This window comes from Panulirus ornatus, chromosome 7 (assembly GCF_036320965.1).
Source record: "Panulirus ornatus isolate Po-2019 chromosome 7, ASM3632096v1, whole genome shotgun sequence".
NCBI lineage: Eukaryota > Metazoa > Arthropoda > Malacostraca > Decapoda > Palinuridae > Panulirus > Panulirus ornatus.
Window position 1 is genome coordinate 29,813,540 of NC_092230.1, and position 72,089 is coordinate 29,885,628.

General features: G+C 44.2%; 4 protein-coding genes across 6 annotated transcripts in view; 1 reads left to right on the plus strand and 3 right to left on the minus strand.

Annotated features, from left to right (window-relative positions):
• Positions 1–7,841: 7,841 nt before the first annotated feature.
• Positions 7,842–40,280, minus strand: LOC139749486 (uncharacterized). Of its 2 annotated transcripts, XM_071663404.1 has the most exons (4): positions 40,132–40,280; positions 31,180–31,281; positions 15,084–15,486; positions 7,842–11,082 (listed from the first exon to the last, which is right to left on the minus strand). In XM_071663404.1, exons 1-4 carry the CDS (start codon positions 40,140–40,142, stop codon positions 10,345–10,347), a joined length of 1,254 nt encoding a protein of 417 aa, XP_071519505.1. In that variant the 5' UTR covers positions 40,143–40,280; the 3' UTR covers positions 7,842–10,344. The 2 variants fall into 2 exon arrangements, with proteins under 2 accessions (XP_071519505.1, XP_071519506.1); XM_071663405.1 differs by lacking the exons at positions 31,180–31,281; positions 40,132–40,280 and adding an exon at positions 27,033–27,427.
• Positions 40,281–45,505: 5,225 nt separating this feature from the next.
• On the minus strand, positions 45,506–54,843 carry LOC139749487 (asialoglycoprotein receptor 1-like). The gene is made up of 4 exons (XM_071663406.1): positions 54,138–54,843; positions 52,204–52,389; positions 49,974–50,121; positions 45,506–45,924 (listed from the first exon to the last, which is right to left on the minus strand). The coding sequence occupies exons 1-4, from the start codon at positions 54,271–54,273 to the stop codon at positions 45,837–45,839; spliced, it is 558 nt and encodes a 185-aa protein (XP_071519507.1). The 5' UTR covers positions 54,274–54,843; the 3' UTR covers positions 45,506–45,836.
• A 12,119-nt stretch (positions 54,844–66,962) lies between these two features.
• Positions 66,963–72,089, plus strand: part of LOC139749489 (uncharacterized) — a 53,733-nt gene continuing 48,606 nt past the window's right edge. The window contains exon 1 of one of the 2 annotated variants that reach the window (XM_071663409.1): positions 66,963–67,069. The gene's annotated coding sequence lies outside the window, so the exon portion shown is untranslated. The remainder of the gene's footprint in view (positions 67,070–72,089) is intronic. The other variant, XM_071663410.1, reaches the window with a different exon arrangement.
• The window catches only part of LOC139749490 (uncharacterized), a 225,073-nt gene continuing 221,880 nt past the window's right edge, over positions 68,897–72,089 (minus strand). Inside the window, exon 4 of the transcript XR_011712980.1 lies at positions 68,897–69,281. The gene's annotated coding sequence lies outside the window, so the exon portion shown is untranslated. The remainder of the gene's footprint in view (positions 69,282–72,089) is intronic.

Sequence of the window (72,089 nt, forward strand, 5' to 3'; positions counted from 1 at the left end):
ATCAGGAGGAGGAACAGGATCAGGAGGAGGAACAGGATCAGGAGAGGGAACATCATCAGGAGGAGGAATAGGATCAGGAGGAGGAACAGGATCAGGAGGGGGAACAGGATCAGGAGGAGGAACAGGATCACGAAGAGGATCAAACCTCAGGAAAGGTGCAGGTCAGGTGGATCGAATGGTTGCAAATGTCTTTGGAAGATCAGAATTGTCACCTGGTGAACATCAAAACAGCTATAGAGAACAAATTTAGTGTCAAGATCACTCTCACCAATCGAGACTATGTGGTTGTGAAAGGATCTAGAATGTCGGTTACTTTCGCTTGCGAGGAAATCATACGTAGGGCAGACCTCGAGTACGATCCACGGGATGACGGATATCAATTGCAATCAATCGCGTATGCTGAACGCGGCAAGGACTTCCCTAAACGGATCTGGCCCTATGGCCATGTCCTGCTCAGACTCAACATAGACCGTAGTTACCACAAACTCCTCCTCGCACCTGGTAGGGCCAATGCTCTATCCGTGGGGTACATGTGTAACGTACAGATCTATGTACCACCGGAGAATGAGGATTATGAATCTGTACATATCCTCGGCAGGGAGCCGAATGCTGACGCGGCCAGGAATCTTATAATGAAAGCGATCGCGGCTCATATCGCCGGCTCCGACGTCCAGCCCCAGCAGCAGGACCTTGCATCGTCCGTGCAGCACAACCCAGTCCGGATCCAGCAGCGGTACCGCGCCCAGCCCCGGCGGCGGTGCCAAGTCCAGCCCCGGCAGCAGGACCAAGTCCAGCCCCAGCAGCAGGACCAAGTCCAGCCCCGGCAGCAGGACCAAGTCCAGCCCCGGCAGCAGGACCAAGTACAGCCCCGGCAGCAGGACCAAGTCCAGCCCGAGCAACAGGACCAAGTCCAGCCCTAGCAGCTGGACGAATCCCAGCTCTGGAAGCTGTTCTACGTCAAGCCATTGGAGCCGGAAGAAGTCCAGCCCGAGCAAGTCCAACTGGGGTAGCTAGACGAATCCGAGATCTGGAAGCTGTGCTACCTCCAGGCCTCGAATCCGTACCAAGTCCAGCCCGAGCAGCTGGACGAATCCCAGCTCTAGAAGCTGAACTACGTCCAGCCCTTCCAGCCGGACCAAGTCCAGCCCGAGCAACAGAACCACGTCCGCCCCCCTAGACCATCTCTGGTCATGTGGCTCGAATGGTTAGAGATTTCCCAGGATGATCAGGAACGTCACCTGGCGGAGAACAAAGGCCCCATAGAAGAGGAATTTGGTGTCGAGATCACTTCCACAGGTCAGGATTTCGTTGCCGTGAAAGGAACCAGGAAGGCAGTTGCGTACGCCTGCGAAAGGATCATTTCCACATGTAACCTCAACTACCCTCCTACTGACGACGGTAAACGATTAAAGGAGGAGCGCACGCGGGTTCAGACTGGCAAGCAGGCCCCGAAACGGATCTGGCCAATTGGCCACGTCTGGCAAGCTTTGGACGTAAACCCTGATAATCATGGTCTCGTAGTAGGAGCTGGTGGAATCACTGTTGAGAGCATGAGGAGCAGACATAAAGTCAACATCTATGTGCCACACAGGAATGAGTCATACAAATCCATCGATATTGTCGGACGGGAGGAGAACGTTGAGATGGCCAAGAGAGAGATCTTGCAATTGCTCTCGCGGTACGAGGAGAAACACAGCAAGACACCACCATCCAACAACACAACTCATCAAGAATGATTCTTCTATTTTACATTGTTTATCCGTATTTTTAAATTCAAAATCACACCTCAGTAAGTTTCACTAATTGGTAGTAGATATCTGACACATACACACACCTTGGGAAGGGTCTGAACGATGGATGAGCGCAGGTCATCTTCTCTCGAAGTCAAGCCATCAACGCCTGTATAAAGAAGAGGGGTTAGGCAGGGACCACGTATTCCCTGCGTGTTGTAGAAGGCGACTAAAAGAGGAGGAAGCCGGGGGGCTGTAAATCCTACCCTCCCGTTTTTTCATTCCATCCCCCCTCAAAAAAAGGAACATACAAGGTGGGCCAAGTGAGGATATACCCTCTAAGGCTTAGTCCTCTGTTCTTAACGCTACCTCGCTAACGTGGGAATATAATATCAATATAAACAACTTTACCAGTGAGCGCCAGAGTGAGAGCTGGGCTAACCACAGAGGGGATGAAGTCTATCTCCCTTGAACTGCCGGCTATATGTCTCTACGACCCGGGGACCCCACCCACTGACTGTGGGTCGGTAGGGCGAGACAACAATCACCCTTACATTAACCAGGACTGGATCACCATGACTGACTTATGTATGGGATTACCCTTACATTAACCAGGCTGGGATCATCCATGACTTATGTATGGGATTATCCTAACATTAACCAGGCTGGGATCATCCATGACTTATGTATGGGATTACCCTTACATTATTAACCAGGCTGGGATCATCCATGACTTATGTATGTGATTATCCTTACATTAAACAGGCTGGGATCATCCATGACTTATGTATGGGATTATCCTTACATTAACCAGGCTGGGATCCTCCATGACTTATGTATGGGAATACCCTTACATTAACCAGGCTGGGATCATCCATGACTTATGTATGGGATTATCCTAACATTAACCAGGCTGGGATCATCCATGACTAAGTATGGGATTACCCTTGCTTAGGCATATAAACGTGTGTGTATGATGATATATATCCTACAATTGATAGTAAGTGGAGGTAGAGAGGAGGTTTGTATAATATATGCCTTGTCGAAATTTCAGTAATCAAAATCGAGAACGATGACTGAAGATGATGTCCATTCGACGACCATAATATGGGCCTTTTTCCAGGTTACATGTTGTGGTCACTCCTCACTCCTCTCCTTCTCTGGTGTTGGGCAAAGTTTCAGGCCCAAGTGGTAGAGGATGTGTGGATCAGGTGTTTGCTTTGAAGAATGTATGTGAGAAATACTTAGAAAAGCAAATGGATTTGTATGTAGCATTTATGGATCTGGAGAAGGCATATGATAGAGTTGAGAGAGATGCTCTGTGGAAGGCCGGCCGTCCTCGGGGTATGCTACGAAGGCCTCTGATCCACGAGTTCACTCTCACTTTTGATCAGTACGAGCCTCCTGGCTCTGATGAGGAATGAGTCTATAAGTCTACACACAGCCCACACATCACCGTCATCGTAGAGGGAACCGAATCAACTGGGAACTTTGATTATAGAATTAGGGTCACGCAGGATTGGTTGGTTGGTTGTTTGGGGTTTAGGCCTATTAACTGCCAGGATCACTAAGGCCGTCAACGTAAGCTACCTCCACCACCAGGAAAAAAATTTTAACACCTTTTTTGAGTGTTAAAGAAAATCTTAAAAGACCACATACACTCCCCCTATGCATGTGGCTTATGACCCATGATGGTGTCATGCAGGGAGGAAGTAAAAGATGGAACCATGATGATATGTGATATAGAATACTAAATAGTATCTTCATTCCTTCTCACTTTTTTATAATATTTCTTTACATTAGTTACTAACCGACTGTCTACCCGTTACGCATAGTCTCACACACAACAGGAGCCTAGGAACAAAAGCTGGAGTTTTGTGCGTTAGTTCTACTGGAGCAGGACTAGGATCAAGCAACCTGCGATCACAAAGACCCTCGTCCGCCATTCTCCCTTCTTGTGTTTCATTACCCAAACTATTAGCCAAGCGCAACCGTTACAGCTGCAGGGAAAGTGTGGACGTGAAGGAAGGGACAAATTAGCAGCAGTCATCCGTCAGTCACGCGCGCACTCATCATGACTACCCCCCTCCGGCAGCACCGTACTCCAGTTAACAGTAATCTAATCCGCCATAATAGAGCCACTGGGAGAAAGTTGATGATGGCGCAGCCACGCAACCTGCCGCTCTCACAGGTCGTGTTGACCACCTGTGGTTCTAAAGTCGTGCTGGCCGCCTGTTGCCTTCAGGTCGTGTTGCCCACCTGTGGCCTTCAAGTCGCTCTGGCCCTGTGGCCCACAGGTTGTGTTAGCCACCTGCGTCTGTCATAGGCCACTTGTAATAACAAGTCGCGTTGGCCACCTGCGGGCAACAAGATCGCGACTGCCACCTGCGACCCTCAAGTCATGCTGGCCAACTGCGGATGTCGGTTTGCGCTGCTGACACATTCACCAAACAAGAAAGACTGGCATCTGAAGTGTGGGACCTGAGCTACAAGGGTGAGAGAAACCACAACGACCACTCACATTATACAGACACAAAAGCTTAATGATGTCAATAGCCACATTCACAGTGAGAGTGTATGTGGTCTTAGAATTAACCTCAACATCTGATAAAGGTGTTAGATGACTTTGCGGTTGGTGGATGTAGTAACTTAACGTTGACGGCCTTATTAATGACCCTGGGCGTTGATGGTCCGAGATTTCGAGCATCCTAATAGCAAGCGAAAGATTTAGGTGCTTTGAGGACTAACATCCAAGCTCAGCCTTGACCACTACCATGTAACAGAAATAAGAAAACAGAGAAAGTTGTTTATGGATGAAATGACACATCTTATGTAACCAAGGAAGTGATGCAGTTGCATCATACACGTGTCAGTGCAGCCTGGTGGTAAAGAACTATGCAACTATCAGGGACATGATAATAACCCTTGAACGTTGAAAACAATCGCCTCTCATCGATATACTGAAATCTGATTTGTTAAACAGCAAAATGAATCTAATAGTCACATATAACTTTTAATGGAATCTTAGATGAGCACGTTGATATTCTTTTTTCAAAGAATCTATCCATCTATAAAGATACTTAGTTGTGGGCACATTGTGAGCGCAACTAGACATCCGGCGCGAGAGTGTAAAAGATGTGGGGCATGTGTGTGGGTCGCAACGAAATGGGATTTTACGCTGAAGCTTGTGACTTGTTAGTTTAAACATCTTTCTAAATTTAGTTCTAAGACAGCTTACAGACGATGCTGTGCTGTGCACGTGGACGTCGTCCTAGAAACCAACAGAAAATATTCTTGTGGTTTTGTTTTTTCCTTCAGTTGCCGCTTCCACTCCTGCTGGGTGTGGTGAGTTTGTGGTGAAGTAGAAGTACTTTTTCAAGCTTATCTTCCGATCTTGCTCCAGATTTTGAGGGCTTCAGTACTACGCCTATGGAGGTGTACGAACCATCCACACACATGGATCCGCCGTAACCCTGACTGATGCAGAGATCCACACAATAAAACCTTCCGGATTTTCATTTCTCTTTCAACATTACAGTTAGACGGAAAGACACTGTCTACAGCAGTTAGATATAGCAGTTGGATATAGGGTTCAAATGACTGTAAAAGGGTAGGCATGGCCTGTTCAGACAAGAGAAATACGAATGCTCTCTTATTATCTTAACAGCTGCTGACGTTCAGTTTGAACTCCAAGATCTTGATTGTGGTGATCATTAAGGTGTAGCGGTTAGCGTTGCTGACCGTAATGCATTCATGGGCTGCCCGGGATAAGCCCACATAAGTTCGAATATACATGTGTGCGCGCGTGTGTGTGTGTGTATGTGTGTGTGTGTGTGTGTGTGTGTGTTAATGAGATGGCTGTTGATTTGATCATTCAATTGTCCGTGTCGTCTCAACTAAAAGAGAAAAGATATAGTAATGCAATGACAACCAGTATTACGAGACACGTCCAAACAGTGCAAGACCGAAGCAGTTGTAAACTGTAATCAATACACATGTAATCTTTCCTACTCCCCTGTTGTTAGGTTAGGTTGTGTTGCTTCTGGGGAAGCCCTAGATGACAAACATCTTGAACCCGTGTTGCAGAGACAGCACAAGACGTGGTTTTCTACCTACTGGAGCTACAGTGTTGATATGTATTAGAGCGAGACTGTTCAATCACAGCCCAGTCTGTTCATGGATAATGGCTTCCGCATAAACTCAATTGGTCTTTCTAACAATATGATATTATACTCTACTTTCTCCTCCTCATTTAGTGACTTTGTTCATACTTCACAGGTTCTTTCATAGCTGGAAGCTATTCAGACTATCACAAAAATTCCTTTGCACACATCCATTCTCTACTTTTCATTTGTAATGCATCGAATTCGCAGACCAGGCCCCCACAGATCTTGCCGTGGTTTCCCCCCCGCCGCTTCACATGCCCTGGTTCACTCCATTAACTGCACGTCGCCCCCTGTATACCATATCACTTGAATTCACTCTACCCCGTTTACGCTTTTCACCCTCCTGCATGCTCAGGCCCCGATGCTTGGAAAATTCTTTGCACTCCATCCTTCCATTCCAGAATTATATCTATTCTTCTCGTACCCTCCACTTTTGAAACACGTACCCCGTTTGTCAGTATTTCCTTTCTCATTCTCTCATATCCAAACTCGTAAGTTAATCGTGGTGTAATGGTCTCAGTCACTGGTTGTCAGTCATATGGTACCGGGTTCGAGTCTTAGCACATATTCCACGTCTTGAAACGCGTTGCAGATATGAATGAATATAACTGGAGTGCCGTGTGTCTCTTGAGAGTGTTGTTGACGTGTTACCTCCGAGGTACCAGGTCGTCAGATAGACGACGAGACGTCTCAAATAGATCATATAGAAAAGTGGTCTTATTTCCAGTAATTGTAAAGTCACTCGTGGCGTAATGGTCTTAGTCACTGGTTGCCAGTCATATGGAACGAGGTTCGATCCAGGGCACAACTTGGTGGGGTGGAATACGTTCTGACAGCATGAGATCACTGCTCTAATGCTTCCCAAATTCTAGTTGCTCTGCCATAGAGACTTACGCTGGACGGAGTTGTCTTAGTTATTGCGTGGCTTTGTTGCGTCTTAAAGGCGTCTGGATGTCGGTGATTGGTAGCCAATCTTAAGGTTTTGTGATCTAGAGGAATTTTTGGTTGATAAATTGTTTGCTGTTCAGAGCAGGAGATCGGAATCGAACGATGCTCCTTTGAATTCTGCAGGTTTTTGTATGATCTTAAATTGCCTACTGCTCAGAGTATGAGTTGGGAATCGGGTTATGCGTAGGCATAAGAAGGATCATCGCTTGCATCGAGTATGCCTTGAACCCTATGTTAAGTTGCCGAAGTTGGTGTAGTTTGGAGAGCAGTGCCGTTACCTTGTCTGCCTTTTTACTCTGACAAATTTTTTGCTCTATGTATCCTCACTCGCCGCAACAGATTGACTATTTGAAGTTGTAATTGATTGGTTATTTGGTCACCTGGGTTATCAACTGCCAGGGTCATTAAGCAGGTTGAGATCATATCAAAAAATCAATAAACCGAAAATCCTTAACACTTTCCTCACGTGCTATGGATAACTCTAAGATTGTATACACTCTGGCGATGATGTGAGGTGCCCATGACTGGTTGTTTAGACTGTCAACTGCCAGTTTCATCTTCATCGTCAAACCACTATAACATCCACCAACTGGAAAAGCTTTGACACCTTCCTCAGGTCTTAAGACCATATACAAATTCTCGCTATGTTTTTGCTCCATGTTTATTGGTGTGTGGGTCGTGAGGTCCGCTTTGTAAATATCTTTTTTTTTATCTTGTATGGCCGACTGTGGTCTTCATATGATAGCAAGTTCAGGAAGAAACATGTGAATGAAAAAAAATTGCTTAATGAGACAAGAGTTCATTTCCATCTTATAGATATCCTCATGCAAATCAACATTGTTACGAACTCAATACTTATTCTAGCAAGGTCGCCAATTACATATATACGTTACAAATACTATACTGATCCTTATTTTTGCTAGGACGTTACATTTGTTACGTTACACAACACAGGATAACACTATCTTAACGTTGTGGGATTAAAACAAACACCAGGGTTAAATCTACATATAATACAAGAAATAAGAATACAAGATGACAAGCACATTAATCGGGTACAAACACTTTCGTTAGCACTTGACATTCAATATTCCACATTCTTCATTCCAGGTAAGATTTCAAACCAGGAAATCTCTTTCCTTCATGACAAGTTGACTATAAACGCATGACACAAAACATTCGTTGGGCAATTATATGACAAGTTTTGATACATCGATACACTTAGCTAAACCTGACGTGACACAGTAAACATCTTACAATCTAGGGCAGCGGTGGCTACGGGATTCGAGACAGGGAAAGCCTACATTACCTTGCTGGGCTCGGGACTGCTGAAGGAATCGACTCCCAGGTGATCGTCTGAGCCTTTTATCTGAACGACCAACAAGGCAGGAACAGCTAGCCACGCCTTGACCCGCCACTATGGCTACGATAGGTCGAAATGACCACAATTGCCCGTGATTGGTCAAAAGACTGATTGTCACGCCCTCATCCCGACGTGATTGGCTGGAGGAAGACTAAGGTCCGGCCCTCATCTTGCGTAGAGTTCAACCTCCTTTGTTCCCTTGTTTACGACAGCGGCGATAGCGTACGGGGTGACATACCCCGTAGCTGGCCCCACGACTTGACCTGACGCCTCTGATAAGGGTTCGGGTGCTGGAGGACTGGTCAACATCTGCTTCAAAACAGGATTATTAAGACAAATAACTCGGTCAGGGAAGTGAGGTCCGAGCTGTTAGCAGTGGGAGACCCTAATCCTCGTCCAAACAAGAAATTACAACAACACCCTACACAAAGGCACACCATACACAAAGACACACCATACATACATACGAACATGTGGGCACACACATGTTCGTAACAATATCCATAAAAAAAAGATACGAAAAAGATAATATTTTTGCAGAAGCCCAGAACACTGTAATTGGCTCTGTCAGGGACTTTGACAATTATCAGCATACTTCTTGAAAATCAGCAAAATGATCTTCGGATAAACGTAAATATAATCACTGATAATACTTAAAGTGCCATGAGTGATACAAATGAATAAGTAAATCAAACAAAAAAGTATTCTCAAAAATAAGAAAAACAAAACCGGACCTCCTCCACGACGTGGTAAAGTAACCCCTACTTCTGTAGTACAAGATTAAGGGTAAAGTAATGCTAGTCTTTAGCGGAGTGGTATGTTCCATGGTGGCTATAAGTCGTCTAAGATGTGATGAAAATCGTTATAATGAGCCGCTTTGTTTTTATTACGTAAAGGCTTATGACTCAACTCACTGCGTTATATCGAAGCGTGTGCTCGAAATATCATGAAAGAAAATCGTACTTAAAGAAAGCATCAAAACTGATAAAACGCTTCGTTAAGCTAGACTTCAAATCTTCATATTTCGCGTGTTGTACATACAGATATTTTTACACTAATATGAATGCATCACCGCAGCAATATCTATTAGCCAGAATGTATGATAAACTCATAGCACCAGCGGCGTACCTTACATTTGCAGCATCTCATCCTATATTGCATATCCAACTGGGACATCCATACGAAGTGCACCTACATACTGCATCACAGACACAGGAGGAAAGAGTGCGGCGTCGTCGTCGAGAACCTTCCCTTACGAAAGGAAACCACCTTACCCTGCTCCGCGCGTGGAACGCTACCTGGGAGATGCAGGAACACCATACAATTAGGAATACTTCCATGATTATGGCAGATCTTTTACACTTACGCAATCAAGTCACTCGTGTATAATGCAAACTTTATCATACATACAAAATAACACTCTTGTTGCAGCTGTTTATTACAGAATATGAGAGTGGCAGATCGTGGCCAGCACGTTACATTGGTGAACAGGAGGGACCAGCCCCCAGTCTTAGTAATAATGGGTCTAGCCAAAGGTGCAAGCAACTTCGGTGGAAGGTTGAGGAACATACGGGAGCTTAACCTAGCAAGCAGAAAAGCTAACCTTGACACACCAGGCGTTTTAAACTTAACCTGACCCATAAACTTTGATCCCTTGAGCACGACTGTACAACTCTTGCTCATGAGGGTACAGCTATTAACACGACAATACGACCCTTACGGATAGGGGGGTGACCTGTCTATCCTTTGACCTGAACCTGAAGGATTGGGTGTACAGAGTGTCGCTCTGAAGAGCCTTCTCGTCGTGCTGGTGCATTGTCCTGTCGTGCTGTAGGGTGGTCGCCCCGTCGCGCTGAGAGGGTCGTTGAGTAATCCCATCGTGCTGAAGAACTCCATCGTCGTATTCAAGAGGTTAGTTAGCCTGGTTCATCATACTCTATAATCTAGCTGACTAGATGGACGGATTGGTGACAACTGGTTATAAGACAAGGAACACGTACATGTATAGCTACCTACTTTTAGCTGAAGGAAGGATGCCTTTCCCACCTACTCAAGACAGATTCCAACAGGTGGAGATTATCATACGGGGGAGGACATTACAAGCTCAAATGGAAGATCTGCTAAAGACATGGGTCATCTAACCCCTGACGGCGACGGGAGGCCTAGGCAGGGGCGGGTGTGGTGCCAAGGGTTCACCTCCCACGTTGGGCTGAGACCCAGTCAGGCTTCCTCCAAGTTGAGTCAAGGCGCCTAACAGGCCCAGCGGCCCGGTTGGCCTGGGTGGCCCCTGAGGCCGCGGCGGACCTGGCCTGACTGGCCCGTTGGGCCTCAGCGGTCGTCTAAAGCCTCCATGACTGATGGGTGTCAGGTTTACCCTGCTGGGAGGTAGACTCTCCAGAGGGAGGCGGGTCGCTGTGGGTTCAATCTCCGCCGCGGGAAGTCGGTCCGACGGTGAGCGTTTGGCCGGACTTGCGCGGCTGCCCCAAGGGGCATCGTATGGGGTGTCTGAGGGCGTCGTTTGCACAGTTTGCGTGCGGTACGTGGGCACTGAGGGCGCCTCGTCTTCTGAAATGTCACGAACTTCAGGACCTTCAGAGTCTTCGCGACGGTGACCGTAACCCTTCTTCATGCAGCGGGTGATGTACTCCTTCTCGAACTTGACGGTGGTGACTGTAACCTGGCCGATGCCCGTGACGGTGAACTTGACAGTAGTGTATCGGTTGATGGTCTTGGTGAAGAACATGGGACGCACCTTCGTCTCTACCTGGGTGAGGAGCGGCTTGATCACCTGCGTGATGAACACCGGGTACCTGATGGTGGTGTACCGTGTCTCCACTATTTTCTTCACGTGTGGCTTCGGGTTGCGAACCTCCACCTGCGGGAATACACCACACTGACGTTACCAGGCAAACAGCAGCACAAGGATTCTGTGTAGGTTAGTAATAAGTATCGTAAAACTAAGTGCTTGGGGAGGGTACGTTAGGATTTTAAAGTCTGCTCATGGCAAAACACACAGTACTAATCACGACAAAACATACAGTATTGATCACAACAAATATACAATATTGATCACGACAAAACATACAGTATTGATCACGGCAAAACATACAGTACTGATAACGACAAAACATACAGCACTGATCATGACAAAACACAATATTGATCACGACAAAACATACAGTACTGATCACGACAAAACATACAGTATTGATCACGACAAAACATACAATATTGATCACGGCAAAACATACAGTATTGATCATGACAAAACACAATATTGATCACGACAAAACATACAGTATTGATCATGGCAAAACATACAGTACTGATCACGACAAAACATACAGCACTGATCATGACAAAACATACAATATTCATCACGGCAAAACATACAGTATTGATAACGGCATAACATACAGTATTGATCACGACAAAACATACAATATTGATCACGACAAAACATACAATATTGATCACGGCAAAACATACAGTATTGATCATGACAAAACACAATATTGATCAGGACAAAACATACAGTATTGATCACGGCGAAACATACAATATTGATCACGGCAAAACATACAGTATTGATAACGGCATAACATACAGTATTGATCACGACAAAACATACAGTATTGATCACGGCAAAACATACAGTATTGACCACGGCAAAGCATACAGTATTGATCACGACAAAACATACAGTATTGATCACGACAAAACATACAGTATTGATCATGACAAAACATAATATTGATCACGACAAAACATACAGTATTGATCATGACAAAACATACAGTACTGATCACGACAAAACATACAGTATTGATCATGACAAAACATACAGTATTGATCATGACAAAACACAATATTGATCACGACAAAACATACAGTATTGATCACGACAAAACATACAGTACTGATCACGACAAAACATACAGTATTGATCATGACAAAACATACAGTATTGATCATGACAAAACACAATATTGATCACGACAAAACATACAGTATTGATCACGGCGAAACATACAATATTGATCACGACAAAACATACAGTATTGATCACGGCGAAACATACAGTATTGATCACGACAAAACATACAGTATTGATCACGGCAAAACATACAGTATTGACCACGGCAAAACATACGGTATTGATCACAACAAAACATTTATCTTCCTGAGGTACAGATGTAATATGTATCATCATACTGTGAGACGATTCCAAGCCACATAATACTCTTACTGACCAAAGGCGTTTCCTACACACAGTCCAAGTTGCACTCATCCCTTGGTGTTACTCCGTGCACTCCTCTTAGTGATCCTTTAAGAGACGCTTGAGGAGGAAACTGGATTCTATCCAATGACAAGGAGGGAGACGATATCTGTTTCATAACAACGAGAGAAACTGACTCTGTTCCAAGACGAGGGGGATAATGACTCTTCAATATATCTACACCACTTACATTGTGTGTCCGTTTGCATTAAGTATATTAGTTTGTTGCGTCTTACCTACGGCGCCGATAAAACATAGACTTCCATGTTGCAGTGAACGAAAGCACTTCAAACCACCGATCTGGTTATTACCAAGCCACTGGCTTGCGATTGCTAGTGGAAAATATCTTATGGTTTCATGGCTCACATGAAATCCTCATAGTCATGTGCAGATTACTACACATATCCATATCTAGCCTTATGGCCCAAAACTGCCGGCGAAATCTTAAGGTATATTTTGATGATAGATAAGGATAGTTGTAATGGTACAAGGAGCAAGGAAAAGAGAAGGGAGGTTGTAATGGTACAAGGAGCAAGGAAAAGAGAAGGGAGGTTGTAATGGTACAAGGAGCAAGGAAAAGAGAAGGGAGGTTGTAATGGTACAAGGAGCAAGGAAAAGAGAAGGGAGGTTGAAATGGTACAAGGAGCAAGGGAAAGAGAAGGGAGGTTGTAATGGTACAAGGAGCAAGGAAAAGAGAAGGGAGGTTGTAATGGTACAAGGACTTAAGAAAAGAGAAGGGAGGTTGTAATGGTACAAGGACTTAAGAAAAGAGAAGGGAGGAGGGAGAAGTATGACTATTACATAACTATGATCGTTGGCCCAGTATGATATGACTGGTGTTAACCGTAGCCATTGACGAGCGAGAACCATCGCTTTTCACCCTAGCGCCTCTCTCAGTGTGTACGTTACTCAAAAGCCACCAAGAGTCTGTGTTATGAACAAAAATACCCCAAACAAACAAAATTTGACAAGAAAAAAGAAGCTGAACTGCTCATTACCTAATTTTGCCTCCGAAGCCCTTTGCTTGGCATTGCCCTGCCCCTTATGAGTAGCGGAGTACACACGCTCTTGCCTGCAGTCATTCAATTCGCAGGTTAGATATTTCGCTCGGTACCGGATGTTTGAAGAAAACGGAGATTAAGGGAATAGAATGATACTTCAAACTACCAAACGATTCAATGGGGTGGATCAGGTGTGTACAAACATCCTTCACAACAGCACTCCTGCACATCCTCATCCCATACGACGTGTGGATAAGTCGAAACTTGGATTTCCACGTTCACAAAAGTGCGTCTTACTTTCTAATATCACACAGTAAAGTGATTCACTTAGGTAAACAAGAGCGTCTCCATTTCCATACACAAAGTACCTCTGTTGCATTCGATCCTCAGTAATTCCCCTGAATCCTTCATCTTAAATATCAGTCTACCACTCCTCTTTGTACCACCTTCTACTGCACTGCTATATGTATATATATATATATATATATATATATATATATATATATATATATATATATATATATATATATATATATTCTGGCCCAAACTTATCTCCTGCAGTACGTTCTTTCGGACCATACCAATATAGAAGACTCTCATCCATTGCGTCTTTCTAATGATTCCTTCACATAACCAAACCTTCTCGTCTTCATTTTGTCAAACGTGGAGAACATTGAGTAGAAGGACAGGGACCGTAGAACATACAAGTAACAGATAATAATGGAGATGTATAGGGAATGGGAATACGAGAAGATGAATTATCAAAGCGGATAAATGAGACAATCCGTGAAGCATAGTTTCTATACATCGGCACATAGACCACGGCTGCCGCTTTCCCTGAGTTCGTACCAACAGAAACAGGAAACACAATATTGTTGGTATAAACTAAGAGATATTCCCCAGGTAAGGACGTCCCTGACCATACTCATCGTGTCTGCCACAACACGAAAGGTTCTAATCCAGTAAGATGAGCGAGTAAACTATGCAGTCAGCATCAAATACACGTAGAAAGCGCATTTTCCCTATTGACGCACTGAAAGCGCTCTCTCTCTCTCTCTCTCTCTCTCTCTCTCTCTCTCTCTCTCTCTCTCTCTCTCTCTCTCTCTAACTCCTCCCCCTTACCCCCAAAAGCCGCAACGCATCACTGGCGCTCTCTCTCTCTCTCTCTCTCTCTCTCTCTCTCTCTCTCTCTCTCTCTCTCTCTCTCTCTCTCTCGCAACATACCTTCAAGATGCAGAAGTAAAAGTAGCAAACGCATTGGTCGACAATACAAGATGATCTGATAAATCATTCAACTCCAATGTTAAAAAGAATGTTGATGCTCTCAACACACACAGTGGTTAACACACTTTCACAGTGAGTCTCTGTGAACATCATACACCCAGCGAGACACACTCACCGTCATGGTGCTGAACGCCAAGCTTTTAAAGTAAAGAAAACCTCAAGAAACTCAAACACGTAATAATTTTTGGCTAAAGAAAACGGCTTCAGGTGTGTGTGTGTGTGGGTGTGTGTGTGTGTGTGTGTGTGTGTGTGTGTGTGTGTGTGTGTCACTCAGAGGATATGGGATGGGGTGTCAGGGGATAACTGACTTACATTGTTGACGACGTTAGCTTTACGGTCCTTGTAGATGGTGTTGTACTTAGTGATGGTCTGGGGGTGGCAGGGTGAGTACCCCCCTCCTCCACCATGTCCTCCACCGCCGTAGCCTCCACCATGTCCTCCACCACCATGTCCTCCACCACCGTAGCCTCCACCATGTCCTCCTCCACCATGCCCACCACCACCGTAGCCTCCACCATGTCCACCATCGCCATAGCCTCCACCATGACCTCCTCCACCGTGGCCTCCACCGTGGCTTCCTCCGTAGCCTCCGCCATGTCCTCCGCCATGTCCTCCACCATGTCCTCCGCCATGTCCTCCACCATCGCGGGGAATGGCCAGCTGGGGTAGAGCTGGCACCGTCATCACCAGCAGCAGCAGCACCACATGCCACGTCCTGAGGAGGACAAAGATGGTTGAAGAAACTTCTCTTGTGTGTCTTTGTGTGGTTACTGCTTGTGTGTGTGTGTGTGTGTGTGTGTGTGTGTGTGTGTGTGTGTGTGAGTGTGTGTGTGATTACTGCTTGTGTGTGTGTGCTTGTGTGGTTACTGCTTGTGTGTGTGTGTGCTTGTGTGATTACTGCTTGTGTGCGTGTGCTTGTGTGGTTACTGCTTGTGTGTGTGCGTGTGTGTGTGCTTGTGTGGTTACTGCTTGTGTGTGTGTGTGTGTGTGTGTGTGTGTGTGTGTGTGTGTGTGTGTGTGTGTGTGTGCCTGTGTGATTACTGCTTCTGTGGGTGCTTGTGTGATTACTGCCTGTGTGTATGCTTGTGTGATTACTGCTTGCGTGTGCGCCTGTGTGTTTGCTTGTGTGTTACGGGGAGAGAGTTTTACACGTGTCGTTCCTTCTCTTAACCATATATATATAAGCATAAAACCACAGGGAAATGGAGAACAATAAGTTCCAAAGTGCACTTTCGTGTAATTATCACATCGTTAGGGGAAATACAAGAATGAGACAGAAGACGTAGAACAGTCAGTTGACATACAAGGAAGAGACGTAGCTAAGAAGCCATTGGTAAACGCTGTGTTTACAGAATACCTTGTAAAAACTGAAATACGTTTTATGTTGGGCAGACTAGTAAGGATCTTTATGTAAGACTTAAGCAACATAATCATGATATAAGAACAGGACAAGAATCAAATGCTTTGTTTAATCTTGCTCAAAATTATGGCCATTGTATTGACTCGAGTAATGCTAATTCAGTTATCAACTGTAACTCCTTTACCACGAGAAATATCACTGAATCTTCTATTATCAAATACACAAAAAATTGTAACATTATTATCAGTGGAGGTCTATACAAATAAGACAGCTTTCTTGTAGACAAAGTTTGTTAACAATTTCTTTTCTTCTTCACATAAAAAAATCTTTGACAGGCATGTTGCCAGACCCGAACACCACCAACCCGAACACCACCATTCGGAAACGCTTGTTTACCAATGACCTCTTAGCTACGTCTCTTCCTTGTATACCAACTGATTGTTTCACGTCTTCTATCTCATTCTTGTGTCTCCCCTGATGATGTGATCGTTACACGAAAATGCACTTGCCAACTTATCGTGCTTCATTTTCCTCGTGGTTATGAACAAATACTAGATCAGTCGGGACGAAAACAATCATTATGTTAAAAACGTTGTGGCCAAACCGAACATCACTGGCTCCATGGAAGACGAATGTCCTCAATCCACCTCTTGTTGACCCTTAGAAAATGTATCTGCCTCCTTAGCACATCAAGCTTGGGTTGACGAAGAACTTCGTCAAAGATATAGGGTATGAGGTCGACGTGCTATCAGTGGATTGAACTAGGTCATGTGAAGCGTCTGGGAGCGTCTGGGGTAAACCATGGAAAGGTCGGTGAAGCCTGGATGTGGAAAGGGAGCTGTAGTTTCATGTGTGTGTGTGTATGTACAAGTATGTATACGTTGAAATGCATATGTATGTATATGTGCGTGTAGGGGCGTTTACATATATATATATATATATATATATATATATATATATATATATATATATATACTCTGTATGTGTGTTTCAGTGTATATATATGTATGTGTGTGTGTGTGTGTGTGTGTGTGTGTGTATGTATGTGTGCGCGCGTGCGTGTGTGTGTGTGTGTGTCTGTAAATGCTTAGGATCTATAATCTATTCACCAGTTAGGCAGCAATCGTCACTAAGAACACTGTCATGCGCAGAGAATGGAACAGTTCACAAGTGGTTAGCCTCGCCAAGGCTCGTAACCCACACAACAACATGACTCGCGCATCATTAGCGAAATCAAGTCACGTGGAAACTGCAGGAGAATTTTCCTTCCTGGAACAGTAAGAGTGGCAGGCAGTCTTGCCAATAATGACAGTGAACGGGAAGATGATGGTGTCGTGTGTGTGCAGGGGGGAGGTGAATGTGGGCGGGTGGTGGTGGACAGTATGGTGGCAGGTGTGGTAGATGGCGGTGGAAGTACACGGTGGCAAGTGTGGTGGACGGCGACTGGAGTACACATGGTGTGGTGGGTGGCAATAGAGTACGTGGTGGTAGATGTGGTGTGTGCTGGTGGAACTTATGGTGACAGATGTGGTGGGTCGCGGTAGTATCACACATGGTAGCAGGTGTGGCGGGTGAGGATGTAACATGTGGTGGCAGGTGTGGTGGGTGGCGGTGGAAGTACACATGGTGGCAGACGTGGTGGGTGGAGGAGGTGTACACATGGTGGCAGGTGTGAGTGGTGGAGGGAGTATCACATGGGGGTAGTGGCGGCGGATGTATGGAAACAGTGGCAGCAGTCAGGCTGTAGAGAGGGCGTACGTAGGTACTGTTTACACCAGTGGACGTGGGCGGCAGCAGGAGCGTAGGCGATCAGTACGTGCCGAAGGTGGGAGGAGGGCAAGTGAAGGCGTAGCAGCGGGCGGATGAGGAGTAGCAATAGTAGCTGGGTCACAGAGGGAGGCGTTGTCTACGGTAGAGGGCTTCACCGGGACACATGAAGTCAGCCGGTGTTCATTACAGGCCAGAGCGGCTGGCAGGTGGGCGGCTTCTGTCATGATTTGCACGGAACATGAGTATGAATGTGTTCTGGGTAACACACGGTGACGGTCGCCAACACTCGACTCCGCCAGATGCTTTTATGAATGTTTACACTCACGCTCAACTCCACGATGGCAGAGAAAGCGTTGCACGTGCCTCCAGGCAGCTTTGTAGAGGGTGGTGTTGCTGGCTCGTGAGAGACATGATAGTCATTGTTTTTTAAGATGACACTGAGATCATAGTGACACAAAAGGACGACGAAAACTGACACACAATTTACAAAGACGCAAAGTGCGAGGATGTTGCGTGGAACCACGAGACTACCGCCTGCATCATTCCAGCGAGGAACTTGGATGTGTCAGCCTTTGATCAAAGCAGAGCTACATCATCCCAGCTCACACATACAAACCCAGGAAATAGCAATAGCTTCACCTAACTCACCAACTCGGGCATCTGCTCCTCTGAGGTGAGGATGGACACATTTTCCAAGAACCAAAATGTTACTGTATTTCTCTTCCACAGTCTATAAAGAAGTGTACTGCTAAGCTAAAGTACTGTGCGTATGCTACATTCCGTCTACGAGGATGATAATGTTATGACCATAGCACAGTGCACAGTCAGCAAGAGTTCAACCACAACTTGCCTTCCTGCAAACCCCACCATACTGGTTGATCGATTCAACTATGTTTTTGACAGATAATGTCATAGCACCAGGTGAGACACACTGCCAACCACTGCTGAATCGCTCTATGCTGTAGATGACATGTTAGATGGTGGCGGGATCTAATCACGTCATCTAGAGTAAGTCGTGTGGGATGGCTGAACCAGTCAGTGTTCGAACCTAATGGTCCAGAGGGGAAGGAGTACCTCATCATCACATCCCCCACCCCCGCCTCCACCCTACTCCACTCCACCACCTCACTTACAGCTGCAAACCTTTTCGCTGGCCGCCCCACCACCTCCACCACACCACCACCACCCTTCCCATCTCTAATCTCGTTGTATTTTTTTTCCAACAGAATACTGCAGGATCACAAGGCAGGATACCAGCCAGGCCAACCACCACATCAGAGAGAGAGAGAGAGAGAGAGAGAGAGAGAGAGAGAGAGAGAGAGAGAGAGACGCAGCTGGCTGAGTCGTCCCTTACACCTGCAAGCTCAAGTACTTTCTCTTGAACAAACAAGTCCTCGCTGTCACTGACGGCAGAAGCCAACTTTCCTCTCCTTCAGCATGTTTTCCTGACGAGCTCATCAGCACCGCAAGACAAATCACTCTTTCCTCAGGCCAGAGGTTTCTCCACGGTGAGAGGCTGGCTGAGCGAACGTAGGAAAGTGAATGATTTTATGGACTCACACTCCTCACGCCTCACGTCCCGTAACCTTATTGCACCTGTGTGGACCTGAAGCTCGAGGAATTTAACAACTCTGTGTGTGTGTGTGTGTGTGTGTGTGTGTGTGTGTGTGTGTGTATGTGTGTGTGTGTATGTGTGTGTGTGTGTATAAGGGAGATGGTGGGAATGAGAAGCTATGGTGGCGTCTGTGGGAGTGGTGAGGACCAGTAGGCATAATACGCAGTTCTGGTCCTCCCATGCTCATCTCAGCCCAATGAAACGTGGCAACTGCTGGTGCCCTTGTGAGGCAAAGACACGAGAGCCCGACGGACGTGCCAGCCCGACAGTAGTGCCAGACCGACAGAAGTGCCAGCCTGAAGGACGTGATAGCCCGACGGACGTGCTCGCCCAAAGGACGTGCCAGGCAGACAGCAGAGAGTTACTGTTACTAGATCCTATGATGTCACGTCACGTACGTGCGGGGACACACGACAGGCATCTCTCATCCACCACAGCCCAAGTAAAGCCGGAGAGAGTCAGCCATAGGAAGCAAATGTAACAGCAAAGGATAATATTACGAAAACTGACCTTCCGATTCTTTCTTTAAGTGTTCTAGGAATAGATTAGGTTATAATCTTACCTTCATAATACCAGTATATCAATATATCTTCACATGTTGGTTCATTTCCCCTCTTCTATAGATATTACTCTGGTTTTTGCACACGAGAGGTGGGTGCTTGTGAGCCCCCATTACAAGCTAGCCCACACAATACTCGACAACAGCTGCGTTACATGATTACTGTGTGGCAACTCAAGGATGGACCGTTAAGATAATTGTTTCTTTCCCTACACCATTCCTGCCTGTCTTTTGAAAATCACACCCGTCATGTACACACACACACACACACACACACACACACACACGCAGGACGTGACTCATGTCCACCACGCGCTCTGGACTCATCCCCTTTCAAGGTCACCGTCAGCATCTTGAACAAAAATCACGAAAGGATGTTTTTACAAGACAGAAAAAGACCATCCACGAGCTGGGAAATCCAGCTTGCACCGTAGGTTAGGAAACACGAGCTTGTGTATACCTAGTAATGAAATCTTCATGTAGCTTTTTATCAAAGGTGAGGTTTACTCTGATAGCGACACTTTCCTGTATCTTCTTTTTCTTGTGGGTAAAGGAGAGCTTATTAAGCCTCAACCAAGGAATAGGGGATATATATATATATATATATATATATATATATATATATATATATATATATATATATATATATATAGATAGATAGATATATATATAGGGCCAGGATATGGAGAGTGAGCTGTGGTTTCGGTGCATTATACATGACAGCTGGAGACAGTGAACAAATGTGGCCTTTGTTGTCTTTTCTTAGCGTTACCTCGTGCGCGCGCTGGGCAATGGGGGTGCAATTTCATGTATGGCGGGGTGGCGACGACTATGGATGAAGGCAGCAAGTATGAATATGTACATGTTTATATATGTATATGTCTGTGTATGTATATGTATGTATACGTTGAAATGTATAGGTATGTATACGTTCGTGTAAGGACGTTTATGTATATACATGTGTATGTGGGTGGGTTGGGCCATAGTTTCGTCTGTTTCCTTGCGCTACCTCGCTAACGCGGGAGACTGCGACTAAGTATAATAAAAATGAATAAATGAATATATATATATATATATATATATATATATATATATATATATATATATATATATATATATATATATAAGTTTCTAAGTGCACTTTCGTGTAATAATCACATCATCAGAGGAGACACAAGACAAAAATATAACAGTCAGTTGATATACAACTAAGATACGTAGCTTGGACGCCATTTGATAAACAAGTGACAACCGTAATGTAGGTCGGTAAACGCATCATTTCATCGTCAGCGGCAAGTACGATGGTCCAGCCGAGTCAATCATCGTCTGAGTGATATTCTCTGACGTTACAAGGGCAACGTTAAGAGGCACCAAAGCAAGCACAAGCCATCTTGACCTTACTGCTCGAGAGGCTGGCGTACGTGGGGGTGTCACCCAGGAGGGCTGACGAAGGGGACACGTACTGGGAACATGACCCACACACACCACCGACGCCTGGCTCATCACCCGCCTCCACAGCGGTGCCGAGGGAACAAGATTACCCAAACCCCGTGACCGTCTCACGTTGCGAGACTATGTTCTACTAAAGCCGGAAGGCGGACTCGCTCCTCTCGCAACTCACACCACAGTGGCATTCACTATTTTCCACCCTTCCTCCCTCTACTACTGGCGAGAGCTCCAGGGGTTTATCAACCGCTCAGTGCCCTTCAGAATTTCGTCCACTGGCTCTTCTCTGGAATCCTCGCTGATGACTGCAGGTCCCTGAGCCTTCCCTCGGCTGTCCTGAATAGAGAGAGTATTGCCAACTTCCATTTCATCACGTAGTGTAGTTTCTTGCCGTGCTACGTCGCTCTCCCAACACTGCTCTCAAAAAATCCTGTTTTTTTTTTCTCATTTGTCTTATACATTTCACAGGCTTTTTGTTTTCCATAAAAATTCAACTGAAGTACACTCATCTAGCTCAATCTGTGCAGAATACAGCAATCTGAAGTGCTCTCTCTCTCTCTCTCTCTCTCTCTCTCTCTCTCTCTCTCTCCTATTCGTGCGGGAGAGACAGTTCTACATATCTCAGCTTCAGTTGAGATACATTACTCCTAAGCGTCTCACCTTAAGAGACATATGACACACATAATTCTCAAGACTCCAACCCCCCTCCCCCCCACACACACATCTGGGGTCCTACACATACCATCATCTTGGAAGACTTGGCTAAGATGCCTTCCCTCCTTCTCTGGTTTGTAAGAAACTCCTGAAGTATCGCACATCCCGATGGTTTGAACCACCATCAACGCACGACTCCTCCTGTGTGATGAGACTCGTCATCAACACAAGACTTCGGTGTGGGACACGTTATCAACACAGACTCCTCTGTGGGACTTATCCCCACCGCACGACTCGTTTGTGGGACTCATCATTAACACATGACACCTACGTGACCTGTCATCAACTCACGTCTCTTTTGTGTAACTCTTTCTTAACGCACGACTTCTTTTCGTAACTTCAACGAACGCACGATTTCTCTGAGCAACCACATCAACGCACGACTTGTCTCTGTGACATCACCAGCACACAAGACCCCCAGTGTGACTTGTTATCATTGTAGGAGATTTCAACATACCGGTAACTAATTGGTGAGAATCCCCTTCCAGTAGCTCCGGGCGTGGACGCTACCTAAATCTGCTTGACGGTGCCCTAATCCAATTAGTCGAGAAACCTCCTCGCGACGAGAATATATTAGATTCAGTTCCAGCTAGAAATGAGGATCCTGTTGATAATGTTGAACTTGGAGAAATTGCTATGGAGGTGACTTTCAACACTGCAGGTGATGGTGTAAACATGACAGTCACAAGAAAATAACCGAGCTATTAACACGCAAATTCTAATGATTTGTCTGTATTCATCTTGAAGAGCAAACCTTGGAAAAGTCTCAATAAAACCTTTATCAAAGTAGTAGAGGGAACATGAGTAGTAGATGTGCTATTTCTAAAACGAAGCGAAGGTGGTGGAACAGTGAAATGAAAAAATGCATGCCTAAGAAAAGCTCATAAGAAATTGAAAGGGACCAATGTCAGCTACAAACGAAATAGAAATGTATAAAACAAACAAAAAATAGTTTTATTCAAAAACAACGACAGAGTCGACAGAGAGACAATCAACCTCCTTGACTGCTACTTTTCAGTAAGTCACTTACTGCGGGAAAAGTTTCCGCATCAAAGGTTACAAGCAAAATTAAGTCACGTGGCATTGATGGAGCTGTACTTCGGTGGATAGGAAACTGGGTGACTGGCTGGAAGCAAAAACTTGTGATTAGTGAACAAGCCTCAGAATGGTTGGAAGGAACAAGTGGAGTGCTACAAAGATCAGTCTTGGGACCGGTTCTGTTTCTCATATACATTCATGACAGTGATAACGGGCTGCATTGCAAGGTACTTAGTTTTTGTCACCCTTCGTTAAAAAAAAAAAGACAAACAGAATGGAGAGAGTGCAGCGCCGAGCTACGAAGATGACTCCCGGGCTGAGAAACAAATTCTACAAAAGCGGATTGAACGACTTGAATCTATTTAGCTTAAAAAAGAGAAGGCAAAAAGGTGATCTAATACAACCATTCAAAAAAGACTTTGATAATCTTGATCTTTCAAGTTACTTAAAACTTGATTCTTTGGTTTCACTATCAGTAATGCATACAAAGTCTTGGGCTGACGTTTGACCTTGAATGAGGCGAAGTGCCCTTTGTTTTCAAAAGGATTCTTAACATATGGAACAATTTGCCAATCAACTTCAAGTCCGTGACTTACAATATTTGATCCTCCTTAACCAAACTGACAATGTGCAGGTTATTCTCTTTCAATGATCTGTGTACCTGTGAGTTTCTGTTGTCCTCCACGTTCGCAAACAGCCTCGAGAGGACCCGTTGATGTGTTGCTGTTTGCATTCCTTAGTACAGCGCACGACTCGCTTGTGGGGTTCATCATCAATGCCTAGCCTCTCTGTGCGTCTTTCTGTGGAGGACACTCAGCTCAGCATCCCTGAACAACACCACCCAGGAGCTTGTGTGCCATCAAAACCATAAAACTCCTGGTGAGTCGCAAGTTTCTTCGTCATTATCAACAACAACTTTCTCTGGCCAGTGTTTCTGTAAAGTCATTCAGCACCTCAGCTCTTACTGAAGAACACCACTACCAACACCTAACGCTAAAGAAAAAAAAAATGGCCTTTGTTTCTTTAAATAAAAGCCCAAGAGGGTCCATTATGCTACTTGTCGTATATCGCAGCTTTGTCATCCATTTAAATGTGGTGTGTAATTGCCTAATTGTACCGTAAGGCAAGAGAGTTTTACACTTGTGGGACCCCATCTTTTCAACATTCTCTGTTATCTATACAGCGTTTTAAACTTCAGTATTCTGTTCACTTTCATCACACCCACACTCCATTAATTCCAGTCATCTCCATTTCGTATACTATAGAAATATCTCTATGTTTTCATAAATTTCTTGTTTAATTTCATATTATATCTTCTATTTGTTCTATCCTTACGTCTTTAGGATACCTGATTACTGTCTATTTCATGAATCTCCTAAGTGTATACTCCTATATGTATACACACACACACACACACACACACACACACACACACACACACACACACACACACACACACACACACACACACACACACACACACACACACACACACACACACACACACACACACACACACACACACCACAGCCTAAGTCATGTAGCCGTTTATCGACCAGCACCGAGAGGAGGATGAACACCTGGGTTGGCTGTCGCCCGACTGCCACGCCCAGGATTCGAACCCGTGCGGATCCCACCCATCCGCTACATACATGCATACTAACGTCCATACACATGCAGACAGACTGATATGTCGGAACATATTACATACTGGGAATAATCCTCGTGCAAGAGGTGTTCTCTGGAGCGTGACTCTGAGTTCTGGTCATTAATATCTGACGAGGAAAACTTTGGGGGAATCGGCTCCTCAGAACAGCAACCTTGATTAGTGAGGCTCACTGATACACTCAGGTTATAAGTCGGACACTTAAGTGAAAGTCGAATCCCTCAGGCATCAGTGCTACTTATGACAGGAAGAGGAATGAAGAAGTGCAGGAGGATGAGGAAGGATAGGAAGAGGATGGAGAACAGAAATTTGAGCACGGGGAATGACGAAGAATAATAAAAGAATGAGGAAGAATGAAAAGAGGATGAAGAATACAGAAAAGAGCAGGAGGAAGAAGAAGAAGAATAGAATGAGGATGAAGAGGAACAGGAAGTAGAACAAGAGGCTGAAGAAGGATAGGAAGAGACTGAAGAAGAATAGGAAGAAGAGATGGAGGATGAGGGACAGGAGGAGGGAGAATAGGAAGAAGACAAAGGGTAGAAGGGGCGTGAGTCAGGGGTGCTAGTGATGATACATCCACCTCACGTAAGTTGTAGCTACCCTTCACCACAGGATGCACCGCTGACACAACCTTCACCACGGGGTAGCACATACCACCATCATACCATGGTATCTCAGCTCCGGCGACACTCATAATGGGTCAAGCTTTCTATGAGAGTATTCTAACACCTGTGTGAGGTTATGTGCACATGCCATGGGACCAATCAATGGAATGGTACTCGTCCCTGTCGTGATCAACGCGTTGCCGACGAGGAAATCGCTGGCGACGATGACATCATTTACGACATAAAGACGACGTCGACGACGACGACAGGCGAGGAAAACGACGATGAAGAACGACCACGTCGCCAGCGCAGATCTTCCGCCGAAGTTAAAATAAGGATGAGACTGAATCAGGTCGACGTTTTTTCTCGTAGACACAGGTAATGAGGCGAGCGTCCGGCTCGGCTGTTGTTGCCTGCCTCCCTCGCTAGCCTTGAGGATGCGCGGGAGGCGACACTCGACGGTATGACCGCCAGTCAAGCGTCAGGTCAGGTCAGGCGTCACCAGGAGGGAGTACCCAGGGGTAGGTACAGCTAATGAGAACCTGGTGAGGTACCAGGCCAGAGGTAGCAGCTACAGTGGACTGCTGGAACCACCGCAGTCTCTCTCTCTCTCTCTCTCTCTCTCTCTCTCTCTCTCTCTCTCTCTCTCTCTCTCTCTCTCTCTCTCTCTCTCTTCCCCCATACACGCACGCACACACACACACACACACACACACACACCACACACACACACACCACCAGCTATAAGGATTCCTATCTCAGCGTTCAAATAACTTTACAAAATATCTCCACAATATTCATTCATTTCTTCCCTACTTCTCTATAGCGCCATTAAGGAAGAAATAACCCTCACCACAACACCGCATCACTGGTCTCCAAACGAAGTGCTTCTTCCCAGTCACTTGAGAAACTCACACAGTTGGCCACTACCTCACTCCATGTTTAGATACAACTTAGAACTTCACATTGTGTTACACTTGCTGCTTAACAACCACATAAAGAACGAGGCTTCCTACAGGTATCACATTATGACCTAGGCAGTGTCATCACCCAACAAGGAAGGGCCTCCGTAGAAGCTATGCCTTCTATGGTAGAAGACGTCATAGCCAACGCTAGTTCGTCTTCACAGAATATAAAACGTAAGGTATGAACATTGATAAGAGTGGGAGTAATGAGATGGTGTCGAGGAGGGGCACCGGCTCTTCACAATATAAACTTGTGCCTCATTGATGAGGGAGCTGGGACCTTGAGTGTAGCTTAACATCAGTGGGCGTCGCAGGCCCACAGGCAGGTGAGGTGATGGCGTGCAAGTGTCTCACACACAACATGACTTTCCATACATCCACCTCGAACTCCTGTTGCTGCACAGTTTTCTGTTCTTACGGGACGGCTCAGGTTAGTGTGAGCAGATGAAGCAGCCCTCACTCCTCACCAGTATACGTGCACCACAACAGTGGTTTCTTCAGTGCAAAGAAGACTGCAACTTACCAGTGGGGCGTCATGTTGGTGTCGAGGATAGGAGGTCCGCTGGCTGCTCCGACACAAGCTTCAGTCACCTGTCTCAAACCATTCCCTCACTGCACCTCCTCGCCAGTGATGCGAAAGCTTTTATGTCGCTTGGTTCACAATAGTCGCAATAAACACCTTCAGAGGTTAATATACTGACACTCTAGACCAACTCAATCCAAAAACAACGCTGGATATTTTTCCTATCGGCGAGATGGATGCCAAACCGCGAGCTCTTTTTCAAATCACTTGCAATGTCAACGCGTCACTGGTCTCGTCTTCCTCGTACAGACAAGAGCGCTGGAACTACAGCGCAGTATAGATGCGGGGCGTGAGGTGTGTGCTCGCTGCCGACGACCCAGGGAGTGCGCTGCAGCAGTGCTCGCTACGAGTAATAAAAATTTCACTCTCCGTTACAACACTTTCCCTGGCCAGTGGCGTCTGACCCAGCACCTGGCGTGGGGAGGGAGGGAGGGACCCGGCAACCCCGGGGGTGGAGTGTCTCCTCCAACACAGTGTCAATATGACTGCCCTCCACCCTCTCCACCTTAGGAATAAGAAAATAAGATGTCAGGCAGAAACCGGCTGCTGAGAACCCCATTCCACCTCCAACCTTCTCTCCTCCGACTTTCGTTTGTAACTTGATAGAATAATAGAAACCTACTCAACGCTCCGCAGTGGAGGCCGGGAGACGTAATTTGCTTCATCCTAATCCAATCATTTGAGGAAAACACATATTTGCTGTGAAGGGGAAAAAATATCTAATGCACCGAGAAAACATGTCTTCTCTGAGGCCAATTCACGAAAAAAGAACACACGTACATTTTTGAACCCATTTGCTGTATAGATATAGATGCTGACACACGCAACATACAGACTGACCACTAATGACACCTTGAGGCACTGGAGACACACCTGCCACATATTATAGATAACACTGTACACAACAAATATGGTATATATATATATATATATATATATATATATATGTGTGTGTGTGTGTGTGTGTGTGTTTGAATGGATGGGTCTTTCTTCGTCTGTGATTCAAAATCATACCGACAAATCGTGGCTATAGACACAATATCAGACGATATAAATAACTATTTCACGTAGTCCGGACATTTGTAATCAAACATATAAAGACATTATCTGTAGCACTGCAGCATCGGAGTCATAAACTACACGTTAGGTGTAAATATGTCGAAATAAGAACAGTAACACGGAAACAGGCAAATTCCCAGACATAGTCAAGTTGTGATATTGATACATTATAGACATAAAACATCTGCCCAGGTGTATTGTTGACAGTATTATGGAGACCAACGTGTAGCACCTACGTGTCAGTAATCTAGCGACCAACACTGGGAGGTGGTAATGCTGCATGAACGTGCAGTGGCAGCCTCCGGAGCCCGAGCCACCTGGCTCAACACATCAACCCTATTCCTCTGTCACAATGATCACTGCGGGCGTCATTATGGTACATACTTATCGTACGGTCGGTCACTGTGTGCCTCCTGGCCAAGATGTCCTTATCAAGTATGCTGGGGTAATCATCATACGTGGCATGATACAGTATATCCACACCAGTAGCCGATGTGGTCACCACATGGTTCACAAATGGTAGGGAACAACCACAGTGTAGTTGCGGTAAAGTTCGCAGGTCATTCGAATCGCAACAGCAGTCGACGTGAGGGTGGTATGCATCCACAATGTGTCAGTCAACCGTCTGTTTCTCAATGTGATTGGGTTGTTAAGGTCTACAGGATGATCATTTTCTTGCCAACACTTAGCCATGGAATTGTGAACAAGTCTCACTGGATAGGCAGGAGGACATTCTGTACATTTCGTAATGACAAGGTAGAAAGGGATGACATATCTAAATGTTTAGTGTAGCCCTATCCTTCTAACTTAGCTAATGCACGAGTTTCTTAAAAAAAAAAAAAACGGTGCTTTTAATGTTGCTTTCCACTATAACACTATTAGTATGACCAGTTAAAAATAAGTCTAATTTTCAGAAAATTGGGAGTTTTAAAGATGTATGTATTTGTCAGACGGGTAAAATAGAAACATGCTATTGGCACAGTTCTTCAGTGCGCAGTAACCAAAGTAATGCTGTTGCTCAATACACATATCGCTACCCATGCCAACCATCCACCTTTAACCCATTTTACCACAAGGCATCCAACAAGTTCCCTTTAACGGCCAGAACACTCCTTAGTCTGGTATTCCGGAACGAGGATGTACAAGCTTGTTTGTTTGTGTTGGGATTTGAAATCTTGCGAATGGTTTACACCTGGTACGGTGGATTTCCTCCGTGTTGTGTATTGTAAAGTTTCAACACAAAATCATCTGGACTCTTACTGAAGTGCGATTACCCTTTATTATCATCACGGTTTAATGTGATCGTCATTATCATATATATATATATATATATATATATATATATATATATATATATATATATATATATATATAAACCCAAAGGACCCCTTCACCAGGGTTCCTTCAGCTTCAAGGCTGCGCTATGATCAGTATCAGGGAAACGATGGATTCTTGTCTTGCGAGAAATTCTCCGACGAGATTTGACTCCAACGGTACAACGTCGCCGAAGGTGATATTTCACTCGCGGCGCACCCACAAGCAGGCGAGGTCCGAGCGCATATATTTAATCACCGTGCGCGCATGGTGGTGCGCGATTCCTCCCCACCCACCCCTCCTCCCGGACTCGAGAGGGTTCGTGTGAGATTCGTACTCTCGGACCGCAGATATTCGAATGAAATTCGCTTATCACTGGAAACATAATACGTGGCCTTGCCGGGAAGGTGTGGGATACTCCTGACTTTGAGTATTTGTGTGTGTGTGTGTGTGTGCGCGAGAGAGTCTCACGGCCTGTTGTGCGATTCATCTTGCTGTCAGGCCTTTCTACTCCATATCCTGTGGTATCCTAGGGAGGGATCTCCTGGTCCTTTACAAAATCTTCGTTTTCAGCACAGCGACCGTCCTGTGCGTCTGTCATACAACAGCGCATGGGTCTATGATGTTACGGAACTTGCTTTCACTGATCACTAACACACACACACACACACACACACAATGCTTAACGAACACTTGGCAGCTGATGGCCATTACATCCAACAACAAACGAGATTATTTGGGTAAACACTCAAATGTATCTCAGCACACAGATGGCTGAACCCGGAGGAAGGCAGACAATACTCGCAGTCACGCTCCGTATCTGGTGCCTCTTACCGCCAGGTGATAGTCTTCCTGGCTGATACAGCCGAGTCAAACAACATCCATCAACAGCACATTCGAAACAAGCGGTTAGTTACCTTTTGCCGAAGGAAATTCTCCGTCATAATTGCTATAGAGAGATTGTGGCCGGTTCGGAAACCGTCATTATCTCGCTATATCTTCCAAGGAATGGCAATGCCTTGGGTGAAGGTAGGAAATAACACGGAGAGCTGGTCCACGTAGCCCACACATCGGAGGAGTTACGTCGCAATGACAGCAATCAACAGTGATCTACCAGGTGGTCGTCTGTAATGTCTGTGGTGGTGGAGTGTGTCGCGCCGCCCAGCGACACACAACCAGGCGACTAGGTCTGCTAGGCTATAGTTTCCCTCCCCCTCCTAAGCGTGGCCCAGTGCCCTAACACCTGATGCAGCATTACCACTTGGTTCCAGGAATGCCAGAGTTGTCCATGACCGCCACAAAGCGGTTCGTGTCGCTACGGAGTAGATATTAACCCATGATGATGAATTCGTCAATAAACGGTAACCCAATACAGGACGGGATAGCTGCGTGCCGAAAATGATTAATATTGATATATATGATAGTGAATTAATCAACTGCAAGACATCTGAATGATAAAGCTATGAATTTTCTTTTCACAATGGAGGGTCCGGTTACGGACAGAAGTCCACACCAAGGCCGGGCATTAAATTGAAATATGGAGAAGACAATGAATGGGAAAAAGAAAAGATAAAGTATTAACGAATTTTGGAGAAAGTGATAAACATGTCCTTTAAAATGTGCCAGGTCATAGTTATTGTGAAAGACATAAGAAGGTAAAGAGTTCCAAAGCTTTAAGGTGAAGGGAAAGAAACAGTTATCAAAACAGCCCTACCTTGAGTTGCCAACGACGACAGCTTGCAGAGTATTGTGTGGTCTAACAAGATGTGGGGGCACACAAGCAGCCAGCTTTCGGGAGCAAAAGCCAAAGTAATACCTATGGAAGAGGGAAAGTGAATCAGTAACATGGAACAATATATATGTAAGGTGAGATCGCACTTCAGGTTCAATTCTATCTAATATGTAATTTTTCTATACATGTGGCACGACATGTGGCACGACATATAAGTTATCTAAATCCCAACATCACACTTGAGTCCCGCTGTCCAGCACCAATCCGTACAGACCAACCACTGTCCGCTTTGTCTGGCAGTAACCGTTGAAAGGGAGAGTGATTAAGGGGGGTCACGTGGCGTGGGCCTGACTGGGTAGCTGCGTGCGCCTTGAACAACTTGATGTTTTTGAGTTTTGTTAATTCTCTTATTAATATGTTCAACGCCAAGATGGGCTTTAGATTTGCTTGGGGATAGATTAAAGTTCTTAGCTATCAAGACATTCAATGACGTTACATGTGGCATAATTCGCAGAGGGTTATAGAATAACGGTATTTTGGTGATCATTACATGTTAAATAAAATTGAACTACTAAAGTGCGATTTCACCTTCATAACTTTCATCACGGACTGTGATGATATATATATATATATATATATATATATATATATATATATATATATATATATATATATATATATATATATTCGTATGGCGATTCAAAATCAAACCGACAAATCTTGACTATAGACAATGAGAACGTCATATATCCAGTGAACGCAGATTCACGTATGTAATTAGATAAAGGCAACTTAGCAACGACCAGTTTGAGCCCACCACCTCCGTCATCAACCCCCATCCCAACCATCCCACCACCTCCGTCTTCCTGGTCACTGCTGCGTCTTAGTACATATAATTTGGTCGTTGCTTCCCAAGTGACATCTTGATACTAACGGCATTATACAGAAATAATGGACAGTCATCCGTCTACGTTGTACGTATCAGTTTCGTATCGTCACGTAATCATATCTGGTATTCAGAACAATGCAACAATACAGTGGTATGGTACTGCGGCAACTACCTAGCCTCGACCCACCTTCGCTCCTTGAATTATCATCTCTACATGATTACTGTGTATACAGCCGACCTCCCTGGTATCATCTGATTACGTTACACGTACTATCACTGAATCTGTCGTAATTGCTAATATCAAATCATTTCAATTTCATCTCCAGGTAACTTTAAAGCACATCCTATTATCTACCAAATCATCATGAAAAAATGATCAAGACAAGATGAATAGTAGTGGAACACGCGTCTCGCTACCCAGGGCAGCCACTCACACACAACCCCGCTAAACCACAAGACAACCCCCCACCTCCTCGTTTTTCCCATTACCAGGCAGGACAGCCTCTGGTCTGGTACGGTGGTAGCAGGGTGTGCAGGTCTGTATGCTTGTGCTGGGATCTGCAATTTGTGAATTGCTTACACTTGATGAGGCGGAAGATTCCCTCCACGAAGTATGTGTTTTGTTGAGTTTCAATGGGCAAAATTATATGAACTCTTGCTGAAGCGCGATTACCCACATATATATATATATATATATATATATATATATATATATATATATATATATATATATATATGCACACAAAGAAGCGGAGTTTGCTCGCGAGTCCACACAGTTGAGAAGGTCAGAATAAATTGCTCCACAGGAGCATGTAAGAGGGAGGGGAGGACCAGTTCCCTCCTCAGGCAAGTCGTACATATCACACGGAAATTAATGTTTCACGTCATATGACTCTGGCCCGACGCACGTGATGGTGCGAGAAGGCCGTAGGTGCGTCGGTGAGGAGGAGAGAAAGCCTCGCTCTGGCCGATCTCTACTCCCTGGCCACTGAACCAGTGTTGGTGAGGGTGAGGAGAAAGCTGGCGCAAGTTATAAGGCGGCCGACAACGGCGCCTCGCTCCAGTCTACGAGGGACGTTGCCTGTGGGATCGTTACATGTTTTCACATCTGAAGATATAGTATATCTCGCAAACCTTACGTACCATCACTTATGTCATTTCTGATAATAAACCATTTAACATAAAATTGCCTTTAAAAAGATGAAGTTAAAAAGATAGTAGGAAAACTGGATCATGGCGAGATTTCAGGAGAATATATATTAGCGACCGTGCAAAATACAATAGATCAGTTGGCGACCAAGCGTTACGTACCGGGACATACGTTTTATAGATAATGAACTACAGACTCTGGGTTCGTGATCCGCTGATTGATGGGTCACGCAGAATAAACACCAGAAAATGTTTTATAACATTAGTCGCCTTTGCTCCACGATACTGATGCTCTTTATGATAGCACCAAGACATATGGATCACGGAATTTATGACTCCAAAGACATCTTTATGGTTCCGCAAATGTTTATACATCATTAGAACGCATACGATTACAGTAGCACGTACAGAGGCACATCAGCACGTACACGCGTACAACAGAACATACATGGGTACATTAGTACATAAACGGTCATATGAGCACCTAGACTGTCATATCTACCACGTAAATTAATGTATCAACATGTTAAAGGTTATATAAGGCGTTACATTAGCAAGTAGGTGGTTATATTAGCATGCTATCTGAGTGGTTGGTGTTGCATGAGCATGTAGACACTTATATCAATACGTAGACTATGTTAGCAAACAGACATCTATATCAACACGTACATGCTTGTGTTAGCTCCTTGAAAGTTATGAATACACGCATTACGTTTACGCGATTTTATATGAGAAAGACAGATATCATGAGACATGATTGGCTCACAACTAAATTGTCTCAAAAAAAGTGCTTCAATTCTACAAAAAAAAAAATCAATTCCGCTCGGTACGTTTTTAAGCTATCACCGACTCTCCCACTGCTGCACATTAGCCTTCTAGTGTCCCCGTTTCCGCTGTCGTTTATAGGTTTATTTCTGGCGTTTTTCTCGAAGTCTACCTGCATTTATAAAATACTTGTCTAAACGACTTTTGAAGGTATCTATAGTTTCAGCATTCACTACCTCTGACGGTAACTTATTCTAGTGCTCAACACACCTATAGGAAAAGAAACTTTTTTCACATCCATACAATATCTTTTAGCTTTGTTTTATTCCATTTGTCCTGGTAACTGTATTTTCTTGTATTTCAAAAAGATGTTCGTGATTTACTTTATCGTAACAGTTCAGAATTTTGAACAATTGTATTAAGTAGCCGCAAAGTTTACGTTTTTTAAGGGAGAAGAGATCCAATCGTTTTAGCCTCTTTTCGTATGCCAGATTTCTAAGGGATGGAATCAGTTTTGTCGCGCGTCTTTGTACCAGCTCTAATTTTCCTCGTCTTTTTTTGTAGTTTGGGAACCAAAGCTGGACTGCATATTCAAGGTGGGGTCTTACTAGATAATTATAAAGTGTGAGAATTGTTTCTGGTGTCTTGTAATCTATGTTCCTGGCTATGAAACCTAACATTTGGTTGCCTCTTTTACTTGCTGCTTGACACTGTTTAGTGTATTGCAAATTTTTGCTAATGACAACTCCAAGATCCTTTTCTTCATTCACTTTAGTTAGTTTCCGAATAGTTTGTAGTCGTAACGTATATCTTCTCGCCAAAGTGCATAACTTTACACTTGTCTACATTAAACTTCATGAGCCATCTGTCTGACCACTCAGATATTAAGTTGAGATTTCTTTGAATCATTTCGCAGTCCCGCCTGTTTACAGCTCTACCTCCTAGTTTAGTATCGTCAGCAAATTTGGAGATCTTAGATATGACACCGAGTTCTAGGTCATTAATCCATATTATGAAAAGAATTGGGCTCAGGACCGACCCCTGTGGTACACCACTCGTTACGTCTAGCCAATGTGAGGCTTCGCCACTTAATACGACACGCAGCTTTCTTCTGGTAAGCCAGTCTCTGATCCGTGCACAATGTTCTTCACCAATTCCATGTGCTCAGAGTTTATGTAAAGTCTCCTGTTATGTACTTCATCGAAAGCCTTTTGCAGATCTAAATATACTACATCGAAAGGTAATTTTTCGTCCCAGTTCTGATAAACGACAATTCCAGCAAATTCGTCATCCAGGATCTGATGCGGAAACCGAGTTGGTTGTCCGATATCATTTTTTGTTCTAGAAACGTGACAATTCTATCTTATCATTTTCCATCATTTTACCTAATACTGACTTAAGGAAAATTGTGCGATGGTTCAAGGCACACTTTGTCTCCTTTTATATATATATATATATATATATATATATATATATATATATATATATATATATATATATATATATAGGAGTAATTTGCTAGTTTCCACTATGCTGGCACATAACTATCCGATGTAGATTTGTTAAATATTTCTATGAGGTATATCAGCTGTCTCCTGACCTCTTTTAGAAATCTTGGAGCTAAGTTATCTGGGCCGTTGTTAGGATTTAATTAATGTAATTAATTGATCTATTCATCCATGACATTTCGGCCTCTAGACAGTGTTACATTAGCATGTAGACGCTTGCAATTGCAAGTAGAAGTTAGCTCGGTAGACAGTTATACTCTCATAAGGAAGGGTATGGTGAAATACAGACGGTTATACTTCCACATTGAAGGCCATCCACAGCATGTACGAAGTTATATGTGGCACGTGGAAGGTTATACCATCTTGTAGACGGCCTATTAGCATGAAGGCGGCTATCACTCGCCACATACTTGGTCACATAAGCTGTAGAAGGTTATATCAACACTACATCGTAATACTACCGCGCCGGCGATCATATCAACACGTACAAGGTTATTATATTAACACGTGGACCGTTACATTGAGCAAAAGGTTGTTAAAAAGTTTATTACAGCACGTAAATAAGTGGCGATATTGGCACATAGGTAGCTCCTGTAGCGTGTCCATGATTACGTAAGCACGTGAGCTGCCATAATAGCATATAGGCGGTTATTTTAGCAGGTAGACGTCTACTTTAGTATGCAGACGGATATATCAACTTTTAGAGGATTATATCCACAGGTATGCGGGTATACTACCACACAGAGTGGGTTCTCTTTGCATGTATATATATTCGCATTTAGCACGACGCTTAACTAGCACATAGTTATATTAGCACGTATACAATTATATATTCCTGCGAAGACGGCTGCATCATCATGTTGAAGCCTTTATCAAGAACCCACACGGCTATTTCGGCACGCAAACTTTCATATCACCACGTAGATAGCTTGGATAACACTCTCTCATGAATTATCATAAATACGTACGGTTAAGAGAACTTTAAAGATGATGGAAACTACACTCGTTATTTAGGCCTCGCGAACACCTGTGAAGTAAATGATTACTTTTCAGAACCATGTGAAGACTAACAAGCTCTTACAGGTACGTCACGAGGCTCAAAATTCGTTTAAGATCCAGCAAATGATAATAAGAATCCATGGATTAGTTCGTGGCAACACTTAAATACACAGACATGTTTGGGGTTTCACTAATACGAAAGTCTAATTAATATTCGTGAGACTACGAATGTATTTTACTACCTTTGGGTGTTGAAGAGAATGAGTATCGAGAGCTTCATCAAAGGACTAGCCTTTAATTTTCGAGTTAGCCATCATCAGTAGTGAGTAGCACTCTCCCTTCCTGCCTCCCTCATGTGGTACTGTACCGTGATGCTGAAAGCCTCATCCCCCGCGAAAAAAAAAGAAAGAATCCCATTTGATATGTAACGCTTGGGATCTGCTTAAATGGAAACGGTATTCTTCTGTGCTGACTGTAATCTATCATCTATACGTCATGCAAAGCATGGGACGTCGTCGGTGTGGAGCGAGGGAAGGGGTACAAATACTGTTGATGCGAGGTCAAAGTTCATGGTTAGAAATTCGAGAGGGATATGGTCCAAGCGAGGTCCTGGCTGGGTATCATATCCTCCACTGATATCATGGCTATGTTAGCATTAGAGTTCGTCCCAGGAACGTCTCTCATATCCAGTGATAGGGGTGAGGTTCAGGGCGTTGCCCTTGGCTCTGGGTAGAGTCGTATTACGAGGTAGATTTCACGAGCTTGTGCTAACAGAAGCCTTTATCTCCCACTTGTCTCCTGAAGGACGTTTGTCTTTGACTGTGGCCATGACAGTCATCAGATGGTGACATGAATAAGAGAGTTTTGGTTTAAGCAATAACTTTCCTACGGTAAAATGCTCCTGGTGTTGTTTTCATTATGACGTAGGAAAATTGAGTGCTTTCTAGATAAACTTTCACTTTAATTTCTCATTGCATACATCATCCTGAAGAAACGATTTCTTTCTAGAGTGTTTAGTTCAACATTCCAGAGTCCCATTTTTTTCGTATTGTGTCGAAGAATTGACTTTATTGTATAATGAAAATCATATTGCCAGATGATTAGCACATGCGAATATCATATCGGGTATGATTCGCAGAAGAATTCTGATGATTCACTTAGTAAAGGTATCTATAATCACTCTCTAGTGGTCTCTCCTCCTCTAACTTTCACCTAAGGAGGATCTCTCTGCTGCGGTGCCGCCAGTGTGGGCGGGGCACCGAACCCAGTACACAGGATGGGCCAACAGTCACATGGCAGCGCGACACCACAACAGGTCAGGTCGGGGTAAACACCTTCCTACCCAAGGGTCGTATGGTCGTGTTCTATGGTCGTACCGTCGAACTCGAGAGTCTTGCTGTCATGCTCAAGATTTTAAAGCGATAGCACCGATCTATACACCTCCTGTGCTGTGGTTTACGTACACGTCCAGATCCCACGACATGACGGAGCCTGACTCCCTCCGTCCTTCTCTTTGTGCTTGACGAGTAGAGCCACATACCTCAGTGAGGCACACTCATAACCACCTTAGCTTCCCTCACGTGGAACAACAACACCGCCACCATCGGAGACTCCCGTCATGCCCACGAGACTAGACTTTCTCCTGCTGGAACATTGTCTTCACTAGACGCTGAGGCAGTCTGAACAAGTACCCCGTTCCTCGCCGATTATACATCCTGTGGCACTCTTCGTAAATAACTAATTGATTTCGTTGTATATATATATATATATATATATATATATATATATATATATATATATATATATATACATATACATATATGGGAGGGAAGGATCCTGCTTATGGCAGAAATGCCCCGTCACATATACCCTCGCATATCTGCGTTCACGTTAAGTGGTGATGAAATTACATACTTGGCATGAGTTAGTATGAGCATTATGACGGTAACGACTTGAAGTTTCCCTTCATTACTTCCAGGCCTAGACCTATCTGATGGTAAGGGCTGACAAGTTTCCTTCAGTTCCTCACCTGCTCCCAAGTATACTACCTTCCTCCAGGCGTCACCTGTCGCGTTTGATAACGACCACGACGGCAAGCAAAACAAAATATTCAGTAAGCATTTACAAAATATCGTGTGGTCTAATTTCATTGCTGCGTGTATTAAACATTCACTTTAAGAGCAGTACTGGAGATGATGAGCAAAGCCATGTCGATATGTGTAACTCGTATATAAAAACAAAGAAACTCGTCATAACTCGAATTTTCAGTTCGTTGTGAGGTATTAAGATTTTCCTACCGTGTTTCAACACGTTGCCAGTCCTCATACCGAAGATGGTTTCGCACACTCGCTGACCATCCGTCAGTATACGTACACGACGCGGACCCCACAGTTGAAACATCCTGGCCAACGGCGACGATTGCTGCCAGAAGGTTACGGTTTCACGATGGGACGACCCCTGAGCACGAAGGAACGACCCTTGAGCATGACGGGGCTGCACTTCGGTACGATCCTTGCGCGGGACGATATGATCCTGGGGTATCATGAAGTCTTGCTTGGCCACTGTCCTCAAGGGTCGTGCCATTGTGTTCAGTCACTTCATGAAACAACGCTAATGAATTGAGAATAATTGTTCACCCCTTGCATGTGGCGAGAGTCAACAGTAACTGCTCTTCAACAAGAACGTACTTCATAGCCACACGGAACACCAGGGAACCAGGTAACTTTGGTTATATGACCAAACTGTTGAATGGGCCAGTTAACAATGTAACGTGAGGTTAACGTGCTTTCGGAGATGTCCTTCATCACTATGAGCCAGGAAGAAATACATAAACAACTTCATATTCATCATCTCCAACCCACCATCCCCAGAGTGCCGAGGACTGGCCATTTTACCTGTATAAACGTTATCTCGCACTTGACTTCTGGGTGTATGCGAACCTCTGGATACACGCAACATGAATATAAGCTTGGAAAGAGACTCTGCGTTAAGACACATGGATCAAAATCCTTCACCAGCTTCCCTGTGTCTTTTCAGACAGTTTTAATACTGTCCATTACGCTTTCCCCATCTTATCTCGTAGGTGTTACGCCGTAACATCTACTAAAAAGGTAAGACATTCTCACTTGGCCTATCACATCCCAATGATTTCTCCAGTTACGGTAGACCAAAGAAATTAGAAACAACACTGTAATGTTGATCATGTAAGACAGTCTCCCGGAACCAAGCGACTGTTGGTTCGACCATTCACCATGAGTTGCTCGCCAACATTCACTTCAACACGCTTCAACACTCCTGCGTTTGCTGTAGAAATCCTACGTGACGTCTCACGGCTGGAGTGGAATTTGTTGACGGGGGTAGGTAATGATGCCTCAGTGGATGCTTTATAGAACGTGCACGGAAATACAACCTTTTACCACCATCATCATCACCACCACCAACTCCACTCCTCCAACACGGCAGGCTCGACACAACCTCCACCATGACCTGCCCCATCACCACCGCCCTCACCATCATTCCTACAACACGGGCGTCCTAGACATCTCCACCACCAACACGGGCGCCTGACACAACCCCCACCACTATACCATCACAACCATTCACCTGGCCACTCTCATTACTCACTTGACCCTCATTCGAGGTAGGCGTGCTCCAGCCGGCTCGGTGAGTGCAGTATTTTTTCCCTAGACGCCCTACCCTCCTCCCTTGTCTTGCCTTCAGTGTAATCTGGAATTTGAAAAAAAAAAATTCTTAGTAGAACACTAGATATGGTTTTTGTTACCTTTCGTGTGATCTACACTGTAGGTGTTAAAAGGTATCAATGAAAACAGGATAACTATCAAATGTGCTGCCAGTAGACCTAGTGTGTTTAAGGGTGACTTGGGTTAGTCATACTATGGGCCAAAGTTGGCTTACTGTGTGTGAGGGTGACTCGGGGATGGTGTTGTATGAAATACTATACATAAATATCTAGAAAACTTGAATTCGAATAAGTCTTGTTGTTTTGATGATATTACCACCAAAATAATGAAACAGGTAGGCTGGCAGATACTATTCCCGAACATCATCATTTTCAAGAAATCACATCAGGAAGCGCAAGTACGATAACGCTGGAAACTTACCATTGTTAAACTAATTTTCAAAAATAGAAATGCACGTCTATCTACCGTCCCATGTCCTATTAGCGGTTCTAAGAGAATTTTAAAAACACGGTAAAATTGGTTCGCTTTTGAAATAAAGTTATAACCTATTATAAAAAATGGGTTTAGAAATAAAACATCAGTGTATGAATTCTGGTGGAATTCATAGGTCATGAAAATTAAACAAGGGACTCCAAACACCACTTGAGCTTTTAAAATTCTTCCTCAAAGTGCCACTAACAGACTTGATGAACGAAGCTATAGCTCAAAGCGTAGGAAACCAAATGTGTACTAACGTGGCGGACCTGCTCAAGGATGCATGGTATTAGATGGGGAGGCGTCTTATACTGTATCACAAAGCTCGGTTCTCGAGCCCATACGGGATGCCACAAAGCTCGGTCCTTCAACCCATACTTTTCGTTTTCTGTCAGCAATCTGGAGACAGGTCTCACGAGCAGGATTTCAAAATTTATCTACGACATGAAAGAAGGATATGCAGCCGAAAGACTCGAACTTGTATGAATTAATTGATGGAGTAGTTTGAAACATGATAAATGGACTTGTGTCGACAGATACAAAGTATTTCAATTTGGCGCTAAAAGGATGACTCAAGCCTGACCTAAAATTACGATAGATATTGCCTGCTACATACCATGCAGCCCACGGGATGCTTGGTCTCATACCTAGAAACATAGACCATAAAAAGGTAATAATTTTCAATCTATATAACGCCTTGGTCGAAACAAGTTTGGAATAAGGTGTTAAGTTGTGGTCAGCAAACCTTACCAGGGATGAAGAAAAACTAGAACTAGTTCAAAGAAGAGCAACAAAAATAATTCCGTCACTCAAACCAAAGCCTCATGAAGGAAGAGTCAGAGACGTAGAATTAGTCTCGCTGGTGAAGCAGACACCGAAGAGTTCTAATCGAAGAACTTAATATTCTCAGCAACAGAGCATAAAAGAATTCTTATACGTCACACAGGGGTTCAGCGTCCAGAAATAATGGCGTGAAATCAAAGGCAATGAGACTTGACATCAACTTGGGCTGCTCAGGTGTAAAACGCGAGATTACCATTATACATAGTAAATGCGAAGACCACCATCATATCGAGGCGAGACCAACGCTACTGATATCTATTTTCACTAACAAGGCGCGTTATATGAAAGAGACTTTTGTAGTTATATTATAAACGTTGAACATCTTTTTGTGTTTTAGAGTCGAGCCCAAGAGAAACCCACCTCAGTTAGAGTAGGAAACTTTTTCCATTTACTACTTCCTATAAAATCCCTATGACAGTATATACTGCCCATACAACATAGTGTTCCCCGGGGGCAGAGGAGGGTGGGGGAGGTGCACATGGCCTCGACATGAGGTATTAGGGGTCCTGTTATCAGTCCTTCTTGTGTACCAACACCTCTATCATCACTTAACACGGCTCTCTTGGCACAACCTTCACCACAACCAATACCACCCTACTACCACCACCACCACCATCATCATCAGTGCACCAACACTGGCGCCTGACATAACTCGCCACAACCAACACTGCCAACATGACGGCCTCTCTCACGCGTAGAAAAAGAGAGGTAAAAGTAAAGAGAATAATGGAGATCAGTTAACGGAAAATTTACGGCCCTTCCATCTGACGAGAACGGGAGAAAGTTCTCTCAACGTTTAGCAGAATAAACTTTGGAAGAAAACGGGACGGTGCACTGCCTGGATGCGGAAGCGCAGCCCGAGAGTCTGATTATAAGGTCCGATGGGTTCTTGTCCCCTGACTATGGATGGAATACAGTCACCATATCCACGAGTTTTTCAAAGAAATTGTTGAAAATGCGTTGGCATGGATTCTGTACGTGGCGATATATTTCCAATCTATTGGTAAAAGGAAAAAAAAAAGATAAGCTCGAGCCAATGAGAGAATAGGAAAATCCTCTCTGAACAAACAGATCGAAGAGAAATGTTCACGTAACTCTATAATGCTGACGAAACAGACGTACGGGCGGGATCTAGCAACTTGATAGGTACGAAAGAGGTAAGCAAACCTGTAGGAGGGAGGAAGGGCGGGATGTGGTGGGAAGTTGTATAAATCATAGTTCGTTCTCATTACTCCCTTCGAGACGATGGTACGACCCTTGAGCACAATTGTACGACCTTAGAGCACGACGGTATGACCCTCTGGGCACAGCTGTAAGGTCATCGGCATGACGGTATGAGTACTTGAGTATGATAGCCTGGCCTTTGACCTAACCCCCTAAGGATCAGGTCAAAGGCCAGGCCATCATACCAAAGGGTCGTAAATATTCGACGACTAACTTTTCCCCTCAGCAGCATGTGTCGCTTTCATCATGTACATCGTCGCAAGTGACGGGATCCCATGCCAGCGCTCGTCGCGCGTTATTTTACCCCGCCGTTTCACACCTGGATGGGTGTCGTCGGTTGTGTGGTTCCGTGTAGGGCAACAGTCCGTGGCTCTTACATCATTGACAGATTCTATCGGAGATCTTACATCACAGCCAGACCTCCATCACAGCTCTTCCATCACTGGTAGACTCTATTTGAACTTTTACATTACTGTCTATCAGTGCTCTTGCAATACTGTCAGAATCAACCATGGCTCCTACATCACTGACAGACTCTATCAGAGCTCGTGTATCACTGGGAAACTCTAACATGAATTAAGTAAATTACGTATTACATAAATGGTAGACTCTCAGTGATTTTCCTATCACTAGCAGACTTTCTCAGAGCTCTTATATCACTGTCTAACTCTGCCTGAGCTCTTGCATCACAGGAAGACTCTATCAAAGCTCTAACACTAAAGGTAGACTCAATCAGAACTCTTACATCAATGGGAGTCTGATAACAGGTACACTTCTTCAGAGCTGCTACGTCGCTGGTAGACTAAATTCATCAAAGCTGTAACATCACAGGTAGACCATATCAGAGCTCTGACGTCACAGGTCTACCCTGTTAGAACTCTTAACATCACAGGTGAACTCCATCAGAGAGCTGGTTCTCAAGGAACACTCCCGTCCAAGTGCCGTGCTGGTGTTAGCGAATACTTCAGACGAGCTGCCCAGTACCACAAGGGAAGATGGTGTCCTCCCACATTTCAGAGACCCCGGGGTACACGTGTCGAGGCGGATCAAGAAAAACCTGCGTTGACCTTCCGTGTAGTCAGGCCACTCTGCCCACCTCATCTAAACTGTGACTGACTCTGTTTCACTGGCGTATTACAAGGAACTGTTCCAGTGAAATGTCTTTCATCACGCCATATCATTTAAGGAAAGATACTAAAGTGCGTTCGATTCTGCTTGAAACAAACACACACACACACACACACACACACACACACACACACACACACATATATGCAGAACCTTCACCATGAAGAGGTATATGCACAATCACCACTGGAAATATAAAATACGAAAAAGTACTTTTACTTATTACATCCTCAAACAGAGTGCAGGAGATACATGCGTTGAAATCATTAAATACAACAGGCAGCAGTGAGGCGGGGCTTCACTAATCCCCATGGAGAGCAGGTGAGCAGTGAGGTCTACTGATGTGACATGACGTGTCCGACCTTCCTCCCCTTACATGGTATGTGGACAGAGTTATCTGGTGGATACTTCTTGATAATTATTTCAGTTAACAGTTTCTCACATTCAAAATGGCCAAAGGCCATATTTTCGTTATGATCAAATGTGCCAGAGATCATATATGATTCAGTTACATTTCTTTCACTAAGACAATTTGATTTAGCTATGGTCTTAACTCCTTTCCAGTCGATATGGTGATCAAAGGCAGCTTTATGGTGGAATAAGCCATTGTTCTGTTGGGCTATCGTAACACTATACTTATGTTGTGAGATTCTAGTCTCCAAATTTTTCCCCAATTGTCCAATATAAAATTGGTTAGTTTTTACATGGGACTTTATAAACAACACCTGTAGTATTTGATGGGCTATTTTCTGTGAGGGCTTTCTTGATTGTGTTGTCATATTTGAATACGACTTGTACATTTAAGTTTTTAAGAATGTGAACACGTTCGAGAAAATTCTCATGAAAGGGAAAAACAAGGGATCTTTGGTAACTTTTACGTTCTGGCTTATCATTTCGGCCACAATAGAAACGTTTCCTTGATGTATTTGACAATCGTTAAGTACACTTAATGGGTGTCTTAGTATCTGTTCAATATACAGAATCATTTTCAGTCCATCATCTAAAAATTCAGAATCTGAAGTCCTATATGCTCTCAGGTACATAAATATGAAGACAGATCTTTTTATATTAATATGATTTGAATATTAGGGGACATGACAATATATTTGCAAGTTTTCTGTAAACCTTAAGTTTCAAAATACCTTTATCCCTGATAACCTCTACATCCAAAAAAGGGTAACTTATTATTCATTTCGACTCCAATAAGTTTTGGGGAAAGAGCTAATGAGTTTAATTTATGCAGAAAGTCATCAATGGGTGAACTGCTAGACCAAAATCAAATTACGTCGTCCACATACCTATATGGACTATTATGAAAACCATTTGCTAAACACTATAAAGGAACGAAACATATTTTGGCCTAACGATCTACCCATTGAAGACTTTATGCATAAATTGGACAATTGGGGAAATATTGGAGACTAGGTTCTCTTACTTTTTTATAATCTCATTTGTACATTGAGTGTCCTAAAGGTACTCTGGATAATCTCGCGAACATGACTTACATGACTCTTAATGTTTCACTTAGCGTGATGACACTGTTGCATGTAGTAATGCTGTCTGCAGAATACTATCTACTAAGCTAATCTTCAGTCATACGGGAAAGGGTAACATGCATGACACAGGTCTTGGGGAGTATGGTAAGCATTTTAATATCTTCTTCATTACAGGAATTCCAATTGCACACATTCATGACTTTAAAGGTACAGGTCATTGATTTGGCCACACATAAGAGCAGCTCATGAGTATGGATCACTAAGCTGGAAACTGCGAAGACAATAAGAAGAAATAATGAGCACAACTTGAACCCATCTGACTTCATGAACTCGAGGGTGATCGGTCAACAGGCATGCAATTCACTGAAGGAGACCAGTCACAGAGCCTTGATCCAGAGGAACCAAAGATAGTGGGTATGTCTGGATATGCCGAAGCCTCCAGATATGTGAGTCGTATCCCTCTCTATACCGAGGGGACTTCCACCAAAAACCTTTCCATCGGCTTCTCGCAGATGAACTTCAACATTCTCGAGCAGCCCGAAGCCCAGTAACTGTTGGATAGAAAGGATTAGACAACACGATGGTATGAAGGACCTGACGTCTTCGGTTACTGAGTGCAACAAAACGCGTGTAGTTTCGCGACACATCTCGTCTAACCCTCAGAGAAGGGTATCATGGGAGGATAATTTTCCCCTTTTTTTGTTTCCGTTATGTATCAAGGCATCGTGTCTCTCCAATCGACACACATGGTGGACCGACTACTTTTTTTTTGTTAGCTTACAAAGAAGGAGTGCAAATGACTGGGAAATGTATAAAAACGGTGCGGCAGGAGGTCAATAGGAAGGTACAAGAGTTGAAGAGAGCAAATGAGAGGTGGGATGAGAGTATCATCAAATCTTGATGAGAATAAAAAGATGTTTTGGAAGGCGGTGAATAACGTGCGCAAGACAAGAGAACAAATGGGAACATCGGTGATGGGGACAAAGGGGGAAGTGATAACAAGTGGTGATGAAGTGAGAAGAAAATGGGGTGAGTATTTTGAAGGTTTGTTGAATGTGTTTGATGATAGTGTGGCAGATGTAGGGTGTTTTGGTCGGGGTGGTGTGCGAAGAGAGAAGGTCAGTGAGAAAGGTTTGGTTAAGAGAGAAGAGGTAGTGAAAGCTTTACGAATGTGAAATCCGGCAAGGAGGCGGGTTTGGATGGTATTGCAGTTGAATTTATCAAGAAAGGTGGGGTGACTGTGATTTTGATTGTTGGTAAGGATATTCATTGTATGTTTGGATCATCGTGAAGTGCCTGTGGATTGGTGGAATATGTGCATTGTGCCATTGTACAAAGGCAAATGGGTTAAAGGTGAGTGTTCAAAATACAGAAGCATAAGTTTGTTGAGTGTTCCTGTGAAATCATATGGGAGGGTATTGATTGAGAGGATGAAGGCACGTACAGAGCATCAGATTGGGAAAGAACAGTGTGGTTTCAGAAGTGTTAGAGGATGTATGGATTAGGTGTTTGCTTTGAAGAATGTGTGAACGAAATACTTAAAAAACAGATGGGTTTGTATGTAACGTTTATGGATCTGGAGAAGGCATATGATAAGGATGGTAGAGATGCTTTGTGGGAAGCAAGTTGTTAGAGGCAGTGAAAAGGTTTTACCAAGGATGTAGGGCATATGTACGAGTAAGAGGATAGGAGAGTGATTGGTTCCCAGTGAAGGTCACTCTGCGGCAGGGGTGTGTGATGTCTCCATGTTTGTTTTTGTTTATGGATAGGGTGGTTAAGGAGGTAAATGCAAGAGTTTTGGAGAGAGGGGCGAGTATGCAATCTGCTGGGGATGAGAGGGCTTGGGAAGTGAGTCAGTTTTTCGCTAATGATACAGCTCTGGTGGCTGATTTGAGGGAAAGACTAAAGAAGTTGGTTACAGAGTTTGATAAAGTGTGTGAAAAGAGAAAGTTGAGAGTAAATGTGAATTAAGATCAAAGTTATTAGGTTCAGCAGGGTTGAGGGACAAGTTAATTGGGATGTAAGTTTGAATGGAGAAAAGTTGGAGAAAGTGGAGTGTTTAAGACATCTGGGATTGGACCTGGCTGCGAATGGAACCATGGAAGCGGAAGTGAGTCACACGGTGGGGAAGGGGGGAAAGGTTTTAGGAGCGATGAAGAATGTGGGAAGGAGAGAACGTTTATCTCGGAAAGCAAAAATGGGTATGTTTGAAGGAATAGTGGTTCCAACAATGTTATATGGTTGTGAAGCATGGGCTACAGATAGAGTTGTACGGTGGAGGGTGAATGTGTTGGAAATGAAATGTTTGAGGACAACATATGGTGTGATATGGCGTGATCGAGGAAGTAATGAAAGGGTAAGAGAGATGTCTGGAAATAGTGTGGCTCAGAGAGCAGAAGAGGGTGTGTTGAAATGGTTTGGACATATGGAGAGAATGAGTGAGGAGAGATTAACAAAGAGGATATATGTGTCAGAGGTGGAGGGAACAAGAAGTGGGAGAACAAACTGAAGGTAAAAGGATGGAGTGAAAAAGATTCTGAGCGATCGGGGCCTGAACATACAGAAGGGTGAGAGACGTGCAAGGAATAGTGAACTGGAACGATGTGGTATACAGGGGTCATGCTGTCAATGGATTGAACCAGGGCATGTGAAGCGTCTGGGATAAACCATGGAAAGTTTTGCGGGGCCTGGATGTTTAAAGGGAGCCGTGGTTTCGGTGTATTACACATGACAGCTAGAGAATGAGTGTGAACGAATGTGGCCTTTTTTGTCTTTTCTAACGTTACCTCGTGTGTGTGTGTGTGTGTACAGGTGGGTAGGGTGTTTGCTATTTCATGTGTGGCGGGGTGGCGACGAGAATGGATGAAGGCAGCAAGTATGAATATGTGCATATGTATGTATGTATATGTCTGTGTATGTATGTATATGTATGCATACGTTGAAATGTATAGGTATGTATATGTACGTGTGTGGGCGTTTATGTATACACATGTGCATGTGGGTGGGTTGGGCCATTCTTTCGTCTGTTTCCTTGCGCTACTTCGCTTACGCGGGAGACAGCGATTAAGTATAATATATATATAGTTCTACCTTCATGTGGCCCCCATTATACCACAATAGAAAAACATTACTCTCTCGAGCATGGCGTATCCACCCTTCATCAAGCCGATGGACGGAATTACCCTCTAATATAATGACCTAACCTTTGATAATGCACTTAGGGATCAGGTCAAAGACTGCACCACTGTAGCCAAGGGTCAGACCTTCGTGCTCAAGGATCTCGCAAAGGGATTATGGGTCGGTCCGCCTAGTTCAAGAAGGGTTAACTCCAGGGGGTTGTGTTATCATAATCAACCAAGATCACCTACAAGTCCTCGTCTCCTCGAGTGCAGCACCATCAGGCTCAACCTGCACCTGACGAACTTGGTTCTGAATATGATACAAGGCTCGAGTTGCAGCACCATTCCTCTTCCTTTCTGGCAGATGCAAGACATCAAAAGATCTCCGGAAGTGAATGTAATTTACTGGACAGATGGGAGTACGCCAGCAGAGGTAACGCAAGTAGGAGTCAGGATTTGTTATTCGTACAGCCTTCCTTTAAGGAAGACTGCTGGATCGAAACACTTATAAAGAATATAATTCCATCATCATCAGTCTCTCTAAATCCTCCTGTCTTTAACTTCACCCCTTTCCTCTGCACAGCTAGTAATGAAATCTACGATTTTTTTTTCCTAACTGTGTTTAACTGGCAACTAGTGTGTTTGTCCATCCCATCAAACACACCCGCAGAAAATGTTCGACAACTTTATATAAAACTCTTGGATGTAAATGATGCCACGTCTGACTTCCAAGTTTGATTCATTTTTAGATCTTTCCAAGGTTTTTAAACCTCTCAATCCCAAGTTTTGAGCCTCAAGGAATCGGTAAAGTTCCAACCACCAGATCGGACACTTCCCTCCTTGCTGATAAACTACAGACTGCGCTCTTGATATTACCGCACCTTTGTTCTTGATCGTACACGGCAGCCAGAGCTTGCAGTGTTGCCACACCTTATTTCTTGCAGGTAAACTGCAGCCAGAGCTTCTGATATTGCCGCACTCTAGCTCTCTCTCTCTGGTACACTGCAGTCAGAGCTCCCGGTGTTACCACACCCTACAATACTCTGAGAAGAACAGCAACACACTGGCGTCGATTCTTGACATCCTCGCGTCTAAACCCGTCCTATTAATTACTCAACGTAGTATTCTAAAATATACCTCATAATATCTTACCTTCAAACTCCTCTCTCTCTCTCTCTCTCTCTCTCTCTCTCTCTCTCTCTCTCTCTCTCTCTCTCTCTCTCTCTCTCTCTCTCTCTCGTGGCTTTGGTTATAACCGATCAACTTTAGCCAAATGGATATATTGAGAAGGTTTATTTTATCTTATGAAGCCGATCACGAAAGCAGAAGCAAGCCTGCTTCACTGAACCTAAATTAACAAACGCGTCCTCTCCTGTAGTCCATTCGACATCCCTGTAATTAAACTCGGTGTTTCACCGTTACCTTTGATAGTTGCAATAATACGGTAGGATCTCTTTTACCTGTCCAAGTGTGGTACTCACTTTCTGGTGTAGGAGCAGAAATAGATGCACTTGTTGTTGCCGTTTCTTGGTTTCCTTCCCCACCACCTATCTGAAACGCCCTCGCCTGTGGCGGACCAGACCCATGCCCCAGATTGGAACGTTCCAGAGGTCCAGTACCTCCCAGGATCTGTGGAAACCAGCCAGAGACAAAAGAAGGGGTTAGGAAATGGACGCTGCTGAAATTAACGTGACATCAAACATCAAAAGAACCGCATGTACCCAGACCACGATGAGTGGGTCAACATCATACAAAATAAAGAATCCTATACATTTCTGAAATTATTTATACTTCGTACTACCAACTTGAATAACTTTCACAGAACAGAAACACACTACCATCACACCATATTGCCTCATGTCAAGCCATCACACGTTATTACCTCATAATACAGCCTATGTCACAGTGAGGCGAGGCCACTACCAACTGGCTGCTCACAATGAGACAAGAATACTACCTACTACCTGATCACAATGAGACAAGAATACTACCTACTACCTGATCACAATGAGACAAGAATACTACCTCCTACCTGATCACAATGAGACAAGAATATTACCTACTACCTGATCACAATGAGACAAGAATACTACCTACTACCTGATCACAATGAGACAAGAATACTACCTACTACCTGATCACAATGAGACAAGAATATTACCTACTACCTGATCACAATGAGACAAGAATACTACCTACTACCTGATCACAATGAGACAAGAATATTACCTACTACCTGATCACAATGAGACAAGAATACTACCTACTACCTGATCACAATGAGACAAGAATATTATCTACTACCTGATCACAATGAGACAAGAATACTACCTACTACCTGATCACAATGAGACAAGAATACTACCTACTACCTGATCACAATGAGACAAGAATACTACCTACTATCTGATCACAATGAGACAAGAATATTATCTACTACCTGATCACAATGAGACAAGAATATTATCTACTACCTGATCACAATGAGACAAGAACACTGCCTACTACCTGATCACAATGAGACAAGAATACTACCTACTACCTGATCACAATGAGACAAGAAGACTACCTACTACCTGATCACAATGAGACAAGAAGACTACCTACTACCTGATCACAATGAGACAAGAATACTACCTACTACCTGATCACAATGAGACAAGAATACTGCCTACTACCTGATCACAATGAGACAAGAAGACTACCTACTACCTGATCACAATGAGACAAGAATACTACCTACTACCTGATCACAATGAGACAAGAATATTATCTACTACCTGATCACAATGAGACAAGAATACTACCTACTACCTGATCACAATGAGACAAGAATATTATCTACTACCTGATCATAATGAGACAAGAATACCACCTACTACCTGATCACAATGAGACAAGAATACTACCTACTACCTGATCACAATGAGACAAAAATACTACCTACTATCTGATCATAATGAGACAAGAATACTATCTACTACCTGATCACAATGAGACAAAAATACTACGTACTAACTAATTATAATGAGACAAGGATGCTACCTATTTGATGGTTACAATGAGAAAAGAAAACGCCATACTACCTGATCACAGTGGGACAAGAATACTACATATTCCCTGAGCTCACTGAGACAAGAATGCTATCTACTACCTGATCATGAGACAAGGGTAATACCTTCTGAGCTTACTGAGATGAGGATGATTCCTACTACCTGATCATAATGAGACAAGGATACCACCTGATCACACTAAGACAAGGATACTGTCTCCCACTGAGACAAGGCTACATCCTACTACCTGATCATACTGAGACAAAGACACTGTCTACTACTTGATCATAACGAGACACAAACTACTTACTATATGATCATAATGAGACTAGGATACTACCCTCCTAGTACACCATCATAAAACAATCTACAATACCTCGGGGATGACATAAAGCAATAGCATACAGCCATTGTAAACGGCACTAGCCAAGGAGATCATGTCTATACACTAGCGCCGAACAGATGTCGTGATGCACATGACCAATCATGTGCTAAGGAAGCCAGCCTTAAGCTCACTCAGATCTAGATGATGTGTATGACTAGAGAGACGGAGAGAGAGAGAGAGAGAGAGAGAGAGAGAGAGAGAGAGAGAGAGAGAGAGAGAGAGAGAGAGAGAGAGAGAGAGAGAGAGAGAGAGAGAGAGAGAATCAAAACTCACAGGTCGCCATATGATTCAGGAAGCCATTGTACTGTTCTAACGTGGTGACGGACGCAAGCTCGGCATCCATGGAGCGGCAGGTGCTCCGAGCGGTGCTCCAGGGCTGCACCTGCTGGTGGAAGAAGTAGCAGCGGCCGGCGATGCCCGTAAAGCCCTCCTGACATCTCTCCAACTCTTCTATCCTCACTGTTGTTGAAAGAGGAACATGGTTAACAGTTGTGGAGTCATTCTGAAATATTCTGAAACGTGACATATGGAAAATCATTTTACCATCAAACTTAAGAAGAGGAAATATACTATATATATATATATATATATATATATATATATATATATATATATATATATATATATATATATATATATATATACTATACATAACCGCTGTTTCCCGCTTCAACGAGGTAGCACCAGGAAACAGACGTATACACATTATTTATATTTATTTATATAGTATACTTAGTTTCTGTCTCCCGCGTTAGCCATTTACCGCAAGGACACAGACGAAAGAATGGCCCAACCCACCCACATACACATGTATAGACATAAACGCCCACACAAGCACATTAATGTACCTATACATTTCAACGTATACATACATATACATACACATATACATATATACACACTAGCTGTCTTCATCCATTCCATATACACATTTTCATTTTATACATATTCGCTCTTTCCCGCGTTAACGAGGTAGCGTTAAGAACAGAGGACTGAGCCTTAATGGAAATATCCACACGTGGGCTCCCTTCTCTGTTCCTTCTTTTGGAAAATTAAAACGAGAGGGGAGGATTTCCAGCCCCCACTCCCTCCCCTTTCAGTCGCCTTCTACGACACATGGGACGTATTCTTTCTCCCCTGTCCCCAGGGAATACACACACACACACACACACACACATACATATATATATATATATATATTGGAGGCTCCATTAGTAGTTGTATATATCTGTACTAGCCGAAATGTCACGGGCAAGAATACGCTCCATCGTGGTAGAAGGAAAAGAACAGATGAAGAGAGGTGAGTGAGAGTTGGTATACTGGAGGGCGTTTGATTCTGGCGAGAAGAAGGGTGGACGATGAGCTCTCATGCTGGGGAAAATGAGGCCCTTGTCGATGTGGAGTAGCTGCCGGCATGAAGAGCGATCGTAGGGCTTCCCGAACAGAATGGAGGATACGGATATACCCAGCACGTTAATGTTATTTCAGGATGAATGGGAAGAAACGGGAGAGATCTACATATAGATATATACAAGACATGCGTTGTGGTGCAGCTGAATCTTTTCAGGCAATTGCTTCCACAATGCTCGGTGATGCACAGCGTAAAACTGAATACAGTCGGAGAGAGAGAAAAAAACATTTATGTAAAGAAGAAAGATGGTAGGCGACAGGATGGAACCTTGATGCTCCGTAAACGTCGTCTGCAATGAAACGATCGAAAAAGAAGAACAGTAAGGCTTAAGGAAGACGTTTAGTCAGCAAAGCCTTCTGCCATGCAATGTAAAATGCTCCACAGATATTGAGGCCACGACAACAGATTCACCAAAATCCCTACTAGCGAGAAAGATTAAGTGGGAGAGGCCCGAAATGCCGTGCTGGTGAATGAAAAGAAACTGAGTTTCTGAATGTATCTGAAAGTCAGAAATAAGCCGAGTTTCGGAGACTTTGTAAACAGCAGAGATGAGAGAGAAGGGGGCAAGAGCTAGAAAGGATGAGGATTTCTTAGAGGAAGAGGCTGAACCCAAAAATTTTTTCCAAGAATGGATAACCCTGTTTCTAGATAGAGAAGAAATAGGTGTGCATATGAAGATTTATTCTAAAACGAAGAAGAAACAATTAATCCACAGATTTTCGTCAGTTGTATATTAGTGACTGGTGAGAAGAGGAACGGGTGTGTAATGCAGCGGGAGGCACATGCCTGCACTTACCTGGTGTCTGATTAGTGTCAGATCGCGGAGGGTTGGAAGCCACCGCCATCACCAGGCACAACACCACCACCACGTTGATCCACATCTTGACGCTTCTCCTCCTCCTGCCGACCGTCACGACCTGAGGCATGTCCATCACGGTTAGTCTCCAGCAGAACACATCTAGCAAACCTCCCTCTCCTACAATGTGAGCCTCAACTCACAGGTATAAAAGAAAAAGGTTAGTAATAATCATCCAACTCGATTTAGAAAATGGATTTCTGAGGCTAGAGAGTACAGCTCAAGCGGGAGTCCTGAAGCAGGTACGAGCTTGTAATAATTGTCTTGCTATCTATCTACTGCCCAGTAACCTCCTTGACTTTACTTGCACTGTATATTGAGGGAAGGTTACTACTGTAGAAATGGAAATACAAGCCTGAGATCCGCTGTAGAGCTAAAGAACAGGGACACCCAACCCTCAGGACGAGAACCCCTGCACCAGCAATATTCACACCTTCATAAACTATGGAGTTTTAGAAACATATTACACGAGAAAAATACGACACGCCACAGTAGCCCCGATCGCTTTAGAATAAGCAATTAGGAATGGTTCCAACAGAACTAACAATATAGCGCTTGAAACTAGTAAATTGAGACTGAGTGCTAGAGGCGGCCATATACAACGACCAGAGTCGGTAACGTATCTCACCTTGATCTTGTGAAGCCTGAGGGGTGACCATCCTGTTGCTCCCTTATATACTCCACTGGTTACCAGGGTAAGGGCCGCTGTGGGAGGGTGTCGCCGTAATGCGACCTGCCTGCACTATGTCGTACCTTGATTCGTAAAGTAAGTCATCATGTATCTCTAAATATCTAGGAAAACTCCCCTTGCATAAATACACAGGGAAGGAGAACCAGGAAGGACTGCAAGGGGTGACAATAAGACAAATGTTAATAGAAAATGTCAACCTCTGGACCATACATGGAGATGTTCTCCACAGCGAGGAGCGCCTGACCGGATGGGTGCGGCAGTTTTTTTTTTCTTTCTTTCTTTCTATTTTCAAACTAAAATCCTCCATTACTGAATACTTCTGATGAGAGTGAGTACGTATGCGGGGTCGAAGAGGAGGAGGAGGAGGAAAATGAAACACAATAAAAGAATTGCCTTGAATCCAAATAGAATCCTTTAACGTCTTGAGACGGTACGACCCTTGAGCTGTATAGGGTAAAACCCTTTGAGCACTAGGGTACGACCCTTCAGCACCAAGATACGACTACTGAGCACCAGGGTACGGCCACTGAGCACTAGAGTACGACCCTAGAGCACTAACGTACGACCCTTGAGCACCAGGATGCGACTACTGAGCACCAGGGTACGACCACTGAGCACTAAAATACTACCCTTGAGCACTAAGGTACGACCCTTGAGCACTACGATACAACCCTTGCTCATGGTAGGCTGGCCTTTGACTAGAGCCCATGAAGGGATAGGTCAAGGGCCAGTCCATCACACCTAAAGGTTGTAACGTCGTTGTGAATGAACTGATCCGTCGTACTCAAAGGGTTGTACCGTCTTACTCAGGGGGTCGAATCGTCGTCATAAAGGAGCTGTATCATCGTACTCAAGGGGTTGTTATCATCGTAATCAAACGGTTGTACCGTCGTATTGAAGGGGGTTGTACCGTCGCATTCAAAGGGTTGTATCGTCGCACGCTGAAGTTCTCAACATCTGTTGCTGTAGGTGGTTATCAATCTTTACATGTGGAATGAAAAAACTAGAAATCCCTCCAGGAGTCACCAGCATCGTGCGGGCAAGGCGCACTACCCCCATCACCAGCTGCGGTGCACACTACTCCATCACCAGCAGCGGTGCACACTACTCCATCGCCAGCAGCGGTACACACTACCCTCATTACCAGCAGCGGTGCACACAACTCCATCACCTGCAACGGTGCGCACTACCCCCATCACCAGCAGCGATGCGCACTACCCCATCATCAGCAGCGGTGCACACAACTCCATCACCAGCAGCGATGCGCACTACCCCATCATCAGCAGCGGTGCACACAACTCCATCACCTGCAACGGTGCGCACTACCCCCATCACCAGCAGCGGTGCACACCACCCCATCACCATTACCCATTACCCATAATACTCACATCATGCAACGCTTTCAACACGCCTGCATCCGCCCTTGTGGCTTGACACACTCATTTTCACCGCACCCTAAACAACGCCTTGATTCGGGCAACAAGCGCTAAACATCTGTCCCGGATCTTTCCCTCACAGCTGACAACGCCAGGCCCTCACCGGTCATGCTGTCCTCCAACCAACCCATACTGGCCCACAGTCTGTCTCCAGCGGGTCACCACACCTGCCCATCACAAGGTGCGGAGGGGAGGCCCTGCATACAGACACACAGTAGGTTAGGTCTTACGATGGTGTGATTGCTGCTGGTGTGAAGGCTACTTTGAGGTAATGATTTAGTGTGTTACGTTTTCAATCCAGAGTTATTCTTTATTAGTTATCCTGCGCATATGTTGCACCGGCTCCTTGACACACACACATACACACACACACACACACACACACACACACACACACACACACACACACACGTAGAAGGTAGGAGTACCATGAGAGAGAGAGAGAGAGAGAGAGAGAGAGAGAGAGAGAGAGAGAGAGAGAGAGAGAGAGAGAGAGAGAGAGAGAGAGAACGTTCATCTGTTTTACGTAACAAATATGAATTAAGCTTACCAGAATCAGTAGGATGCTATTGTGTCCTGAACAAAACTCGTGCCATCTGACCATTAAACAACTCCAGCATAACGTACCACACAATATTTACAACAACAATAACAACAACAACAACAACAGGGCCTTAGATCGTCCTACCATAAGAAAGTGATATCAGGACAAGACTCCGAGGGTAAGAGTGACTTATAAGACATAACCCTCCATGAAGCTAATGTCCCGAAACCGGACGGTGGCGACGAACAAAACAACTGTGTTATCGTTTCTCAGAAGAGTAACATCAACAGCTGCTCTCTCTCTCTCTCTCTCTCTCTCTCTCTCTCTCTCTCTCTCTCTCTCTCTCTCTCTCTCTCTCTCTCTCTCTCTCTCACTCGGACGAGCTACCGTGGAGCACTGGTCAGAGCAGAGACCCCGGGCCGGGTTCGAATCCCGTACGGGGCACAACCTAACTGTTCATCTTCCCCGCTGAGATGGGTTGGTATATGGGTACCAGGACACAAACAGCTGTAGTCTGTGTCACATCAGCAGTAGCAACAGCTGTTGTCTGACTCACACCAACAGCAGCACCTGTTATCTCTCTCACACCACCACAACCAGCAGCTGTTGTCTGACTCACACCAACAGCAGCACCTGTTATCTCTCTCACACCACCACAACCAGCAGCTGTTGTCTCCCTCACACCAACAGCAGCACCTGTTATCTCTCTCACACCACCACAACCAGCAGCTGTTGTCTCCCTCACACCAACACCATCACCATCTATTGTTTGTCTCGCAACAGCAGCAGCAATAGCTTTCGTCTGTCTCACAATAGCAGTAGCAGGAGCAGCTGCCTCTCTCATACTAGCAGCAGCAGCAGTACCATCTATTATCCATCTCACAATAGCATCTCTTTCCTCTTTCACACTACAAACAGCCTTTGAAGTCACGTAGAAATCAACACACAAAATCGCATTAGATTCGATTTTTTTCTAGAAATCTCTCAACAAATCCTCAGACATTGTAATCTCAAGTACCTGCTTCCCCTACACAACTTCCATGCTGTGTGCATGACTCAGTCGATACCAAAAGGTCGAGCAGAGGCGACCGGCACCAACGTGGAACCCCTTAGGCACGGGGGCACAACCCACTTGAGCACGAGGATTTGTACGACCCCCTGAGTACGAGCGCACGACCCTTGAGTGTGGTAAGCTGGGTGCCCTCCTATGCAAGGTGTTTATGGTAGCTCACCAGTGTCAACCCTCTGGGTTCTCTTCCATGACGTTCTCCAGCTGGAACTATATCTAGGCTCGACCTCATCAACTTCTCACGCTTCTCTTGAACGCCATATGACTGTAACTAGATCCAACATTGGAGCTGCTGTGTACGTAAAGTACATCTTGAACTCAACGTCTCCCTGGGTATAGAAAATTATGCTGCACCTGGATCTTGCTTATTGTTCTAACAACCAGAAAGTCCCTCGCGCCACATAACAACATTTGATCCCTCCGACGTATGCAATGAGTCCTGAAACCAAGACGTAGTACCTTTCAGCTCATGGATGCTGACGATGCACGACGGACGAGACGACACAAACGGCATTCTTATCAACAACGTTATCTATGCCCTAAGGAGGAAACTGAGAGTTGACTGATACAAGTCTATGACCGAGTCTATTGTCCAATGTCTTATCTTAACCATCTGTGGCTTCATGAGACGACATGTGGATATATCATTCGTTATCAGAACATGAATGACGTGATGGAGCAGCGGATCACCCGGTCAACCGTCAGCAAGCAGGCACTGCAGCTCCGACTTTCACAGGTTTCAGACGTCCTACGTCCTCCAAGGTGAGAGAACCACAATTTTACACTTTAATCCACAAGGTTAAGTGGTAGCCTTCATGAAACATCATTATTACTGGTTTACAGCATGCACGAGTATTACAAGGCCAGTATATAATGTATGATTCAAATATAGGTAAGTCTCTGTGTTTAAGATATGTACAAGCTTTAAACATTTAGAAAACAATCATTCGAACTGGATATGGTAAACTTATGAATATCTATCATTTTAAAGATATTTTTTTCCATTAGTGTTTGCCAAACGAGAGCACTGAAGCAGTTTGTGAGTTTCAGGAACGCGAATTCTAGATTGGTTTGACTGCTGGTAAGTGACGTAATTGATGTTCCACTTACATATTGATCATTTGGCTTTTACAAGCCTGCCCGTTGGGGTGAGAGAGTATCATTAAATTTTAGGGAGAATAAAAAGATGTTATGGAAGCAGATAAATAAAGTGCGTACGACAAGAGAACAAATGGGAACATCGGTGAAGGGGGCTAATGGGGAAGTGACAGTGATGAAGTTCCTGAAACGGCTGAAGATGGTGAAATTTGTGTAGGACGAAATGACAGTGGTATATCTAATGAAGATGCTTCAAGGCAAGCAATAAAGGAAGACTGCATAATCATTTTATCTGATGGTGATGGACCTGCAGAACAGAATCAGACTATTCTTATCAGTGATACTGATTCAGATGAAAAACATTGTGAGGAGTGCGAAAACCTTGATTCAGAGGAGGAACAATCCGAATTTCAGTCGGAATGATTACAAAGAAAATACTAAGTATCCCTTATAATATCCGTTTTCTTTAAATCACTAAAGAAGAAAACGGCGGAGAACGTGAAATGGAAAAACGGCAATACTGCTCAACAAGTTGACAACTTAGCGCTTTTAACCGAGATCTAGCTATCAAATTTCGTATTTGGCGTATTAGCGCGTTTTTCATCGCATTTCTTTTTATTCAGCCCCAAACTGAGTCTTGTCACAATATACGAAAAATTCAAACAATCAGAACATATTAATGTGATTAAGGAAGTCTAATCGAAACCATCTAAAATAACAAGGAAAACAATACATATATTGTACGTAATTCACTTCCATCGAAATGAACATGTTCGAAAAAAATTTGAACAGTTTCAGTTCGGGTGTATTCCGGAGGCTCTCCCTCCTCAAGTCCCCCGTTCAGTCTAGGTTCAGTCGGACTCTCGGTGGTGACAGAACCATCTGTGGGCCAGGAAGGACAAGATGTAGCAGCAGTCGGACGAATGTCCTTTTCAAATCTAACCTAGAAAGGTATAAAGTTATGATGATGAGGAGAAGTCTATACTGACGTAACGGCAGCTCTTGTATTAGGGGAAGGAAATTACAAGCATCGCATCACGAGAGAGACCCAGCTGTTGATGTCATACCAAACCTTGTCACCAGAGCAACAGCTGATGGGGTCCGTAAGAAAGGTAACCTACAAACTATATTGTGGTCAGTGGTAAAGCACCTTCATGTTCACAGACTGGGACCTGTCTACAATGATATACACGATCAACATTCGCCCTTATCTGGAATGTGTCGCAACAGTCTGGTCTCCTCATTCCTTGAGCCACACACAGGTGCTGGAAAGCGATCAGAAAAATGCAACAAGGATGGTACCAGAACTGAATGGGGTGAACTAAGAAGACAGAGAATACAGAATAAGTTAAGAGAGACATAATGACTACATTCTGATCTAAAAAAAAAAAAAAAAAAAAGCCCTTGAGAACGTAAGTTAACATAAGAGGAAACGGCTTTTTGAAACTAAAGGAGACACCAGAGTAAGAGGGAACACTCGGATATTAGACAAGAGAAGTTGATCGGGGGACGGACATGAAGAAGTAATTCCTCAGCAGCACAGCTCATGGAACAAGCTAAGACGAGAGCAAGCAAATGCGGCGACAATCGGAAAACTCAGGCTAGTATATGACAGTTGAGCCGGGTCAAGAGACGGTGTAACGTGAATGTAAAAAAAAAAAAAACCCACTTGTATAAACAACTTGGTAAACTAGATAACAAAACTAAAACCACTCTTCACACGCATACACCGCGGGTCCCTCCACCACAGACACACATATACATGGATGTATGACCCTAAACACACTTATGAATACAAACATATATACATAAACACACAAACACCCTTAATGATACAGACAGTGGGCAAAATTATCACACACATACACACTTACAAAACACATACCCTCAAACAAACGTACATATGATACACAACACACACATACAGACATCTGCACATTGATAAGTATGCAACTCAACGTCTGTCTTTGTAGTCATACAGTGCTAACTAGGGTCTGAGGAACAGAGTCCGGGGATCCTGTCTAGTGTGACTGACAGACATCTGTCTGTGTCTTATAAGCAGAGAAGGTCACAATACAAGACTGGCACAGACAGCGCTCGAATGTTCAGAACGGAACAGAGTACTGAAAAGGGTGCATACAGAAAATGTGAAATCCAGAGGAAAGAGATACGAGAGACAGAACGGAGGAATTATGATAAGAAAAATAAAGGCCTTCAGATGATGAGGATGTAAAAGAATAAAAGGAACGAGCAGGAATTGCAAGAAGATAAGTAAGGCGGTTAGGAAATATGGCAACACTGAGGTAGAGGCATCGGTGTGTGTGTGTGTGTGTGTGTGTGTGTGTGTGTGTGTGTGTGTGTGTGTAGAAGTGAGGTGGCGGAAGGGGAAGGTAACCTGGAGTACAAAGGATAGAGAGCTGCTGGTGGCCAAGACACATAGGAGGGACGAGGAAGATACAGTACATAGCACATAAGAATGTTATGAATGAGAGAACAGTACAGGATCAAAGTCAACAGTAGAGTCAGTATGGTCAGGAGAGGCAAGTCTATGATCAACCAAAGTATCAAGACAGAGAGAGAGAGAGAAAGAGAGAGAGAGAGATAGAGAGAGAGAGAGAGAGAGAGAGAGAGAGAGAGAGAGAGAGAGAGAGAGAGAGAGAGAGAGAGAGAGAGAGAGAGAGAGAGAGGCACCTGCCCAGGGGGTTACATCCTCATGTTTACCCCTGCTCTGCTAATATTATCCCCTCCCCTCGCATCGTACACTATGGGCGGAACAGCTACCTGAAATGTCTCACACGCTGACTCACCACCAGACTCTAGGTGATCACCTGTTTGTATCGTGCAGGGTGGGAGTTTCACACCGGTGCGGGGCCTCCGTCTCTTGCACTTCCCCTACGATAATATGCTTCATAAATGTTTTTGTCTGCATTAGCTATGTCCTCAGTCATTATGTTCCATTCATCAACTACTCTCATACTGTGAAAATACTCTTTCATGGCTTTTTCAACAAGGTTCTTGCTCAATTTCATATGTCTCTCGAAGAACTGTTCACTGTCCATATGATCAAAATCTGTTTTACAAACTTAAAAGTTCATAATCAGGTCACCCATCACCCTCTCTCTTCCAAGGTGGGTAAATCTAAAGCCTCCAGCCTATTCCCGTAAGTTAGCTCACTTAATCCTGTTGCCCTCCTCTGGACCTTCTTACTGAGGTCTGTGCTTCTTTAGATGTGGTGACCAGACATGAAACTCACATTTTAGTTTTGGCTATATGTAGGATATGGAGAATTCGCTAAACATTTCCTTGCGTGAAAGCTATTCCGGTATTCGTCAGGAGAAAGTCTGTCTTGTTTACTGTTCTCGTAAATTTAGGACTCTGAAGGCAGATTAGGGATGATGTCGACATCCAAGCCATTCACACACACAAAGTCCTGAAATCTGTATCTTACTAGATAATAGTCACATTGGGGTCTTTTTTTCACTATGTCCTGTCCTAATTACTTTACATTTCTTTAGGTTGAATCTCGACAACCATGTATCAGGTTAACTGTAAAGTTTGTCTAAGTCCCCTGGTAAGTATGTGCAATCCTGATCGCTTTTCACTTCTCTCAATACGTGTGCATCATCTGCAGACACATTCAGGTAGGAGGCCACATCTTTCGGTAAGTCATTCACGTGGATCAAGAAGAGTAACGGTCCCAAAACAGAGCCTTGAGGTACTCCATAGGTGACATCCTCCGGTTTGAAGAAAGTCCCTCTGACATGTGTCATTTCTTCCCTTTCATTAAGATAATCCTCTATCCATCGGAGAAGTCTTCCTTTTCTTCCTGTCAGGTATTCCAGCTTCTTGATCAGCTTCTCGTGCGGTATAGTGTCAAATGCTTCCTGGCAGTCAAGATACAATCTACCCAACCTTCACCTTTGTTTAAGACAGAGCTCACTGTCTTATAGAAATCTAAGAGGTTCGTTGTACATGATAATCATCAATCGTTACACACCTGTAAGATCTCGTCACACACCCACCAGCACTCGTCACATACCCGTCATTCCTCGTTACACACCTGTCAGATCTCGTCACATACCCACCAATACTCGTCACACATCCTTCATCACCCGTCGCACACCTATCAGACCTCGTCACACATCGTAACTTTAATTCTACACCTTTCACAGTCAAATGTGTTTCATTTCATTAAAGAAACACGTCCTTTACTTAGTCAAACACTAAACTTAGTTTACCCAATACATCTGTAGCTGTCAAGTATTTCACTTACTTTATCTCACATAAGTGTATTGCTATCTTATATATCCATCAACAACCAAGGAGACAGATCAGCCACAGAGGAAGATAATATGTGGGAGCAAAGTGAGGGAGGAAAACAAAAAGATGAGAGCTTAGACATGAGACACCGATGCCACACCCTGTCAAAGGCTTTGGATATGTCAAGGGCACCTACATGGGATTCCTCAAATCTTTCAGGGAAAATGACCAGACATTAGTAAGATAGGAAAAAATATCTCCAGTGATAAGAGGAAAGACTGTGATTTTTCAAGATGTATAAGGATATGTTACTTGAGGAGGGATTTAAAGACTGGAAATGGTAGATGTTAAGACAACAGGACGATAGTTAGAGAGGTTAGAAGGGTCATCCTTCTTTAGGGATGGGATGTACCAACGCATTCTTCCAAGAAGAAGGAAAAGTTCTGGTTTTTAAAAACGGAACAGATGAGCAAGCACAGGTGCAAGTTCAGAGGCACACCCTTTCAGTACATGGGGGTGGATGCCATCAGAACCACAAACCTTGCTTGTGTCCAGAGAGAGAAGCGCTTTTCGGACGGTCCAAAAAGAGATTACTGGAAGAGGCATAGGATTAGTAAGAGGAGCATCAGGGGGTGAACGAATGTTTGAGTATCTAAGATGGAGTTAGAGAAACGAGAACCAAAGAGAACTGCTTTGTCTACAGCAGAGACAGGTATAGTACCGTCAGAACTGAGAAGTGAGGAGAGGTATTTCGACAGAAGTTAGCGACACAGCTAAAGACCAGAAAACCCTATCAGTAGATGACGAGGAGAGGTTATCACACTTCCTTTGAATAAAGGAACGTTCTGCCTCATGGATAACGTACTTGCATTGATTACAGGCAGTGATAAATGATGAATGGGAATCGAAGGAAGGAGAGTTTTCCAAGCCAAATTGGCCTTATCCCTTTTCTGAATGGCCTCAGAACAGGAACGTTTGAACCATGGATTAAAAGAAGAGGCCGTCTAGGAGGAAGAAGGAATGAATGTTTGCATTCCTGCAATAATGACCTCAGTTATGCATCTGAAGGAGACAAAGCATCACCACGTAAGAGACAGCAATTTACCCAAGGAAAGTCAGAAATTAATTTTCGTACATCATTTCAGTTGAGGTGCCAATATTTACGCTGACAAGAGGCTGCTGGAGGGGGAGGTGCCGTTAGAATAGATATGTTTATGAGTGTGATCAGATGAACCAACTAGGGGCAAGATTGTGTAGTTACAGCGGGACGGAATAGAAGTAAAATACAGATCTAGAACACTAGGAGAGTGGTCACATCGGTCAGAAACATGGGCAGGGTGAGAGATAATCTGCTCTCGATCACTGAGAATGGAGAACGTGAGGACTTCAATCCCTCCACCATCCGTATGGGAGGAATTGAACCATTCCCTATGGCGAACTCAACGTTGAAATCCCCTGAGTAGAGGATCTCGGTTTGCAGGTGAGAGGATGCCACAGTCTTATTGCAGAAGCTAAGATCGTCAAAAAAGATGTAAAATTCGCAGAATTAGGAGAGCAATAAATGAAACGAGAAAAGTAAGGTAGTTAGGAGACAGACTTTGAGCCACATGGCATCAAAGTCTGGGGAGTCAATTTCCTCCGGGCGTGCAACAGGTGTACTGATGTTGGAATAAGCACAAACATCACTTCTGAATCGTGAGTGGAGGTTATAGTCAGATATGAAGAAGGGACTAGTGACGACTTCAGTAGACAACTGTGTCTCAGAGAGAAGTAAGATATTGGGAGAGGTACTAGACAGATGGTGTTCAACTGAGGAGAGGTTACTAGAGAGACCACAAATGTTGGTATAGTGACTAGAAGAAGAGGCGGGTTTAACAGAGGGGGAAAGGTCGTGAGAGGGGCCGGTACTACTACTGCCAGAGCCCTCCCTCCCATTGGCAGTAGAGTCAGGCGGGAACCCGGAGATTCTTAGCACCCCATGATGCCGGGTGCTAAGGGCCATAGATTTGTTGGAATTAAAGATGTTCGAGTGGACAGATGTTGGCAAGAGTACTTATGTGGAAAAGAAAAATAAGCAAGGTTTGAGTAGGTGTATGGTGCCTGTAAGAAGATGGCAGGACTAGCCCGGTAGTCCCGTTTTGATAAGACAGAAATTAAGACCAGCAATCCTGACATGGTGGGTGTAAGATGGTTCCGGGCACCACTTTAACGTTCCTTAGTCCTCCACTATCGACAACGAAAGACTAACTTACATATTACTACCATATGATCTGATTAAACTCACCTTAACACTTTCCTACACTACACATCACACACACACACACACTAGTTGTCATATCCCTTCTTACCACCTCCCCCAAAAGAACAAATCATGACCTCGTCTATTATATGATTTTCCTATGTATGTATCGTGTTTCAGAACATCTTTATTTTCAAAGTACGTACGTACGTGCAGCACACATGCCTTGCTGATACACACTATCCACGCACCCTTTCACCGATCTCATTCTTACCCCCGGTGCCCACTTTCTACCTACAGCTCCCTCCTCCACTCTCCCCACTCATCTATTATACCCAACCATCACACTTGTTCCCTTCGTAGGGTTCCAGCCAGCACAACTCATTCCACGCGTCCACTACTCTCAGACCCACGGAATGAATTCGGCCGTGAATTACCAATAGAAATCCTCTTCGCCAAGTGTGTGGGGCCAGTGAAGGCCCCTACAACCACCAGCGTTACCTTGCTCAACGCCCGCACCCAGAGCCCCACTGCCTCCCTGACTCCACCACAGACATCAACAGATCAACGAGAGCAACGCAACGCATCTCTGAGAAACCTTGATCTTGGTGATGACATTTCACAGGATACCTTGCTACTTCTGTCCTCTTCCACTTCGTAAACACCTTTCACTTTGTATATGAAGTGACATTGCACCTCAAACCGCCGCTAGTCATGCACACCTTGCGACACTAGATTTGACCTCTCACTTTCAGATATACATCTTAAGCGCTGCATTGACTTCATAAGATTCTGGTCTTAGATATGTATATCACGGGAAAGCATGTTTACCAATCATCTCAGGCAGTAAATAGTTTTCCTTTGAAATGAACATAAATTCTCCGTTTTGTCATGATCTTCATACATCTCGAACAGGACTTCACCCTTAATTCAACACCTGCTTCATAAAAAACCCACAGATTAGGTTTTTGTTATATTTCACGACGTCATTCTTCTCGCTGTCATCATCATACATGGCCAGGCACACTCTAATTTTGGCGCGACATCCGCGCACTGTTTTGGTACTAACAACTCTAAATCGGCGAGAAAAAGCTGACGAATCACTTCTCCTGGCTCTGCAGGGTAATATTTGAGTCTTCAAAAATAATATCCAAGATTATACATAATTACCAGGGAGTTGGCAACCTCGTCTGGCACCAGGAAAGGTAATGTGTAAATTTGGCGTCAAAATACTTCATCCGTTCGCTTTGCCATATTCCTCCCTGTTTATTGACCTATATTCACAATCTATCAGAGTGAACGAAATATTCAGCATTATATTCGCATATATGTTAGAATATATTACAGGAAAAGGCAAAATGCTTTGAAACGTCCTGGAAGCAGAATGATATTATTTATATATAGGTTCTCTGGCATTCCCTCATCACCCGTGAGCCCCCGGTCGGCCATGGTTGGTGCGGCCAGTGCCGTGTTTGACTTAAGGGAGGAAGGTACCCTTGTGCAGCTGATCACCCTCGCCAGCCTTAAACCGCCAGGTAGGCATCGTTACTAGTCGTGATGCTCGGCACATTACAAAGAATGTTCTCTATAAATCGCTAGCATATGAACTCTGAAAACGTAACACCATTTTTTTCTCTGAAACCGCGCGTAGGTAAGATGAAATAACGAGCGGATCCGCAAGATACCGACTGCAAGGAGAGACTCGATATATTAAACCGTAATCACGTGAAAACCAGGTGATAGACCTCTCTCAGTAATACGAGGAACCTTTGAATACGACGTGGCCGTCGAGGTGTGGTGAACATGACTACAGCAAAGCTTATTGGGATCTCCCAGACTCAAGCACACGCCACGATTTTAAACGCGCGCTCTGGCGAGACTGTGAGGAACACACAGCCAACAGTTGACCGACTTCAGTAACAGGACCCAGAGTGTGGTGATAACGATTAGTGTAGTTATACATTTAAGAATTCGTTATGAGTGATTCTCCTTTATGATATTTTACTGGGCCACGACTCTGGCTCAGTTTTGGAAAAATGACCATCTGCAATGCAATGGTCACAAACGTAACGCCTACTGTTGTGAAAGCTTCGCTGAAGATCTTCCAAGCTACGGACATGTTTTCGTGAAGCGCAACGCAAAGATCACTGAGATTTGTAAATCTAAAATATGGTATTCTTCCACTGCCTTCATGTAACCCGGTATTACAGGCACTATTTGGTGATCACTTGTACACACCTCTAACATCAACACTGTAAAGATCCACATTTAGCACTAAGTCTAATACATTCAGGTCATGAATAATTTCCTCGAGAATTTATATGAGCAAACGACTGAATAACTTCTGGTAGAGCAGACAGTCAGAGCCACTGGGAAGGGATTCTCCTTGTCTTAGCTGCCTGTAAGTTAAGTTCTCCCACCATGATCGTACCGGTACGTGTTCATGACACATTTTTGATTACTAATCATAAACTTTGGAGACACCAATTTACGTTACGACTACAAAGTATTCGTAAACTCTAACTAAAGTAAGTGAAGAAAAGGACCTTGGATTTACATTAGCAGCAAGTAAAAAAGATAACCAAATGTTGGGTTTCATAGCCAGGAACATAGATTACAAGACACCAGAAACAATTCTCACACTTTTGACTATGCAGTCCAGTTTTGGTCCCCAAACTATAAAAAAGACGAGGAAAAATTAGACCAAGTACAAAGACGCGCGACAAAAGTGATTCCATCCTTTAGAAATTAAGCATACGAAGAGGCGCTCAAACGATCAGATCTTTTCTCGCTTAAAAAGGTAGACTTCGTAGCGATTTAATCCAAGTGTTTAAAACTCTGAACAAGTTCGATAAAGTAAACCATGAGAATCTTTTCGAAATACAAGAAAATACGGTTACCAGGACAAATGGAAAAACTCTAAGCTAAAAGATGTAGTACGGACGTGGGAAAAAGCTCATTTTCTTACAGGCGTGTTGAGCAATGGGATAAGTTACCGTTAGAGGTAGTGAATGCTAAAACTATAAATACCTTCAAAAGTCGTTTCGACAAGTATTTTATAAATTCAGGTATACTTCGAGAAAAACGCCAGAAATAAACGTATAAACGACAGCGATAACGGGGACAGTATAAGGCTAATGTGCAGCAGCGGGGAGTCGGTGATAACTTAAAAAAAAGTACTGAGCGGAAGTAAATTTTTCGTCAAGCTATTTTTTTTTTTTTTCAGATAACCCAGTCATGGGTCAATCAGGCCTCCTTTTGTCTGTCTTTCTCATGAAAACTCATGTAAACTGGTTTGTATGTGGGAAGCTTGTAAACTCCTCCTACATTCATCTTCTTATGAGGCTTATCTTTAACTTCAAGAAAAATGATGTTGATCTATCAGGAGTTACATTTTTCAGCAGACGATCACGGTAATCTGTAACTAACATCAGGAACTCTCTTACTTTTGGCACGTAAACAAGATTCAGAGACACTGTTCACATAACTCTCCATCCAACGTAATTGTCTCTCTATGAACCTCTGCTGTGAATACTGCTTGCATTAACACAGGATATCCTGATGGATGATGGCACACTTACTGTGAGAGGTACGGATGGGACGGGCCTGTTCCACGTGGGGTGTTTTGTCTATGCAAACTCACTCGGGAGCTTGTCAAAACCCGCACATCCCAGTTCTTTCAGGCGGCGAAGTCCGTCCTCTGTGCACACATGAAGCCGAATATTCATTCGTTGCCACAACTCCCTCCTGCAAAAGAGATGTATTTTCTTATCACCGACAATGAATACCCTACTGAAGAATACAATCAAGATCAGTGAGCGATACCTCTCCGATGTCGTTGGTACCTACATTCCAAAAAATATCCCCAGCACCTCCACCAACATTCGCCATCAGCGTCGCTACATTATCTACCCTGGTATCCAGAAATCAAAATACATCGACGGGGGTTATCGGGCGCAGACCTCCACCAGCTGACCTTGGACGATACAACGCCAGCCCATTCTTACCTGTTCTCCAATGTTTCTGAAAAAAATTCTTGCCGTTAATGTCAATAATATCCCACACGTGAGAGGCTTAGCGGCTCGCCTTACACCTCAGAAAGGTCGATTCATCTGACGGCAAGAAGCAGGTAGGATTAGGAGGTAAGGCCGCTTCAACACACACACACACACACACACACACAACCTGAACCTTAGGCCTCCCGACTTTCCACCATGTACCCTCTGATTACATCCCATGTGCCTTGGGCGATCACTTGCCGCCGTGTTTCCTTAATGGTACCGGGTTCTCTCAGCTCAAATGATCTGAGGGAGTATCTTCTCTCTTTTCTCGTCTCGGGTTAGAACACTTCTCAGCACTAGAATATGATCCACAAAGGCAGTCACAACGCGACAGGGTATGCTTAAAAGAGTGTAAGGAAAAGAGGCACATGCGAAGGAAAACACAAAGAAATGGATATAATTTGATGCTGTCCCGACCACTACAGTGTCAGCGTCACAAACAACAGATGGTGGAGACACGCATCACAAACAACAGATGGTGGAGACACGCATCACAAACAACAGATGGTGGAGACACGCATCACAAACAACAGATGGTGGAGACACGCACATGACAGATGGTGGAGACACGTTCATGGCAAATAGTGAACACTCGCACACGCCCAGGTCGTGAACACATGTATTTAAGTCAAGTGTGACAGCCAGCTGACACGTCTGGTAGCCAGGCTCCTCATGACAGCCGGCTCACACGTCGAGCAGCCAGGCGCCTCATCACAGCCGGCTCACACGTCTAGCAGCCAGGCGCCTCATGACAGCCGGCTCATACGTCTTGCAGCCAGGCGCCTCATGACACCTCATACAGACTTTTAAGTCCATATTTCCGGTCATATTGTGAGGGCTCATGACTTGTGGATGGGTTGGCTCGTTTTCTCTTCGCTGAGCCAGACATATCCAGCGGTCACCAACCGTGATATCAGAAACCCTTCAGAAGGACTAAAGTCCGGGTTCCAACATGTTATCAGTTAGGTTTACGCTCCCGTCAACACATTAAGGAAAGGAAGTCTTAATGTAATCCTATATAAGGAATGAAAAACCGAGATTATACACAACATTTACAGTCTTGAAAAGGAGTTAAATACGGGTATGTACCCCGTTGATGGAGATGGAAAAAACACACAAGAAGACGATAAGAAATGTATTGCTGAATATGCAACATGAATTACCAAGTGATTCTGCTGCAGGCGAAGAAGGGCCTTATAAAGGGCAGCACACGTTGTTATGAGGACGGTAGTGTGTTGGTATGGAGTGTGGCAGCTGAGGTGTGTTTTATCTCCCTGACTCTTTAATGCCTTTCAAGACGGAAACACAATGGAGGTCTAGGCAGGGGTGACGGGAAGAAGAGGAACGAGACTGGAAAAGTAGGAAAGCTTAACGTTGGGGTTGTTTGTTGGGTGCATATGATGCGGTGGCGTTGGCGAGACAAGAGGCCAGAGCAACCGCAAGGCGCTCTCTGGGGAGGAACCAGGTCATCCTATCAGTAAGGAAATAATGGTACATGTGAACAAGAGGGTAGCTGTGGTGTGTGGGAAGGACGTGAGAACGTGTGGAACAGAGCAAGTCGTACGTGCAGGAGTGGGAGGTAGAGTGGAATGAAGGGTTGGGTTGGAAGCTGTAGAGGGAATGCCATGAGGGTTGGGTAAGTGGAAAGTATCCTTTTGGGACAAATAAGTAAGATGACATGCACACGATGTGGCGGGAAAGCTAGAGAAGAGAGAGAGAGAGAGAGAGAGAGAGAGAGAGAGAGAGAGAGAGAGAGAGAGAGAGAGAGAGAGAGAGAGAGAGAGAGAGAGAATGTTTCAGTGGAAGGGTGAGAGTGGTGTCTGAGTGTATGTAGGAGGGAGAAAGAGTGAGAGGTTGTGTGAGGGGTAAGGCGTTTGTGGGTGAGAGGGAGGGTGGTGTAAGCGTGGATCACTGTGTACACTCATGCCAAGAAAACGCACTTAAACTAAACATGTAAAAATAAAAATCCCGTAGATTTTTCTTGAGAGCTATGCATACTGTATTTCCATTAACAAGATCCATGTATAATATATTTCCATTAACAGGGTCCATGTGTATTGCATTTCCATTACCAACATCCATGTACGCTGTATTTCCATTAACAAACCCCATGTACGCTGTATTTCCATTAACAAGCTCTATGTACGCTGTATTTTCATTAACAAGCTCCATGTACGCTGTATTTTCACTGTATTTCCCATGGAGTGAAGTCTTGACGTTGGACGTTAGACACGTATCATATGTTCCATCTCTGTCATCCGCGAGCAACGCCTCCCTGGTGTGTGCGATGAGACTCCCTTACGGCATAAAACACTGGCCTCCAATTGGGATGTGACCCAGCTGCCTTAGCTCCACGGGCACGACGCTGCGGCCCTTGGTGTTATGACGAACTGACCATCTGAAGTGACCCTTGAGGCTTTATGTGAAAGGCCAGACCATGATAGCAAGGGCTGTACCGCTAAGCTCACGCCGTGCGTTGACGCCTCAGGAGGGA

Excerpts from the sequence above, each read along its gene's own strand:
- LOC139749486 (XM_071663404.1), bottom strand. Across the intron at positions 15,487-31,179 it reads GTCGTCGTTGGCAACTCAAG|GACGTGGCATGTGGTGCTGC; the intron begins GTAGGGCTGTTT and ends TGTCCTCCTCAG. Across the intron at positions 11,083-15,083 it reads AAGCTAACGTCGTCAACAAT|GTGGAGGTTCGCAACCCGAA; the intron begins GTAAGTCAGTTA and ends GTATTCCCGCAG.
- LOC139749487 (XM_071663406.1), bottom strand. The coding sequence starts at position 54,273 with ATGGACATGCCTCAGGTCGTGACGGTCGGCAGGAGGAGGAGAAGCGTC. Across the intron at positions 52,390-54,137 it reads TGACACTAATCAGACACCAG|TGAGGATAGAAGAGTTGGAG; the intron begins GTAAGTGCAGGC and ends TTTCAACAACAG. Across the intron at positions 50,122-52,203 it reads CCTGAATCATATGGCGACCT|ATCCTGGGAGGTACTGGACC; the intron begins GTGAGTTTTGAT and ends TGGTTTCCACAG.